A 59,860-nucleotide genomic window follows, 5' to 3' on the forward strand; every position below is an offset into this window, starting at 1 on the left:
ACTGATCATTGACCCCAAAGTAAACACCACAATACCATTTTCTCCAGAGCTCTGAACAAACTCTTCCATTTCCTGTGAAAAAGAATTTACTTCATCACAAATGAGCAACAACAGCATAGCAAACAGTATTGAAAGGTTTGCCAAAAAAGAAAAAAAAAAAAACAACTAAAGAGACAAAATCAGATATAGTCTAGAAATCATTAGTTACTTTTTTTAATATCATGGTAAAATGAATACAACATAAAATTTTACCATCTTAATCATTCCTATGTGTATGGTTCGGTAATGTTAATTATATTCACATTGTGCACCAATCTCCAGAACTTTTTCATCTGGCAAAGATGGAAATTTGTACCCATTAAGAAACTCCATTTTCATCTTTCCTCAGTCCCTGGAAACCACTACTCTACTCTATATTTGCACAGATTAGTCTAGATACTTTTTTTCAAGTTGAATTGTACAGTCTGTCTTTTCACCTCTGGTTTAATTAACTTAGCATAAGATTCATTCATGTTGTGACATGTGTTCAAATTTTCCTTTAAAGACTAAGTAATACTCCATCTTTTTGTATCTACAAAATTTTATTTATTCTGTTTATGGACATTCAGTTGCTTCAACCTCTTGGCTTTTATGAATATGGTGTGAAAATATCTCATTGGGATCTTCATTTCAATTATTTTCGATATATAACCAGAAGAGGAGTTGTCAAATCATATGTATCGGTGCTAGGCTTCAACAGCACATGAAATGAGAACTCCCAGGTGTACAGGCTGGATTAGAAAAGGCAGAGAAACCAGAGATCAAATTGCCAACATCTGTTGGATTGTAGGAAAAACAAGGGAATTCCAGTGAAACATCTCCTTCTGCTTTATTGACCATGCTAAAGCCTTTGACTGTGTGGATGACAACATACTGTGGAAAATTCCTAAAGAGATGGGTATACTGCCTTACCTACATTCTGAGAAACCTGTATGCAGGACAAGAAGCAACAGTTAGAACTGGACATGGAACAACGAACTGGTTCAAAATTGGGAAAAGACTAACTCAAGACTGTATCTAGTCACTCTGCTTATTTAAGTAATAGACAGAGTATACCATGCAAAATGATAGGCTGGATGAAACATAAGCTGGATGTGTCATAAGCTATTGATATTGGGAGAAATATCAACAACCTCAGATATGCAGATGACACCACCCTAGTTACAGAAAGTGAAGAGGAGCTAAAGAGCCTCTTGAGAGTGAAAGAGGAGAGGGAAAACACTGGCTTAAAATGCAGCATTCAGAAAACTAAGATCAGGGTATTTGGTCCCATCACTTCATGGCAAATAGATGAGGAAACAATGGAAACAGTGAGAGACTTTATTTTGGGAGGCTCCAAAATCACTGTGAACAGTTACTGTAGCTATGAAATTAAAAGATGCTTGGAAGGAAAGCTGTGACAAACTTAGCATATTCAAAAGCCAAGACATCACTTTGCTAACAAAGGTCCATACACTCAAAATATGGTTTCTCCAGTAGTCATGTATTGATGAGAGAGTTGCATTATCAAGAAGGCTGAGCACCAAAGAACTGATTCGTTAAACTGTGGTGCTGGAAAAGACTGTTGAGAGTTCCCTGGATGGCAAGGAGATCAAACCAGTCAATCCTAAAGGATATCAATCCTGAATATTCATTGGAAGGTCTGATGCTTGGGCCAATACTTTGGCCAGCTGATGTGAAGAGTTAATTCAATGGAAACGACCCTGATGCCGGGAAAGATTGAGGGTGGTGGGAAGGAATGACAGAGGATGAGCTGGTTGGATAACATCATTGACTCAATGAACATGAATTTGAGCAAGCTCCAGGAGATAGTGAAGGACAGGGAAGCCTGGCATGCTGTAGTCCGTGGGGTGGCAAAGAGTCAAACACAATATAGCAACTGAATAGAAAGAGTAACCTGTATTGACAGGTTTAAATTAAGAAGTGTGTATTATTCTTACCACATACTATATAGTTAGTATATAAAGTGATTTCCTTCCTGCCCTCTTGATTCTGGAACATGCTAACTTCACATCTTTGACTTTGGTCAGTTGTGGTACTCAATATTAAACACCAAAAATTCATTTTAGAAAATTTTGAGGAAACTCCATACTGTTTCTGAAGGTGAAAGTGTTAGTTGCTCAGGCCTGTTTGACTCTTTGTGACCCCATGGACTGTAGCCTACCAGGCTCCTCTGTCCATGGAGTTCTCCAGGCAAGAACACCAGAGTGGTTTGTCATGTACTTCTCCAGGGGATGTTTCCTACCCAAGGATCAAACCTGGGTCTCCCCCATTGCAGGCAGGTCCTTTGCCATCTGAGCTACCATGGAAGCCCCTACTGTTTTTAGTAACACCTGTCTTTTTTAGCAGATGACATCCCTGAAGTCCTTGGGAAGGAAATGGATGAGATGAGATCAATTTCTTCTATTATGTGTATTTGTACAAACGTGTTTGTGTATAAGCGGGAAATGAGATAGAGCCAATACACAGTGGTGACAAGGAGATACTGTGAAACAATATTATAGAGAGACTCTTCATCAGTTATGTTATTAATTACTAATCGATTCTTGGAAATTTACAGTGCAGGGTTCATTTCACCTCTAATTCTTTATTACTATAGATTTACTAAATCATTTATTTATTTCAGACAGATTTTCTGAAGAATTATTTTAAATTTTAGTTTATTCATTATGATTTCATTTTCTTTACTGTGAGCACTAAGAAAAATCCATGATTCAAATTTGTTTATGTCTGTCATTCTCTCATTTTCTTACATGAAACTTTGTCATAATTTCCCCAACTCTGTCTCGCTAAATTATTAATTACTGATATTGAAGAGTCTGGCTTGTAGTTTGAAAGTTCTATGAAACCGTCCTATGACTCTTATATATAACCCAGAGATATGCTTGAATAGCAAAGTCAGACATGATTTAGCAATTGAACAACAATAGCAATGCTGGAGCAGTTACATTTTTGAGTTACCATATTACTGGGTTTGTTTATATATGACATCCTTTGTCATGAACTAATATTGTATAATTGATGTCACAGTAGAATGTGCTATGTGTAACCACTGTGAGGGAACCTAACATCATTACCTCAGTCCCCCCAGGAGCACAGTGGGAGAAATACCCTTTGGCCTTCTGCAGTAGAGGTCTGGTCACATTTTAAGTTCACTTCAAACTAAATAAAGCTCCTCAGAAGTTCAGTTCAGTCACTCAGTCATGTCCGACTCTGTGACCCCATGGACTGCAGCATGCCAGCTCCTAGTGAATCCGTATTTTCCTGCAACTGTTTCTGAATTATTTTGTCTTGTGATTCTTGACTCCACTTCATTTTTTAAAATTGTTGCATTTTATTCTACTATTAACAGAGAAATTCCACATTTCTCAATATACTCTACTACAAAAAATATAAATGAGCAAAATTTTCCTGGATATCTGATGTAATCCATGCACTCACCTTTTCTTATTTCTTTCTTCTGTTCTAAATTCACTATTCTTTTCTCTCTTGAGATAATGACTGAACACCTCTATCATAGAATATATACTTTCTGATCTTAATTTTTGGCATAAATTTTTTTTCAAAACTATTTTTAACAGAAAAAAGAAACAAAAAAAATGTTCAGACTTTAATACTGCAGACTACATATTGTTAGCACATTTTTCAGAATTTAATTTGACCCTAATGATATCAGTCACAGTGGTAAGGTCACTAAATTTTCCTATGTCTCACATAGTGCATCCAGGTAATGTATGCATTCTAGTGACCTATAGCAGGATTTAAAGTTACTTGTCTTCAGTGTTTCCTCTCAATGACTTGCTACCCAATGGTGCTTCATCTATACTCTGAAAAATGCATCTGTTTGTTATTATTATAATATATTCTCTTTTCACAAATTAATTACTGATATGTACTGGCTAGTCTCGTTCCCTGATAATTTTTATGAAAATAATACAGTCTTATTGCAAAAAAAAAAAAAAAATGCAAAAGCATAGAAAATTAAAACAAGAATAGATTTACTAAACTCTCTATCCAGGAATTCCTTAGTTTCAAATTCACATGTTTTTATAAGAAATTGAAATATATCTTATACAGAAAATATTATATAATTTCAGAACTATAACTTAATTTGATACTTTATATTTTCTAATGTGATTGCCATTTTATTATTTATTGAAACTCTATTATGTCTAGTAATTATCATTACTTTTTGTGGTGAGTATTATTAAGATATAGTCCCTTGGAAAATATGATTATAATATTATACTGTTGTGTATATTCACTGTTCTGTAGTTTATATCTCTAGGACTTATTTATTACAAGATGCAAACTTGTACTCTTAAATATCTCTCCTATTCTCTTGTCCTTTAGTCCTTGGTAATCTTTATATTACTTCTGTTTTTACAAGTTTGGCATTTTTAGATTCTGGGTCCAAGTGATATCATACATTGTTTTTTCTGTTTTTTCAAAAAGATAAATAAAACTGACAACATCTGACTGTATTTACCAAGGAAAAAGGATTCAAAACATGAAAATGAAATAGGAGACATTACAACTGATATGACAAAAATTTGTAGACTCATAACAAACAACTATGATGAATTACATGATAACAAACTACACATTGGAAAAGAATAGACAGCTTCCTAGAAACACACAATCTAAATAACCAAGACTGAATCAGGAAGAAATAGAAAATCTGAACTGTCATAATGAGTAAAGATATTGAATCAGAAATCAAAAATCTCCTAGCACACAAAACTCAGAACCAGATGCGTTCACTGATAAATCATATGACTATTTAAAGAAAATTAATGTTAGTCCTTCAGAAAAATCTTCCACAAAATTAAGGGGTTGGAGGGAACGTTTTCAAACTCATTCTACAAGGTGAGCATTACCCTGATACTAAATAGATAAGCACATTACAAGAAAAAAACTACAGGCGAATATCCAGACTGAATGTATATGCAAAGATTATCACTAAAATATCAGCAAACTGAATTTAAGAATATATTTAAAAGATTATATACCATCAGCAATGGAATATTTCTCTGGGATGTAATATGGTCCAATATACCCCCAAAATATTTGTAATACATTGCAATAATAGAATGAAATATAAAATAACTTGGTCATTTTAACAGATGTACAAAAAAAAAAAAAAAAAAGCATTTGAAAAGATTCAGCATTCTTTCACGATAGAAACCCTCATTTTTTAGGTATAGAGGGAACATACCTCAATGCCCAAAGCTAACATCAGAGAAGGCGATGGCAACCCACTCCAGTTCTTTTGCCTGGAAAATGACATGGACAGAGCGGCCTGGTGGGCTGCAGTCCATGGGGTCGCTAGGAGTCAGACACGACTGAGCGACTTCACTTTATTTTTTCACTTTCATGCATTGGAGAAGGAAATGGCAACCCACTCCAGTGTTCTTGCCTGGAGAATCCCAGGGACGGGGGAGCCTGGTGGGCTACCATCTATGGAGTCGCAGAGAGTTGGACACGACTGAAGCAACTTAGCAGCAGCAGCAAAGCTAACACTATCCTCAACAGTGAAAACTTGAAAGCTTTTTGTGCAAGACCAGGAACAAGAAAAGGATGCCACTCTTACATTGATTCAACACTGTACTAGAAATCCTAGTTAGAATAACTAGGCAACACAAAAAATAAAAGGCTTCTTAATCAGAAAGGAGGGCTTCTCAGTGGTAAAGAATCTTCCTGCCAATGCAGTAGATGTAGGAAACGCAGGTTCATCCCTGGGTCAGGAAGATTCCCTGGAAGTGGAAATGGCAATGCATACCAGTACAGTAGCCTGGAAAATTCCATGAACAGAAGAGGCTGGTTGAAGGGGGTAGCCTATAGTTCAGAGGGTTGCAAAGTCAGACACAACTGTGTACTTGAGCACACATGCATGCACAACAGAAAAAAGAAGTAAAATTGTCAGTTTTTTTGCAGATGGCATAGATTTTAGCACAGAAAAAATAGATTTAACCACAAAACTGAGCTAACCAGCTATTCAGTAAAGTTGCATGATATAAAATCAATATAGAGAAATCAGTTACATTTGTATGTACTATGAATGGAAAAGCTACCCCATTTACAATAGGACTAAAAATAAGAAAATAACTAGAAATGTAACCAGTAAAGTGAAAGATCTTTACAGTGGTAACTCTAAGACTTTGTTGAAAGAAATAGAAGAAAACATAAATAAATGGAAAGATATCCTATGTTCATGGATCAGGATATTTATATTGTTAAAATATCCATGCTACCCAAAGCCAAAGGCATCACACCTCCAAATTTCAAATTATAGTACAAAATTGAAGTTGCTCAGTCGTGTCTGACTGTTGTGACCACATGGACTATAGCCTGCCAGGTTCTTGCATCCATGGGATTTTCCAGGAAAGAATACTGGAGTGGCTTGCCATTTCCTTCTCCAGAGGATCTTCCCAACCCAGGGATCGAACCCAGGTCTCTAGCATTGAAGGCAGATTCTTCACCAGCTGAGCCACACGGGAAGCCCATCTACTTTGCTATGGTACAAAGGGATAGCATTTAAAGCAATATGGTACTGGCCTATAAATGCACACATACCAATGAAGCATAATACAGGGTCTAGAAAAAATCCCTGCATATATAGCCAACCAAAATTCAACAAAGGAGCCAAGATACCCAATAGGGAAAAAATAATCACTTCTTTTACTTTTGAAAAACCTGAGTAAACGTAGGCAAAAAAATGAAATGAGACCCCTATCTCACACCCTCAAAATATTACTTCAGATTTATCAAAGACTTAAGCATAACACCAGATACCATAATACTTTTAAAGAAAATGTAGAGATGATCTTCCTTAAAAGTAGTCTTGAAAGTGATTGTTTTTGAATATGACATTAAAAAAAAATCAACAAGTGGAACTACATCAAACTTAAAAGTTTCTGCACAACAAAAGAAACAATCAACAAAATGAAAACACAAACTACAGAATGGGAGAAAAATTTCACAATTACACACTGAGTGAGGAACTAAGGTCCAAAATATATATAGCACTCACAAAACTCAGTAGCAACAAAAAAATCAATTAAAGAATAGGCAGATAAACAAAACAGACATTTTTCAAAAAGACATCCAAATAGGTAGTTATCAATATCACTAATTATCAGAGAAATGCAAATCAAAGTTAGAAAGTCTACACCAAGAAGAGAAAAATGTTAATGAGAATGTGAAGAAAAGTGAATGCTTTTACACTGGCAATGGGAATGTAAATTGGTTCCACCTTTACCAAAAACAAAATGAAATTTCCTCAAAAAATTAAAAATAGATCTACTGTATGATCCAGCAGTTCTACTTCTGTGTATATAACCAACGGAAATAAAAACAAGGTAGATGAAATACATGCACTCCCATGTTTAGTGCAACAATATTCACAATAATCAAGGGAACAACTTAAGTGCCCATCAATGGATGAATCAATAAAAATGATGTGATAAATATATACACAAACATGAACACACACACTCAGAATATAATATTAACACCAGTGAGAAAGAAGGAAATCCTGCCATTTTTAACAACCTGAATAAACATAGAGGACATTATGCTAAAATTTGTGTTTTCATTCTAATCTTTATTCTACTCCTATCATTAAATGTGCATTTGATACATATATTTTGAAAATTGTAATTCCAGCTTATATTATGTTTTATCCTAGAAGAAAACTGTGATCTTATTATATTTATTTTTTCCAACTAAACCTCATAGCTGACAGTGTAATTAAGCATTCTTTGATGAAATCATTGTAATGTTATGATGTAAGCATTTATAAATTATTTAACCATTGCTTTATTTCTAGTGTTGACATTTTTGAATTATTGCCCAAAATATTGTTAGGATATCTTGATTATTTTCTCTGTATAGTTTCATATAAGTATATTATGAACCCAAAATCTATAAGCATTTTTACGACTTGATGCATTTTGTCAAATATTCTAATTCTTTAAAAAGTGCAGAAATTTTCTAGAATCCAATAATTACTGGAAAAGTTAGTAGTGTGAATAAACAGTTTCCTTATGCGATTAAGTCCTTACAGTCATTAGTTGGAATTAAATATTGTTTCTTCAGCTTGATAATAATAGCAAATATTGCTAATTTATCATGATTATACTACTATTCATGTTTCCCTTCATTCTTCTTTCTCCTCTCCTAACCTCCCCTCTTACTAACATTATCACTTTCCTGAAATGAAAAAGTGGAAATTTAAAAAATAGGGTTAGATAGTACAGAACTTTCACTATCTTATCTCAGCCTTTGGACTCTGGGAAGGTTACTATAGGTAATCCAAACAGTTTGCAATTAAAACAGATATTACATGCTGCTATATCTAAAATGGATAACCAGCAAGGATCTAAATGATAACATAGGAAACTCTGCTCAATATTAAGTGGCAGCCTAGATGGGAAGGGAGTTTTTGGGAAAATGGAGACATGTATGTGCATGGCTGAGTTCCTTTCCAATAAAGTTGGAATCAGTTTAAAAAACAGAGAGAAAAAAAACAACAGATATTGAATTTTACCCTTGTAAAAGATATCAATTTCATTTTGCCACCAATAAAGACTAGACAAAAATGGTCTATTAAGGGTTCACAGGACCTCCCTGGTGGCCCAGTGTCTAAGAATCCTCCTGGCAGTGCAGGGAATGTGTGTTTGATCCCTGGTTTGGGACGATCTCACATGCCTCAGGGCATCCCCAGGGGCAACTAAGCACGAGCACCACAACTACTGACCCTGCAAGTCTAGAGCCTGCAAGCCACCTCGCTGCAACTAGAGAAAGTCGGTGCAGCAACGAAGACCCGGTATGAATAACATTTGATTAATTTTTAAAAAGAGACCACAAAACAGTTGGCTAAAGATTACTTGCTTTCTATTTATGTCTTAAGTCAATTTAAAACAGACTAGATTCTTGCTTTCTTTCATAAGGATTATTACCCTATAAATAGAATTCCTTATATTTTGAAACTACAGATGGTTTTAGATTCAATTGGTAGAAATTGTGGGCCCCCCTTTTTTTTAAAAAAAAAAAGAAATCTGTGCATTATTTATGGTTCTTATATATGCAGGGTAAATTTTCTCTGGGTACATTCTGTTAAGCATCTATGATGTTGAGACCTGCATTCCTTAAGGGAACTTTTACTGAGGTTTTCTAAAGGGTTCTGGATAAAACTCATGAGAGTCCCTTGGACTGCAAGGAGTCAATTCCAGTTAATCCTGAAGTCAATCAACCCTGAATATTCTTTGGAAGGACTGATGCTGAAGCTGAAACTCCAGCACTTTGGCTACTTGATGTGAAGAGCCAACTCATTAGAAAAGACCCTGATTCTGGGAAAGATTGAGGGCATGAAGAGAAGAGGACGACAGAGGATGAGATGATTGGATGGCATCACCTACTCAACGACATGAGTTTGAGGAAACCGCCAGGAGATGGTAAAGGACAGGGAAGCTTGGTGTGCTGCAGTCCGTGGGGTAGCAAAGAGTCAGACATGAATGAGCAATTGAACAATAAGAGGATTAGTGTAGGCAGAAAACATCTGTTCTATTATGATAGATGGAGTTATCTCTTTTATGCTGTAAGATGTAAACCACTGGGATTTCAAACAAAGAATGGTTTAAATGCTGATGTGAAAGCAAGTAAGGGTTGGATTTAGCTGCAAATTACTAAGGCAACATTTATATTGGTGAAGAAGATTTTTCATTTTATCTAGAGCACTGGTAAGGAGCCTCAATACTTACCAAAAAATTTTTACATCTTGCTCATCTGATTGCCAAAACCTTTAAATTCTTAATATTAAAAAAAGTTTAAATGTCAATTAAACTTTATTTAAAGTAAATTTTGTTGAATTTATTGAATTATATTTATTACCTTTTAATTAAGTTAACTTTTAAAATTTGCTTTTAAAAGATTCCATGGGATATCTATTCTCTGACAGTTTGCTGAATAATATAATCTTGATGATTAGGACTATCATTGCAATTTCAATTAGAAATTAGATCTATGTGGCTGGCACACATTGGATTATTGACAGTATGTTATAGTAACAAAATAAAAATAATAAAAATAATATTTCTTCTGGATCACTGAGTATGGGCCAATGACATTTTAGATATTTCACATGTATTAACACATTTTTTCCCTCAAGGACAACATGAGGTTGGTGTTATTATTATAAATTAGTGTGGTTATATCTCTATGAACATTTTTGTCTAGTTTTCCATCACTGCCTATATCCTGCAACAATCTACTAAATGGTGTCCCTTTCCACTCTTGCCCCTTTACAATCCAACCCTGTGACTATATCCTGTGATTGTTTTTTTTAATGTGATCATCTCTCCCTTTTCTTCACCCTTTTAATTTTCTCCCTTATGTCCTACTAGATGTGCCAAACTTCTTATAATTATGTGTCTGGAACCTAACTCTCCAGCATTTTCTGCCTCTTTACTCAGCCTCTTCCTGTTTAGACTGAACTTGGACTTCTTGGGAACTGACACTCCTATGCTTTTCTTTTGTATCTTCCTCTACCTTCAGTTCAGTTCAGTTAAGTAGAGTTCAGTCACTCAGTCATGCCCAACTCTTTGTGACCCAATGGATTTCCTACTTTAGCATTCCAGTCCCCTATAATGAAAAGGATATCTTTTTTGAATGTTAGTTCTAGAAGATCTTGTAGGTCTTCATAGAACTGTTCAACTTCAGCTTCTTCAGCCTTACTGGTTGGGGCATAGACTTGGATTACTGTGATATTGAATGGTTGGAATATCAGAGATTGAACAGAGATCAATCAGAGGTTGATGGAAATAAACAGAGATCATTCTTGGAAATGAACAGAGATCATTCTGTCGTTAATGAGATTGTATCCAAGTATTGCATTTCGGACTCTTTTGTTGACTATGATGACTACTCCATTTCTTCTAAGGGATTCTTGCCTAAATAAGTAGATATAATGGTCATCTGAGTTAAATTCACCCATTCCCATCCATTTTAGTTTGCTGATTCCTAAAATGTTGATATTCCTTACCTTCAATTATTCCTGAGCATCCTTTAGATTTAACCTTAATTATCAATGTCTCCAAGATATTTACAGGAGAAATATTAATAACCTCAGATATGCAGATGACACCACCCTTATGGCAGAAAGTGAAGAAGAACTGAAGAGCCTCTTGAAGGTGAAAGAGGAGAGTGAGAAAGTTGGCTTAAAGCTCAACATTCAGAAAACTTAGATAATGGCATCTGGTCCCATCACTTCATGGCAAACAGGGAAACAGTGGCTGACTTTATTTTTCTGGGTGCCAAAATCACTGAAGATGGTGATTGCAGCCATGAAATTAAAAGACTCTTACTCCTTGGGCAGAGGGTAATGACCAACCTCGACAGTATATTAAAAAGCAGAGATATTACTTCTCCAACAAAGGTCCATCTAGTCAAGGCTATGGTTTTTCCAGTAGTCATGTATGGATGTGAGAGTTGGACTATAAAGAAAGCTGAGCACCAAAGAATTGATGCTTTTGAACTGTGGTTTTGGAGAAGACTCTTGAGAGTCCCTTGGACTTCAAGGAGATCCAACCAGTCCATTCTAAAGGAGATCAGTCCTGGGTTTTCATTGGAAGGAATGATGTTGAAGCTGAAACTCCAATACTTTGGCCACCTGATGCAAAGAGCTGACTCATTGGAAAAGACCCTGATGCTGGGAAAGATTGAGAGCAGGAGGAGAAAGGGATGATAGAGGATAAGATGGTTGGATGGCATCATCAACTCAATGGACATGGATTTGGGTGGACTCCGGGAGTTGGTGATTGAAAGGGAGGCCTGGTGCACTGCGGTTCATGGGGTCGCAAAGAGTTGGACACGACTGAGCGACTGAATTGACTGACAAGATATTTTCTATGATTCCTGCTGGATGTTTCTTTGATATTTTCATCTTTCCTTGTAGTAACACATTTTATTATTTGCTCTCATTCTGTCTTTCTAGGTAGAGTGTCAGGTGGCAGAAACTGTGCCCACACCATTCCTCTGGATTTTAGCACTATACTTGTCCCTTTTTATTTAATTCTTTAATGACTATTTGATTCTCTATTATGTACTGAATTATCAAGGCCTTGATTTAACTGACATAGTCTCAAAGTCTCCCAGGTATCCCACTTTATTTTGCAATGATAATGAAATTCAAGTACTTGTGTTGGTATGGAAATATATCAGTTTCTAACTGAAAGGTCACTTTATCCAGCTTCCCATATATGATTCACTGTAATCAAAATTCTAGAATTTTGTAAGATTATTCTTATTGAAAATGCAAAGTTAACAAAGCACAACAAAGAAGAGTAGGTGACCTGAGGCAGGGGTTTGGCAGGTTTGCAGTGGAGGCCTCCAACAAATTCAAAATTTGGCAGCACTGGGCGAGGAAATTCAAAATCCCAGTAGGTTCGAATGAGCCACATATCAGCTTTTCCAACTGTCTCTAATAATGTAGTGGGTCTTCCTTAAACGAAAAGCAAAAACAAAATAACAGCAAATATTAGATCAAATGAAAATATTACCATGTTAGGTAATATGGGGATAGGAATTTGGAATAATATAGAGAAAGATATTTGAAAGTGTATGTTCTTTGATAAAGCAAATATATATGTGTGTGTGTGTGTGTGTGTACATATAATATGATATGATATAATGAAATATGATCTGGAAATGTATGCATACATTGAATAATATAATATATATTATGGAAAATGAGCTACACAAGTAAAAACAATTTCTAAATGCTATCTAGATACTTGCACTACAAATGTGTTTGTAATCCCTTAATTTACTTGTCTTCATTTATCAAGATATTTTATGAGGTTTCCAGTGACGTTTTTAAGTTGAAAGATGAAGTTTCATGAGTTACGTATATAATTGTTTGGAGATATCCTAAGTGCTTCAATTTGTGGTTTACAATTTCCTGGAGTGTCCTGTACTAGTAAGGGGCCACAAGGTTCTACGTTACCCTATGATTTAAGTGTTTCCATAATATTTATGGGATTGATGGGTCATTTTGTATTTTCATTCCCTCATTTCCTTGTAAAAGACAAATCCTGTGGGTTTATGTTTATGTGGTCACCTTCGAAGGCACTTGGAAAATTAGGACTTCATGCTACCAACCAAAAAGATGACTTACCCAGTACTTCACTGTAAAACTCGTTCCATGTCTTCTCATCAAACATTTGGAACCAGAAGTCAAAATAAAGTACATATATCATATTTTTGACCCTTTCCATGAATGTCATGTGATCACTTAATGCTGAAAATATAACAGGCACATAGGATGGTGGGAATGAAAGTTTTCCACTATATTTTTCAAACAAATAGCCAGGCGAAAAACGGAGACTGTACACTAAAGGTATTCTAAGTACCTCAGTCAGCAGCTCACCACAGGGTCCAGCGGCATCTGCAAGAAGGACATCAAACCTTGATTCCTGTAGTTTTGTCATAAGTTTCTTTTTTGAAACAACTTCTTTACAGATTTTCATAAGCATTCCAGAAAATTCAAAAATTAAGCTTTTCAATTCTCCCAATGATGAAACATTTGTCCAAAATGAATTTTTTGCCATATAAGTCCATTTTTCAATCAAATTCTTGATAGCATTCTCAAAATCATCTTTAGTTAAAGATACAGGGAAAATCTCAAACTTAAAAGCAGATGGTTTGTTGGCATCAGTAATAGTGGAAGCTGAAGATATTAGAACAGTCACCTCATGACCCCTCATGACTAGTTCATCCAGAACTGCCTTCATATTCATCCAATGACTAAATTCCACTGGCCACACCAGCACCTTTCCACAACTCCCAGAGCTAAAATAGCAAGTCAGCTGTAGTAGCAGCAGAAGTGAGAGCGATTTCATAGACATTTTGCTCACATGCAGTACTTAAAAAGTACTCTGTACTTTTGGTATTGTTCATGCTTATATCCAAGGAGAAATCAATCAGGAAGTTAAAAGTTAACTCCTAAAAAAAAAAAAAAAGTTAACTCCTACACTTCAAATAACTAAATTTTATGAGTAGTCAGCACCTATGGAAATTAATTGAAAGGGCAAAGTGTAGAACATTTCATGATAATAAAGTGTTTAATATTGTTTTGTCAGTATTATCACTGATATAAAAGTCAATGATCTTGCACATGCAAGTCAACTATGTTATTAACATGTAAGAGAGAAATGTATAGACTACTGTAATAACAATAGCATGTGAGTGGATCTTATGTCTGCAGTCTCCTTGACATTGAAGTAGATAAGATGACATCCATAAGTTGGAAGGTTAGGAGTTCCAAACACCTGTACCCCCCACAAAAACAATAAACGAACAAGTAGAAACCAATTTAAATCACACTGGGTAAGTTCTGGACTACAACAAAAATGGAGCAGAAACCTTTGCAGAATGCAAAAACTGAGGATGGCCATGTAGCAAAGCATGGGAAAGCTTTTTAACTAGATCACCATCTCTTCTAGTTCAGAGTAGCTTGCCACCAGCAAGGATTCTCTCAAAGGGATTTCATCCCATGGAGGAAAGGAGAACAGAACTCTGGCAAGTCTCACCATCATAGACATTTGCAGTCTTTGCTACTGAGAACTTACGGTCTTTACCAGCACTGATTCCAGCTGACAGAGCTGCCCAGAGTCCTTGCTACTGTGTCCTCCTTGTATTTTGACAAGTCACTGTGGGGATACCTGGTCTTGGGGCCCTGTCACCTCCATACATCCCCATACTTTCCTTGATTGTGACCACAGTGCCCTGACATGTATGGGATAAGGGCTGCTGCGTGCTCTGCCCCCAGCTTCTACCTTAGTGCTTGGTCTTATAACAAAAGCCATGCTGCTATTGCTTGAACCTGACTCTGTATTCCTAGTTGTAGCTTTGACTGGTTATTACTTAGGCTGAGCTGCTGCTGTTCTACAACTTATTCCTGGGTCCTAAATCTCAGCTTCACTTTAGCACTGTTTGGGCCACAGTGCTCCTACACTTTACCTCACTGTGCTAAGTCAGTGCTTTGACCCACCACAACTGGGAACACACCACTGCTGCTCTACAGTCCACCTCATGGGTCCTGACACGTGGCTTTAAACAGGCCATCACTGGGACCATAGTGCTACTACTCTGTGACTTCTTCTGAGGCCAGAGTTGGAATTTTGACTCATCATTCCAAGGCTGTACTGCTATATGACATTGCACTCCTGGTCCTAAGCTACTGTGGAATTCTGTCATATCAGGGCTTGCACCACTGCTGCATTCTCCCTACTCCCAGTGTTGCTGAAGCAAACAACAAACATAGACCCCAGTTCCATGGGAGAATTATATATGCTTGTACCTTCGAGACTGGTACTGCTGCCCCCCCAGTACAGTTGTACCTCAGCAACAAAGCAATATAATTGTTCCATGTGAGCCTGACCTAAGGTCTTTGGCTCCACTTCCTTTCTGAGTGCCAGTATGAATCTCCTCAGTTACAACTAACTTCCATTGGCCAAAGAGATCAGTAGGACCTCAGAAGCCTTTATTGCCAAGTACCTCAATGGCCCTAGCCAACACTGGAGAAGGCAATGGCACCCCACTCCAGTACTCTTGCCTGGAAAATCCCATGGACTGGGGGCCTGGAAGGCTGCAGTGCATGGGGTCGCTAAGAGTTGCACACAACTGAAAGACTTCACTTTCACTTTTTGCTTTCATGCATTGGAGAAGGAAATGGCAACCCACTCCAGTGTTCTTGCCTGGAGAATCCCAAGGACAGGGGAGCCTGGTGGGCTGCTGTCTATGGGGTCGCACAGAGTCGGACACGACTGAAGTGACTTAGCAGCAGCAGCAACACTACCACTACCTGTGAGAACACTCTAGCTTTGGTCACAGAAGACCCATGCAGTCTGCACAGATGTTGATCTATGCTGATGGAGATGCAGAGAAATTATGCAGTCATGCACTCCCGAGAACAAAGATATTACATCCCACCCACCTAGCACCCTCACAGCCAACTTGAGGTGAAAATCTTTCCCCAACAAAGTGAGTTGAAAAAGACTGGAGAAGGTGACAGTTACCTTTAATACAGAGACATCATCAGAAGCAATCAGAAAAGTGGAAAAACAAGGAAAATTAACATCACCAAAGTGACAAACTGCTACTAATAGACCCCAAAGAAATATAGATCTACAAGTTACCAGAAAATAAGTCAAAGCAATTGTTTTAAGGAAGATATGTGACATTTTATAGGACATAGACAATTCAATGAAATCAGGAGAAACAATGCATGAACAAATAAAAAGTTTAAAAATGAGAAAGGGCTTATGAAAACAAATAAACAGAAATTATAGAACTGAAGAATACAGTGAATTTAAGAATACAACTGCTATCTTTAACTTTAACTCTTAAATTATTGCAATAAATTAAAATCCAATGAAGATTTTCAACAGTAGAGTCACCAAGAATTAATAGAAGGAAGAATACTCAAATTTGGGGACAAATCTCTTGATATTATCCAGAGATGGGGAAAAAAAGTAAGTATAATGAAAAAGAATAAAGTAAACCTGTGTGAACAGTGGGATACTATCAAGGAAAGAGTATTCACATTATAGGAATCCCAGAAGGAGAAGAGGGAGAAGAGCAGACAGAAAATTAATTTAAATAGTTAATGGATGAAATTTCCCAAATCTGTGGAAAGCTGAGGACATCTAAGTACATGAAGTCCAAATATCCCCAAACAGATTCAATCCAAAGAGCTCTTCATTGAAAAGCATTATAACCAGGCACTCAGAATTCAGAAAATATAGAATTTGGGAAGCATCAAGAAAAGAAAAGACTCATCATATACAAGGGAATACTGATGAAATCATCAGTAGATTTCTCTGTAGAACCTTTTAGGCCAGAAGAAAGTGTATGTTGTACTTAAAGTACTCAAAGAGAATACCATCAACCAAGAATTCCTTGTTCACCAAGTCATCCTTCAAAAATGACAAAGACTTCCCCAGACAAACAAAAGCTGAAGGAATTCATTGCCAGTAGACCTGCCTTAGAAGAAATGCTAAATGAGGTTCTTCAAGCTGAAACAAAAAGACATTAATTAGTACCATGAAAACATATGACAACATAAAACTTACTGGTAAAAGTAAACATATAGTGCAACATAGAATGCTCTAATACTGCAATGATAAACTCTACCATATAGATTAAAAACAAAAATGTATTAAAAGTATCTGTATCTACAATATTTTATTAATGAATGCACAGTACAAAAATATTTTAAGTGAGACATTAATAACATAAAATGTAGAGGGTGCCAGTTAATATGTAGAATTTTTTCATGGAATAGATGTTAAGATTTTAGTTTAAATTAGAATGTTTTACTATAAGACATATTATGAAAGCTTCTTGGTAATAACAAAGCAGAAACATAGTAACTACACAAGCCATAAAAGAATAAAAGTACGCTACTCCCAAAACATCAATTTACAAAGTAAAACAGCAAGAGAGATAGAAAAGAAATTACAAAGAATCTGAAATCAATTCACAAAATGATGACATATGTTAATAATTATTTTAATATAAGTAGACTAAATTATTCAATCAAAAAATATTGAGTGGCTGAATAAATCAAAAGAAAAAGACAAATCAAGATCTGACTATAATGCTGCTTATAAGAGACTCACTTAGGTTTTAAGGATACTCATAGACTAAAAATGAAATTATGCATAAATATATTCCATGCAAAGGGAAAGGGAAAGCAAAAGAAAGTGGGGGTAACTTGTATCAGACTAAATAGGCTTTAAGTCAAGAGCTCTAACATGAGACAAAGAAGGCCATTATGTAATGGTAAAAGGGTCAATTTTATGAAATGTGTAACTACTGTTAATATATGCACCAAGTATAGAAGCACCTGAATATAGTAAAAAAAGTCACAGATCTGAAGGGAAAAACAACAATGCAATAATAATAAGAGACTTCAATATCCCACTTTCAACAACAGAGAAATCATCCAGGCAGAGAATAAATAAGAAAATAATGGAAATTATGAATGATGTGAAACTAGAAATCAAAAAAAAAGAAGAAAAACTGGAAAATTCAAGTGTAAATTAAACAATGCCCCCTTGAACAATGAATGAGTCAAAGAGGAAATAAAAAGGGAAAAAAATAATAACAAATATCTGTAAGAAAAATATCTCAAATAGCCTAACCTGAAATATGAGGAGTTAGAAAAAAGAGAATATGTTAGCATAAGGAAGGAAATATTAAATATCAGAGTAAAATAAATGAAATAGAAATCAGAAAAACAAATACAAAAGCAAGGAAACTATTGGTGACATTTCTAAGAAATCACAGCTGTAAATTTTTGTTATGTTTTGCATTCTCTTGTGTGTATGTATGTGTGTTAGTTACTCAGTCATGTCTAACTCTTTGCAACCCCATGGACTAGTTCTCCAGGCTCCTCTGACCATGGAATTCTCCAGGCAAGAATACGGGAGTGGGTAGCCATTCCCTTCTCCACGGGATCTTATAGACCCAGGGATCAAACCCAAGTCTCCTGCACTGCAGGCAGATTCTTTACCATCTGAGCCACTAGAGAAGCCCCAAATTTTATTAATTTATTTCCTTTTGGCTGCACTGGGTCTTTCTCTAGTTGCAGTGAGCAGAGGCTACTCTCTGGTTGTGGTGTGCAGGCTTCTTATTACGGTAACCTCTCTTGTTGCAGAGCATGACCTCTGGGGTGCTTGGCCTTCAGTAGTGCACCTTGCGGACTCTAGAGTGCAGGGTCAGTAGTTGGGGAGCATGGGCTTAGTTGCTCTGTGGCATGTAGGATCTTCCCTGACCAGGGTTTGAACCAGTGTCCTCTGCACTGGCAGTCAGATTGCTAGCCACTAGGCACGTGGGAAGTCTCTTCTCCTTCAATATCTTTTGCTTTGTGTATTTTGATCTCTGATGTTAGGTGCATATATCTTTATAATTGACATATACCAGCTTGGATTGGGAGTGCAGTGAGGCAGCAACTATCAGCACAAAGCTTCCCTACCCTGTTTGTTGGCAAGCCAGCACATGTGCACTCTTTGAGAACAGATTCTAAGCTTCTCTAGCCCTTCTATCTGTCTCAGCAGCCAAAAGGGCTTGTCTCCTCCACATAAGACCTCAGGACTGGGATGTACACTCTATGGCTCCACTTAATCCCCAGGGTGAGGGTCTATCTCTGTAAACCTTCTCATCCTTCAGATCTGTTCCAGGGGCAGAAGTCCCAAACCTGTTTTTATCCATCTTACTCAGTTATTTGTAATATATCATTAGTTGTTAAAGAGTTTTTCCAGTTTCCAATTAGTTTCCTGTGTGAACTGTTGCACATGAAGATATATTTTTGATATTTTTATGGGGAGGTGGTGATCTCACTGTCCTCCTAATCCACCATCTTAATCAAATCCTGTACCATAAATTTAATTCCTACATCTTTAATAAGAAATGTTATTTTCATTTACATTTGAAACATGTTATATTTAAAAATACATCAGGTAAATGTGAAGACTAAAATTATTGTGGCAATTTTCTGATGCATTTACATGATAACAGTTAATGCAAATTGCATTTCACTCTATACAGCAATTATTTTTACTGCTTAAAAATGTTAGCACATTCAGTCTTTCATCAACTTCATGAGGTAGTTAATACCAATTGTGTGCATAGCGCTGTTGTGTCCAACTCTCTGGGACCCCATTGATTGTAGTCCACAAGGCTCTTCTGTCCATGGAATTTTCCAGGCAAGGAAATAGAGTGGGTTGCCATTTCCTTCTCCAGGGGATCTTCCTGACTGAGGGATAGAACCCGCATCTCCTGCACAAGCAGGTGGATTCTTTACCACTGCGCCAACTGGGAGGCTCAGTTAACATCACTACCTAATCTGTATCTCACTGAACAGCTGAAATAATGTCATTGATTAACTTGCCAAACCCCACATATGAAACTCCAGTACTTTGGCCACCTCATGTAAAGAGTTGACTCATTGGAAAAGACTCTGATGCTGGGGGGATTGGGGGCAGGAGGAGAAGGGGATGACAGAGGATGAGATGGCTGGATGGCATTACCGGCTCGATGGATGTGAGTTTGAGTGAACTCCAGTAGTTTGTGATGGACAGGGAGGCCTGGCGTGCTGTAGTTCATGGGGTCGCAAAGAGTCGGACACGACTAAGTGACTGAACTGAACTTAACCCCACATAACTCTATAGTAGTTTTACAGGGACTTAAATTTTGGCTATCTCTGTTCCAAGTGCAACCTCTAAATCATTATGGTATGGTGGTTCCCCTTTCTGGGTTACAGTTATTTTCAAAATGTAACATTGACTGTTATATTTTAATTGTAATATTATGACAAAAATGTAATTATTGTTCCTGTTATGTGTTAGTGCATATAATTTGCCCTTAAATATACTGGCTTAGAACAACAATAATCATTTTACCTCTCATAGTTGTAGGTGTTGGCTGGGCTTGGCTAGGTGATTGTTTTACATGGTGTCTCAGATGGTTAGTCTTGTGATGACGGGTTGTAATCATCTGAGGGACATACCAGGTGATTGATTTGAGAAGAGTCAAACTGGTGGAAGCCTGGAACTACTAGGACTTCTTAGGCATATCTACGTCTCTCTCCACCAAATGGTCATTTTAATGGAAACTTTGGGTATGGTGAGTAGGGAGATAGAAAGCTGAGAAAGAGAGATAAAGATAAACAGACATAGACATAAAGACAGGGACAGAAAGAAAAATGGAGACAAAATGTGTTGTATTTTATAACTGAGCCATGGAAGTTAAGCTGAAACATTTGTGAGACAGCAACCAGACTTAACTAAAGTTCAAAAGAGAGGAAATTACTCAATGGGAGAGCTGTCATAGTACTTGTAGTTATGTCTCAAAAACGCTATAAATCTAAGTATAGATGTACGCCAGCAGAAGTCCCTAAGCTATTGAAAATTTCATTTAAATATTGATGTTTAAACCACAATAATGACATTTTTGTGAGTTAAGATTTTACAACTATTGACATTGTAAATACAGTGTGGTAATATATCTATTTATAATACTTAAAACATAAAATAGGTGTCCTAAAACAGCCCCTAATTTGATGCTAATATTATCCCAAATTTCTAGTCATTTCAAGTCTTGAATGAAACTAATACACTGATAGCATGATATTAAAATCTTAGAACTTAATATCATGAATTAATATGTTGATTTCACCAATTATTTTTAAAGTCAATTAATAAATGAAAATATAATTGTGAATGTCAAATAATGAAATTTAGAGAAAAAAATTTAAATTCCCATCATTGGAAATTCAGTATATTCTTTAAGATCATTTCCTCTGTGGTTATATAAGTTTGCATATATTTAATTTTATTCCCAAAGGAGAGTGTCATTCTTAGGCTGTGTAATTCCTAGAACTTGTTCTTTATCTAGTAATGTGACATGGAGAGCACTCAACAGTATTTCCTATAATCTACCTGTTTACTCCAGTGACCATATCACTCAAGCATACCTACGCTGTAGGTTTGTACACTGACTGCCATTTAAGTGCTAGTGGAAGTATTCAGAATATAATGATGACCATACCAAAGTCTTTCTGCCTGACAGATAACTAGATACAGAGTTGTAAAAACATCATATATTAATGCTTATTTATGGAGTCTAGAAAAATGGTCCTGATGAACCTACCTGCAGGGAAGGAATAGAGGTGCAGACATAAAGAACAGTCATACAGATGGGGAAGAAGAAAGGGGGCAAGTCCAGAGAGTAGCACTGACATGTTTACACTGCACATGTGTGCTCAGTCATTCAACATGCCCAACTCTTTGTGACTCCATGGACCTTAGCCCACCAGGCTCCTCTGTCCATGGGATTTTCCAGGCAAGAATACTGGAATGGGTTGCCATTTGCAACTCCAGGGGTCTTCCCAACCCAGAGATCGAATCTGCCTCTCCTGCATTGGCAGGCAGATTCTTTACAACTGCGTCAACTGGGAAGCCCATATACACACTACCACATGTAAACTAGATAGGAGTAGAAAACTGCTCTAAACACAGGGAGCTAAACTTGGTGATCTTAGAGAGATGGGATCTAGAGTGGTGGAGTCAGGGGATGGGAGGAAGGCTCACAAGGGAGGGGATATATGTATACATATAGTTGATTCATGATATTGTAGAGCAGAAACTAACAACATTGTAAAGCAAATATATTCCAATAAAAAACAGCAAAGGAAGAAAAACATATGTCCATTTCCAGAGAAGTAGTTCTACCAGAATATTTGTTCCACAAATCACTTGTAGGAAAATAACTAATTGACCTAATTTGCATTTCTAAAAGCATGAATGGCCTTTGTCATTTTTCATAGGTCATTGGCCATTTCACTTGTCAATTTCTTGTTCATATTCTTTCTTTATTTCAGTATTGGACTGTTTGACTTTCTGTTGGAGATCTGTAGTAGTTCTCACTGTACAATGACTACCAGTCATTTTTAGTTTGCCTGTGTTGCAGGATAGATTTGAGGAAGAATAGTTAAGCCTACTGGGCTTCCTAGGTGGCACAGTGGTAAAGAATCTGTTTGCAACGTAGGAAACACTGGTTCAATCCCTGGATTGGGAAGATCCCCTGGAGTAGGAAATGTCAACTCACCCCAGCATTCTTGCCTGGAAAATTCCATGGACAGAGGAATCTGATGGGCTATAGTCCATGGGGTCCCAAAAGATTTGGACAAGAGTTAGCAACTAAACAACAACAAAATAGGAGGCAGGTAACAGCTGCTATTTCTAATTCCACAAATATTCCACTGGGAAATGAGTTATACTGGATGAAGGCAAATGACTTGCCATGGTTTTAGATAAGAAGTGATGCTGAGGCTAGATGCACAGTAATAACCAAGAAGTTTTAGAGGTCTTACAAGTGAAACAAAATTGTGAATTTTTAAACACAATTCCAATTATTGAACAGTTTCTGTAGCAAAATAAGGCTACAATATTCTGCACCAAAGTAAAGATAAAATACTCTGCATATCTGCAAAGTAATATTTATATTATAAACAGACTTCTCCTTATTCTTGGGTCTATCGGTTCAGTTCATTCACTCAGTGTTGTCCATTTCTTTTGTGACCCCATGAACTGTAGCATGCCAGGCTTCCCTGTCCATCTCCAACTCCCGGAGTTCACCCAAATCCATGTCCATTGAGTTGATGATGCCATCCAACCATCTCATCCTCTGTCATCCCCTTCTACTCCTGCCCTCAATCTTTCCCAGCATCAGGGTCTTTTCCAATGAGTCAGCTGTTCTCATCAGGTGGTCAAAGTATTGGAGTTTCAGCTTCAATATCAGTCCTTCCAATGAACACCCAGGACTGATCTCCTTTAGGATGGACTGGTTGGATCTCTTCTGTCTATACACAACATGAAAAACAGTATTATGTTCAAACGTTTCTGTTCAATATAACTTTTGAATTAAAAAAATAAATTTCAACATAGACCCATATAGTTTCATGTTTATTTTATTTTTCATGAGCTTTTCTCTTGGCATGACATATTTCAACTCTTAAAAAGAAAATCCCTTGAAAATAAACTTTAATCTGAGGTACTGAATTGTGAAAAGTCGTTTTGTCACAAGAGGATAGGATCCTTATCATAACTCCTTCTTGCTGGACGAGTTTCATCTATGGAGTAAACTTGCTCCAGTTCTCAGATACAGATATTTCCTTTTCTCCGTCTTTCCTGTTTTAGCAAACTTCCAGAACCAAAACAGATAGCATATTGTGATGACAAATACAACAGTTGCCACACAAGCCAATAGGAACCCAATCACGTCCAGTGAGTGGTACTACTACCAGGTGAGGTTGTGGGTGGCTGGCCACACGTGCTTGGCTCCTTTGTAGCATATGGCAAACTCAGTCCAGTAGACTGCTCAGTCCAGGGGTCTTATAGGTTGATCATGGTGAATTCTTGATAGCTTCATAGCATTTCCTTTCTATCTAATGAAGAAGTACAAAGATAGCAACATTGAAAGAAAGCTACTTTACTTAAGCATACCAATGGCATAGATGGTTTTCAAAAAGAGTCATACAAATTCAAAGTAAATAACATACAATTACATAAAAGTGAAAGTGAAAATAACTCAGTTCTGTCCAGCTGTTTGCGACCCCATGGACTGTACAGTCCATGGAATTCTCCAGGCCAGAAAACTGAAGTGAGCAGCCTTTCCCTTCTCCAGGGGATCTTCCCAACCCAGAGATCGAACCCAGGTCTCCGGCATTGCAGGCAGATTCTTTACCAGCTGAGCCACAAGGGAAGCTACAATTACAGAAGTAATAGTCTATTTTTAGTTGGGTCCTCATTGAAAGTTTGATTTTTACATTGAAATTTTAGATTGACTGTTATTTAAAAAGTAAATATGTAAGGTCAGGTGGAAAAATTCAATCTTTTCTACCATAGGAATTGATAAGAGCCATTCCAAACACTGTACGTTGGATAGTGGAAAGGCGAGTTCATGATGATGTTCTTGTGGAAGTATAATAGAACAGAGTAATAGTGTAATAAAAAATGAAATGACTCCTAACCAGTCCAGGTGCTTTGACTCTTCTCCATTCCACCATCTATTTTCTACCAGTGGACAAAATTATTTTTTGGAGATACCTATTAGGTTATTACATTTCTCTACTCAAAATTTCCATCTGGCTTCTTATCACATTTAGAATAAAACCCAAATCTGTTCTTTGGTCCATAGTATCCTACATGCTCAGACCCCTGGTAATCCCTTCCTTGATCACTTTGTTCGGCCACTCTGTGGTAAGCACATTGGCCTTCTAGCCGTTTCTTGATGTTACAAATGTTTTCCTACCATAGGACCTCTGAATTTGCAGTCCCTTTTGTCCTTCTGGAATATCCTTCCCCACAACATCTTGGACCTTGTTTCAAGCTCTTGATTGAAGGCTTTGTCTCAGTATTACTTTCAGAGTGCAGAGTAGCTTTTCTTGATCATATTAAGATAGTTCAGTTCAGTTCAGTAGCTCAGTCGTGTCTGACTCTTTGCGACCCCATGAATAGCAGCACACCAGGGATCCCTGTCCATCACGAACTTTCAGAATTCACTCAAACTCATGTCCTTCGAGTCGGTGATGCCATCCAGCCACCTCATCCTCTGTCAACCGCTTCTCCTCCGGCCCCCAATCCTCCCAGCATCAGAGTCTTTTCCAAAGAGTCAACTCCTTGCATGAGGTGGCCAAAGTATTGGACCTTCAGCCTTAGCATCAGTCCTTCAAAAGAACACTCAGGACTGATCTCCTTTAGAATGGACTGGGTGGATCTCCTTGTAGTCCAAGGGGCTCTCAAGAGTCTGCTCCAACACCACAGTTCAAAAGCATCAATTCTTTGGCACTCAGCTTTCTTCACAGTCCAACTCTCACATCCATACATGACCACAGGAAAAACCATAGCTTTGACTAGATGGATCTTTGTTGGCAAAGTAATATCTCTGCTTTTGAATATGCTATCTAGGTCAGTCATAACTTTCCTTCCAAGGAGTAAGTGTCTTTTAATTTCATGGCTACAGTCACCATCTGCAGTGATTTTGGAGCCCAAAAATATAAAGTCTGACACTATTTCCACTGTTTCCCCATCTATTTGCCATGAAGTGATGGGACCAGATGCCATGATCTTCGTTTTCTGAATGTTGAACTTTAAGCCAACTTTTTCACTCTCCTCTTTCACTTTCATCAAGAGGCTTTTTAGTTCCTCTTCACTTTCTGCCATAAGGGTGGTGTCATCTGCATATCTGAGGTTATTGATATTTCTCCTGGCAATCTTGATTGAAGCTTGTGCTTCTTCCAGCCCAGCGTTTCTCATGATGTACTCTGCATATAAATTAAATAAGCAGGGTGACAATATACAGCCTTGACATACTGTTTTTCCTATTTGGAACCAGTCTGTTGTTCCATGTCCCATTCTAACTATTGCTTCCTGACCTGCATACAGGTTTCTCAAGAGGCAGGTCAGGTGGTCTGGTATTCCCATCTCTTTCAGACTTTTCCACAGTTTATTGTGATCCACACAGTCAAAGGCTTTGGCATAGTCAATAAAGCAGAAATAGATGTTTTGCTGGAACTCTCTTGCTTTTTCCATGATCCAGCAGATGTTGACAATTTGATCTCTGGTTCCTCTCCCTTTTCTAAAACCAGCTAGAACATCAAGAAGTTCACGGTTCACGTATTGCTGAAGCCTGGCTTGGAGACTTTCGAGCAGTACTTTACTAGCGTGTGAGATGAATGCAATTGTGTGGTAGTTTGAGCATTCTTTGTCATTGCCTTTCTTTGGGATTGGAATGAAAACTGACCTTTTCCAGTCCTGTGGCCACTACTGAGTTTTCCAAATTTGCTGGCATATTGAGTGCAGCACTTTCACAGCATCATCTTTCAGCATTTGAAATAGCTCAACTGCACTTCCATCACCTCCACTAGCTTTGTTTGTAGTGATGCTTTCTAAGGCCCACTTGACTTCACATTCCAGGATATCTGGCTCTAGGTGAATGGGAGTGAGCACACCATCATGATTATCTGGGTCGTGAAGATCTTTTTTGTACAGTTCTTCTGTGTATTCTTGCCACCTGTTCTTAATATCTTCTGCTTCTGTTAGGTCCATACAATTTCTGTCCTTTATCGAGCCCATCTTTGCATGAAATGTTCCCTTGGTATCTCTAGTTTTCTTGAAGAGATCTCTAGCCTTTCCCACTTTATTGTTTTCCTCTATTTCTTTGCATGGATCCCTGAGGAAGACTTTCTTATCTCTTCTTGCTATTCTTTGGAACTCTGCATTCAAATGGGTATATCTTTCCTTTTCCCCTTTGCTTTTCACTTCCCTTGTTTTCAAAGCTGTTTGTAAGGCCTCCCTAGACAGCCATTTTGCTTTTTTGCATTTCTTTTCCATGGGGATGGGGTTGATCCCTGTCTCCTATACAATGTCACGAACCTCCGTCCATAGTTCATCAGGCACTCTGTCCATCAGATCTAGTCCCTTAAGTCTATTTCTCACTTCCACTGTATTATCATAAGGGATTTGATTTAGGTCATTCCTGAATGGTGTAGTGGTTTTCCCTACTTTCTTCAATTTATATCTGAAATTGGCAATAAAGAGTTCATGATCTGAGCCACAGTCAATTCCTAGTCTTGTTTTTGCTGACTGTATAGAGCTTCTCCATCTTTGGCTGCAAAGAATATAATCAATCTGATCTTGGTGTTTACCATCTGGTGATGTCCATGTTTAGAGTCTTCTCTTGTGTTGTTGGAAGAGGGTGTTTGCTATGACCAGTGCATTCTCTTGGCAAAACTCTATTAGCCTTTGCCCTGCTTCATTCCGTATTCCAAGGCCAAATTTCCGTGTTACTCCAGGTGTTTCTTGACTTCCTACTTTTGCATTCCAGTCCCCTATAATGAAAAGGACATCTTTTTTGGGTGTTAGTTCTAAAAGGTCTTGTAGGTCTTCATAGAACCGTTCAACTTCAGCTTCTTCAGCGTTACTGTTTGGGGCATAGACTTGGATTACTGTGATATTGAATGGTTTGCCTTGGAAATGAACAGAGATCATTCTGTCGTTTTTGAGATTGCATCCAAGTACTGCATTTTGGACTCTTTTGTTGACCATGATGGCCACTCCATTTCTTCTGAGGGATTCCTGCCCATAGTAGTAGATATAATGGTCATCTGAGTTAAATTCACCCATTCCAGTCCATTTCAGTTCGCTGATTCTTAGAATGTCGACGTTCACTCTTGCCATCCCTTGTTTGACCACTTCCAATTTGCCTTGATTCATGGACCTGACATTCCAGGTTCCTATGCAATATTGCTCTTTACAGCATTGGACCTTGCTTCTATCACCAGTCACATCTACAGCTGGGTATTGTTTTTGCTTTGGTTCCATCCCTTCATTCTTTCTGGAGTTATTTCTCCACTGATCTCCAGTAGCATATTGGGCACCTACCGACCTGGGGAGTTCCTCTTTCAGTATATATCATTTTGCCTTTTCATACTGTTCATGGGATTCTCAAGGCAAGAATACTGAAGTGGTTTGCCATTCCCTTCTCCAGTGGACCATATTCTGTCAGACCTCTCCACCATTACCTGCCCATATTGGGTGGCTCAACATGGCATGGCTTAGTTTCATTGAGTTAGACAAGGCTGTGGTCCATGTGATTAGATTGACTAGTTTTCTGTGATTATGGTTTCAGTGTGTCTGCCCTCTGATGCCTTCTCGCAACACCTACCGTCTTACTTGGGTTTCTCTTACCTTGGGTGTGGAGTCTCTCTTCACGGCTGCTCCAGCAAAGCACAGCCGCTGCTCCTTACCTTGGATGAGGGGTATCTCCTCACCGCTGCTATGCTATGCTATTTACTCTGTAGACATTTTAAAATTTGTTGTATTTTCTAAGATAAACCCTTAAGTTGAAGCATGCATGAAAGCTGCACAATTTCAAGTAAACAGCTCAAAACTCAAATAAGCTAGAAAATCATCACCAAGTGAAACACAAATATAACTCCTACCCAGATCAGGCTTTAGGGTATTATAAACTCCTGATAGGCATTCTTTCCTGGTAGAAGCTTCCAGACACTTCTCTCTTCTCCAGATTAAGTACTAGCCTGACCTCTAACACGGTACAATGACTTAACTTGTGTACATATTGGAATCATATGGTATGTAGTTATTCCACTGTTGTATAGTATTCTCTTGTTTGATAATACCACAAATTATTTATCCATTGTTTGATCATCGGGCATTTGGATTGCTAACAGCTTTTTGGTCATTACTAGTTATGTGGGTGTAATTATTCTGATATATGTATTTTGGTTTATATATTTATACATGTTTATTAGTTATATATCTAAGAGTGGAATTGCTGAGAGAAGGCTGCATGCATGTTTAGGCTTCTTTAATATTATTAAACAGTTTTCTGAAGTGGTTTATTAATTTGTGTTATCAGCAGTATGGAAAGGTTCCTTTTTCTCCACATTCTTGTGATGGTTCTCAAATTTTAGTTTTTATGATGACATATAAATGAGATTTAATTTATATTTTCTTGATTACTAGTGAAGGGGATAAAGCTGTATATATTTTGCCAGGAAGTGTAATCTTTTGTATAGGTATTTTAATATATCTATTTTAAGATTGAGGAAATTTCTATTTTTAGTTTGTAAAGTATTTCTTTTGATATCATGAATGGATGTTGACTTTTATCAATTATTTAATCATTAGACTGGTCATAATATTTTTCTCTTTTATGTTGACAATTTATTGAATTATATCACTCATTTTTGTACATATAAACAAACAAACTTTCAATCCTGGAATAAGTCCATTTTGATCAAGGTGTTCTGTACTTTTTATATGGCATTCTAATTCTTTTGTATTTTATTTATGGAAGGAATTGTGTTAAAAATTTTTGTTTTCCTGTAATGTCCTTATGTTTTTGATATTAGGGATTATGGCCTCATAAAATGACCTGTAAAGTGGTAATATGTTTGAATTATCTAGAAGAGTTTGTGGAAGATCAATAGTACTTCTTTTCTTAATTATTTGGAAATATTTACTGATGAAGGCATCTGAGCTGGGAGTGTCCTCTGTGGGAAATTTTAACAGCTTTAACAGATTCAATAAAGTATGGAAATATTTAATTATTAAAAATATATTCAATTAATTTTTGTAAAATATTGTGTTTCAGAGGACACTGGCAAGAGAAAAATAACTAAATGATGGAAAGTATATTTGTGAACCATATATCTGAAAAGGGACTTATGTATATGACACATAAGAGTTCTAATAGCTCAATAATAAAAAAGACAACCAAATTAAAAAAGTAGATAAGGGATTGGAAGAGACATGTCTCTAAAGTGATACAAATGGCCAGTAAAAACATGAAAATATTCTCAGCATTAGTAGCCATAAGGAAAATGTAAATCAAGACCAAAGAGTGATCATACTCATTACCATGCCTATAATAAAAATTATAAAAGATAATAACATGTGTTGGCAATGATATGAAGGATTAGAACTCTCATACACTGTTGGTGAAAATGTAGAATGATGTGACTACTTTGGAAAAGAGTTTGGTAGTTTCTCATAAATATAATTATCCTATGACCCTGTGCAGTAAAAACTTGTGTTCACACAAACATGTATAACAGCATATAGATTCTTTTCATTATAGACAAAAGTGAAAAAAATAGAAATGCCCATCAATTGATGAATGTATTAATAGAATGTGGTATGGTATGGATATACTATAAAATATTATTCAATAACAAAAAGTACTGGTACATGCTGCAATATAGATCTAACTAAAAACTTTTTCCTAAGAAAAAGAAGTCAGTTGTAAATGACCACATATTGTATGATGCTATTTAAATAAAATGTTCAGAATAAAAAAACCTATTGAGACAGGAAGATTAGTAATTCTTAGTATTTTTAGAGTTTCAGAAATTTTAAGCATTGAATTAATATCTTTCTCATTTTACAGTCTTATATGGGTAGGCTTTGTATGCTCAGTCAACTCAGTTGTGTCTTAACTCTTTGTGACTGTAGCCTACCAGGCCCCACCACCTGTGGGATTTTTCAGACTAGAAAAATCCACTTCAGCCCACTGGAGTGGGTTGCCATTTCCTCCTCCAGTGGATCTTCCCAACCCAGGGATCAAACCCATGTTTCCTGTCCCTCCTGCACTGTGTGGCAGATTCTTAACCACTGAGCCATCAGGGAACCCTTGTATGGATTCTGTCATACTTTAAAAAATGCATACTGTTACAATAAGCTCTATAGAGATCAGATTTCTTTTCTTTTCTTTTTTGCATGGAAAATTATTGCACTGATTAGTTGCTCTTTTGGAGAAGGAAAAGATACCCCACTCCAGTATTCTTGCCTGGGGAATCCCATGGACAGAGGAGCCTGGTGGGCTATAGTCTATGAGGTCGCAATGAGTCGGATACAACTTAGCACCTGAACAGCAGCAGCTGCTCATTAAATCAATAGGATTAAAAAGCAACTTTGAAACAACTGGTTGAATGTAAAAGTGAAATTCAGATTGGTTATATAATTTTAAGTATTTTAAAATTAGCCTCTTAATAAGGGAAATAAACATATTACTGTTGAAAAGAGAACTTATCAATCTATAGATACTACCAAGTTAAAGAAATGCTATACTCACAAAGGGTCATAAATGACAGTCTTCAGTGCACTGAGCAAGTCTGCACTTGACATTGTGTTCAAGTCTAGTAGCTATTCCCTTGGCCTCCATGTGAGCTGTATTATTGGATTGGTTAACAAACATAGGGAGTCCCATAATGGGAATCATATGGTAAATGGCTTCAGGAATGCCATTGCCACCACCATGAGTGATAAAAGCTTTGGTTTTCGGTTGACCTAAAAAATATTTCAATAAGAACAATAAATTCTGAGTCCCATGGTTAGAAACAGAAATTGACAGTATAAGTCAACAGAGAAGGCAATGCTTTCTGCTGAGGATTGCTATGTTCATGAGATCATGCAAACATTTGTGAATTTCCAAAGAAAGCCCATCTGAATAAATGAGGGAAAGCTACACATTAGAGGGGATATTAGGGCAGAGTTGCTTTGTCCAGAGGACAAGTGTGGACTGATTCTTGATTTGAAGAATGCCATGTTCAAAACCATGGAGGTGAAGAAACATTGTTTCTTAGGAATAGAGGAAATGATTCATTCTGATAATGTATGGAGAATCTCAGGGTGCATTTGGCAATAGAGGAAAAATGATGGATGTGCTGTTCATAAAGTCATCTTCTATCGGCTACACTTTGATTTTTAGGCAATGTGAATTACTGAAAGTTCAAGAAAAAGTATGGATGTTTACTATAAAGAAAGCTGAGCACCGAAGGATTGATGCTTTTGAATTGTGGTGTTGGAGAAGACTCTTGGGAGTCCGTTGGACTGCAAGGAGATCCAACCTGTCCATCCAAAAGGAAATCAGTCATGAATATTCATTGGAAGGACTGATGCTGAAACTCCAATACTTTGGCCACCTGATGCGAAGAACTGACTCATTTGAAAAGACCCTGATGCTGGGAAAGATTGAAGGCAGGAGGAGAAGGGGATGATGACAGAGGATGAGATGGTTGAATGGCATCACCGACTCAATGCACATGAGTTTGAGTAAACTCTGGGAGTTGGTCAAGGAGGCCTGACATGCTGCAGACCATGGGGTCGCAAAGAGTCGGACATGACTGAGTGACTGAACTGAACTGAACTTCCCATATAATCTTAGATAAAAGCACTACAATAGTAGTAGAGCTGAGATAGAAGAGTGAGGGAGACAAGAAGACCAGTCAAAAAGCTATCGAAAATTTATAGATGACAGATAATTATCAAGTGTTGATGTTTTACCTTTCTGTTCCACTACTGTCCCTGAGACTTAATTAGAACTTAGTATTTTTTTTTTTTTTTTGCCATCTTCTTACCAACAAGATCATTCTGTTGGATCCACTTAAAAAGATGAGTGTTATTTCCCAACATATCTGGTTTCTTCCCACTGAATCACCACACAACCTATTAAGACTAAGAAAAGACTGAACTCCATGAATAAGATCACAGTCTCAGAGCATTTTAGAAGTTAAAATCTAGTAAGAAGTCATTTTGCCCCACTTATTTCAATGAACAGATGGGGGCATTTCTTCTCAGGAATGTTAAATAATGTTAAACAATAGTTCAAAAAATCAAAGCAGCAAAAATCTGGGACCCTGTTGATCAATTTATCATTTTGTTTACTACAACATGCTATGACTAGTTTTAAATACTTGAGGGAAATTAGCTTGTAAATAATGTAATTTAATAGCTAAAAGCATTCAAGAATCAACCAGGACTGTAGTGTATACAAAAAGCTGACTGAAATTTCTGCAACTTCATTTCATGTGACTGTCTTATATAACAAACCTGTGGTTTGACTCTAGAAAATACTTTGCTTGCTCAGCAGTTTCTGAAAGAAATTGGTGAAGATATGTTTATGTTTATTTTCTCCGTGAAGCATTTTGATGGAAATGTGTCTCTTTCTATTTGATTTTGTGAACAATATTATACTTTATTCTATGTGGTATAATGAGATAAAATTTCTTCAACTAGTTGAGAGAATATAAATTATTTTACACTGCATATTGGAAAATCACTTCCTATAATCTTTGAAGTATAAAATTGCTAAGACATTATTTCATTTTGTTTTCCTCTAAAGGTATTAATAATGGAAATATCCATGCACATATTTTGTACAAACCTAGGGATTGCAGAATAATAAAAGCAATAAATTTTTTAAAAAAGAGAGTGCCACATTAATTTTCATTGATTATTATAAACTGAAATAAGCAATTTAGAAGTTTGTGCTGTTAAGAGATTAACTGCATTTTTTACAATAGAAAATACTAATTTAGAATGTTTCAGCGATGCTATGTCTACCCCAAAGAAATCACTGATGCTGAAATTCTCATTTCTCAGTGGAATGAAATACCCTCAAATCCTAGATTAGTGGAGTAATGTTTTTTATGTTTAAGGCACATAACTGTATATTACTTGTCAAGGCTGTCAACCTGAATCAAGGTTCTCAAAGATGAAAATAGTCAGGGTTGTTTGGGATAGTTTAGGGCAAGTAGTTCACAGCTAGTGAACGAGTACTGATGGATTTATACTTCCATAAAAATAACGATAGGACTTTAGCAGGAAGCTCTTCTCTAAATTTTTTTCTGCTAACACTGACTCTTCCATGCTTCCCAGTTTTTGCCTCTTCTCTTCCTCCCCACCTCTGAGAAAGTAGTTGTTAATACAGTCAGTCAGAATAGTATGCTGATTAGGTCAAGCTGCTAATGGTCAGGACTAAGAAACCTTAAGACTTCCCTGGTTGCTCAGACGTCTGCGTACAATTTGGGAGACTGGGATTCAATCCCTGGGTTGGGAAGATCTCCTGGAGAAGGGAATGGCAACCCATTACAGTGTTCTTGCCCCCCCACCCCAAGAAAAAGGGGGCTCAAAGAAATATTTTACTTCCTTGGTGGCTTGGATGGTAAAGCGTCTGCCTACAGTGCAGGAGACCCGGGTTCAATCCCTGGATGGGGAAGATCTCTTGGAGAAGGGAATGGCAATCCACTGCAGTATTCTTGTGGCACCCCACCCCCCCGCCCCTTAAAAAAAGGGAGATCAAAGAAATATTTCTAGAGAAAGAAATGACAATCCACTCCAGTACTATTGCCTGGAAAATCCCATGGACAGAGGAGCCTGGTAGGCTACAGTCCATTGGGTTGCAAAGAGTCAGACATGACTGAGCGACTTCACTTCACTTTCACAAAAGACCTTAAAGTTGGAGCCCATGCCCCTTCCTGTCATCTTTTTCTGCTTTAACAGGGAAAAAACCTGGATCCCAGGCTTCTCTCTTGATCTGTTCCTCAACGAATGATTTTAAGACACATGCTATTTTCATCTTGGGAAAAGAGGGAGCAGGAGTAGGAGGAAGGATTTGAATCTTTATGCTCCAACTCAGTCTTTTTCAAAATTCTGTTTTAAATATTGAATACTGAGTGCAGCTACCAAGTGAACTGCAACAGGATACCTCTCAGATGCTCAGAACTCCCAGAGTCCCCTCAGGAAGTCCCCTAGGAAACATTGTGATTTGTGGGGCAAGATTTGGATGTTTTTGTGTTCTTACTGTTAACTTAATAGCACTAGAATCTCAAACATAAGCTCTAAGACAGAAATGTCTCTCAGAACAAAGTAAAACTTGAATTGGAACATTTAAGCACATATGTCCCCCTTGTTCCATTTTAAAATTCAAATTCGAAAGAAAAATGAGATATACCAATTCATTTTGATCTAACCATGTTATGATATTCTCTGTTTCTCTCCCCTTTGCAAAAAACATTCTAATGGACCCACTCCAGACTTTAAAGAGATTCATTCAAATAGCTGTTCAGTACAAAGGTAATTGGAATCTGGGCAAGGGTTGATCAATCATATTAGACCTTTCTTCTGGAAGGTTTTCAACCACTGACCCCAAAATCAGTATTACAAAGCCATCTTCTCCAGAGCTTTGGACAAACTCTTGAATTTCCTGAAAAGAAATAATTCATTGTATTCTGAAGGGGAATCAGCAGACAGAGGGTTTTTGTTTCATTCATTCTTTCTTTAGTTTGTTTGAAGAACATGAATACATACATTTCTAAAGAGAGAGAATTGTTAGAATAGCATCATCTTCTAATATGCTAAACTATTAAAACACTTGAAAGAGATGTGTGATATGCAGTTCATTTTCTTTAACCAATGTATTATCATTGACTACTAACAAGTACAGTGATTTATTTATCACTTACCAACAAAGGATGTCACTAAAGTGAAAGTCTCCAGGGAAGAACATTTCACATTGTGACAACACAGGTTTGATTTTCTTAAGTGACTTTTGAAGATAATGTAATTTTTATTCCATGTCTCAAACAATAGCAGGACCAGGAATTTTTTTCTCATTCTCTGTTAAATATTGCTAAGATCCAGAAACAATGGCTTAGTAATTTGTCCCAGGATGACAGGATTATACAAGCACACAAGTAAAATAATATGCTTATTAAAACATATGGCTTGCTCACCAGGACAAGATTCAGGACCTTACTGTGTCCAGAAATCCAAAGTTATGCTTTCAACTTTGCTAAATTCCAACCTGTTCCTTACATTACAAAGTCCTCCTTAATATCACCAACCAGAACTCAACATTTTAGGTAACCTTTCTCTGACTTCCTTTTACTGAAAATTGATGAAACTCTGTCAAAGTGCTGTTCCTTTTTCTTATAATAAGTTAAATAATCCTAGCCTAGCAAGATCAAGGTTTTTGGGTTTTTTTTTTCCTTTTTCTTTCTTGGTTTGTTTTGGAGAAGTTGACAAAAGACAGACATTTAAAAGGACCTGAACTCCTAACAGAATTCTTCAAATAAAATGAAAAACAGTCTGTAGCTCAGCTTCATGAATTTGTATGTCATTCTTTATCCAATGTATTTGTTACTGAATTGATCTACTTTTCTTCTTAGCAGTTTTCAGGACAGGTCTTCTGATATATAGGCTTTCCTGATTATAAGGCTACCTATGATAATATAAGGGTAATGGTGCTTCCCTAGTGGCTCAGATGTTAAAGAATCCACCTTCAAGACAGGAGACCCGGGTTCAATTCCTGGGTAGGGAAGATCCCCTGGAAAAGGAATGGAAACCCACTCCCATATTCTTACCTGAAGAATTCTATTGACAGAGGGGCCTGGTGGGCTATAGTCTATGGGATGGCAAAGAGTTGTACATAACTGAGTGACTAATACTTTCACTTTTCCCTTTTTCATGATAATATGAACAGATTAAAGGTTACATATAATTGCTTTGGTAAAAGAAAAGCATTCTTGTTAAATCATCTCTATATAATTAAATAAGAACTCTCAATTTATTAACCATGATTTATTATTTACTTATTGGTGTTTCAAATTCCCAATTCCCACAGTTCCCTAAATTTAAGCCTCAGCTAAGACTCTGATCTATTAAACTTCTTATATTATAGTAATTGTCTGAAAGAGACAAAGACTGCTGAAAGTATTTTTTCTTGTCTTGAAAGTTTATTTCTTTTTTCTTCCTATCTCATGCTCTGATAATACTGGGTATGCTACATTAATTTCATATCTGTTAAGGAAATAGCTTTTCAAAACTTCCCATAGCTTATTTTTCCCTACTTTTTTTTAAAACAATGAAATTGCAATATCATATATTATCACTATTTTTATATGGGATGTTTAAATGTTGAGTGTAAATTTGATTTTATTTCTGATCTTGGCCAAGATATTTTAAGGATACTGATGCTATGATATACAGGGAATGTGACAAACTTTGCCTGTAAGCTGTTTGTTTTTGGTGGATTTTATGCCACGAGAGTGTGACTTATTGGGTAAAACACCTGATCAAGCTATCTAAGACTAATTATCATTTATGACATTAAGTTACAGAAAACTTTCATCTACATTTGTAAATGTGGGTCCTATTGTGCAGGTTTTGAACTTGGTCTTGGAGAAGACTCTTGAGAGTCCCTTGGATAGCAAGGAGATTAAACCAGTCAATCCTACAGGAAATCAGCCCTGAATGTTCATTCGAAGGACTGATGCTGAAGCTGTAGGTCCACTACTTTGGCCACCTAATGCAAAGAACTGACTCGTTAGAAAAGACCTGATGCTGGGAAAGACTGAAGGCAGGAGGAGAAGGGGATGACAGAGGATAAGATGCTTGGATGGCATCACCATCTCAATGGACATAACTTTGAGCAAGCTCTGGGAAATGATAAAGGACAGAGAAAGATGGAACGTGGCAGTCCATGGGGTGGCAAAGAGTCAGATATGACTGAGCTACTGAAAAACTCCAGCAGATCTCCTGACTCAGGAATTGAGCTCACATCTCCTGTAACTCTGGCATTGGCTTGTGGTTACTTTATCACTGGACCATAAAGAAGCCTGGACATCAAAGATTTGATGCTTTCTTGAAACTCAGCATTCATAAAACTATGCTCATGCATCTGGTCCCATCACTTCATGGCAAATAGATAGGGAAACAATGGAAACAGTGAGAGACTTTATTTCCTTGGGCTACACAATCACTGCAGATGGAGACTGCAGTTGCAATATTAAAATATGCTTGCTCCTTAGAAGAAAAGCTATGACCAACCTAGACAGCATATTAAAAAGCAGAAACATTGCTGACAAAGGTCCGTCTAGTTGAAGCTATGGTTTTTCCATAGCTTCCCATGGTAGTCATGTATGAATGTGAGAATTGGACTATAAAGAATGCAGAGTGCAGATGAATTGATACTTTTGAACTGTGGTGTTATAGAAGACTCTTGAGGGTCCTTGGACTGCAAGGAGATCCAACGAGTCCATCCTAAAGGAAATCAGTCCTGAATATTCATTGGAAGAACTGATGCTGAAGCTGAAACTCCAATACTTTGGCTACGTGGTGTGAAGAGCTGACTCCTAGGAAAAGCCCCTGATGCTGGGAAAGATTGAAGGCAGTGGGGAAGCAGATGACAGAGGACGAGATGTTTGGATGGCATTACTGCTTCAATGGACATGAGTTTGAGCAAGCTCCGGGAGAAGCCAAGCATGTTGCAGTTCATGGGGTCAAAAAGAGTCAGATGTGACTGAACAACTAAGCAACAACAACATTGTGCAGGTTAATACTTTTTTTTTTAATTTTATTTTTAAACTGTACAAATTGTATTAGTTTTGCCAAATATCAAAATGAATCCGCCACAGGTATACATGTGTTCCCCATCCTGAACCCTCCTCCCTCCTCCCTCCCCATACCATCCCTCTGGGTCGTCCCAGTGCACCAGCCCCAAGCATCCAGTATCGTGCATCGAACCTGGACTGGCAACTCGTTTCATACATGGTATTATACATGTTTCAATGCCATTCTCCCAAATCTTCCCACCCTCTCCCTCTGCAACAGAGTCCATAAGACTGTTCTATACATCAGTGTCTCTTTTGCTGTTTCGTACACAGGGTTATTGTTAGCATCTTTCTAAATTCCATATATATGCGTTAGTATACTGTATTGGTGTTTTTCTTTCTGGCTTACTTCACTCTGTATAATAGGCTTAACCAGTCACTTTCTCCTTGGTATTTACCTTACTATATTTGTTTCCAAGCCTGGTTAGTGAGATCAGGCAGGTTGAAAAGTGAAAGTTGAAAAGTAGTCTCTCAGTCACATCTGACTCTTTTCAACCTTATGAACTGTAGCCTGCCTGGCTCCTCTGCCCACGGAGCTCTCCAGGCGAGAATATTGGAGTGGCTTGTCATTTCTTTCTCCAGTGGGTCATCCCTACCCAGGAATGAAATCTGGGTCTCCTGCATTGCAGGCAGATTCTTTACCAACTGTGGTATTAAAGAAATCAGGCAGTTTACATGATTGAAATAAAACTATACCTAATGAAATTAGGCATTGTGTCATGAGTGCTAAGTAACTTCACTAGATTCCAACTCTTTGCACACCCATGGACTATAGCCTGCCAGGTTTCTCTGTTCACGGGATTCTCCAGGCAAGAATACTGGAATTGTTTCCTATGCCCTCCTCCAGGGGATCTTCCTGATTCAGGGATCCAATCTGCGACTCTTACATCTCCTGCAACGGCAGGCCAGTACTTTACCATTAGCACCAATTCCTGAGAGAGGCTTATTTTCATGAATTGTATTATCAGGATGCAATGATTTCTGGTCTGTTTTGTGTTGTGAAGTTCTTTCACCTCAGATAAGATCAGGAAGAATACTGAAGTGCATTCACAAAGTTTTTGGAAAAAAATATGAGTTTGCCAGTACACACACACACACACACACACACACATACACACACACACACACACACACACACATACCCCAGAAGGAATCCCTCCAGTCTAGATACTGGTGACACTGCTTAAAATTCAAATACTATTTTAATATTTTCTTCGTTTTTCAATTTCAAAGACAAATTCCTTTGGCCAAAAGTTCACTAAAAAAAGAAAGTCGTGGCAGCCAATAGTTATGAAGCACTATGTTTTGGCAGTGTGTAAGGACTTCATGTACATGCAATCTAAGTCGTTTTAGTTGTGTCCACTCTTTGCGACCCTATGGACTGTAATTTGCCAGCTTCCTCTGTTCTTGGGATTCTCTAGGCAAAAATACTAGAGTGGGTTCCCATGCCCTTCTCCAGGGGATCTTCATGACCCAGGGATTAAACCTGAGGTTCTTTACCTTTAGCACCACCTGGGAAGCCCAAGGCCTTTATGTATCTGGCAGATTATTGTTATTCTCAGTAGTTCTGGCCTATAAAGTAGACCACACTTTTCTTCCTTTATTCTCATGCATCCATATTTTATAGAAAAGGTACTTTGGCAGAATTTGCTTTTGGTATATCTTTTACTTATCATAGTACCATGTATTAAAGCACCAGATTCCATCAGTTCAGTTCAGTTCAGTCTCTCAGTTTCATAGTCTTTGAATACTCTCATATATTTCCAATTTTAATATGGCATTATCAGAATTTGATTCTTTGAGATATTTCATTGCAATTTACTTTAATAAAATATAAGAGATCACTCCCACATCACCTCAATCTAAAGTATCTTTTGATTTGTACTTTATTATAAGTAATTGTTTAACATTCATATTTTTTCTGGCTGACCAGTCTATAAGATCCCCAAGGACTACCATTGTGTCTCTCCCTTTCACCCCTCCTTCTTCAGTACAGAGTAAAGAATCTGACATCTAGCAGACAAAGAAAACATATTTGTTGAAAAAATAATGTTTCTCATGTGTTGCAAGACTTTATCATAGTGGCTATATCCACATAATCTTGCATTTCTCTCATATTTTTATGACTGTTATATAATCCAGAATATTCAGTAATAGTGAAACATGAAACACACAGTGAGTGAAGGAATGGTGTGAAGAAATTTTATATATTGCCCATATAACTTCCAGAAGACAGTATTTGGACTGGGAATGGAAATTTTCCTTCAAGATAAAAATTTTACCTTGTGCAGGGGTTTGGCAGGTTTTCAGTGAAGTCCTCCAACAAAATCAAAATTTGGTAAGAATGGTTGGGGAAATTCAAAATCCCAAGAGCTTTTTATCAACCAAAAATCAGTTTTCTCATTAATTCACAGATTGTAGTGGGTCTTCCTGTAGTGGAAGTTAAGAAAAGGAATATATGGAAATTTGTGAATATATACCCATTTTTCTTAGATGATACAGCAATAAAGCTTCTGTTCTGTGTAAGCCAAGATGAACAAATAATGCCAGTGTTTTACAGTTTAAACAAACATATATAGAGAAAAAAGAGAGGGAAAAACACAGGTAAGTGAGAAACTTATACAGCTCATAATAACCTCTTCCCTTGGCACCTTTGAACCTTTCTAGGTTCATATACCATTAAAGATTAACTCTTGTATCATACGTTACAGGTTCACTAATAGATTTTAATTCTAAGTCAATTTTACTCTGTAATTATTTACGTATGTGACAAATATTGCATTCTAAATGATCATCTTCTTGTTTTCCACTGTATAGCATTATATTTCTATCACTTTCATAATATTTGTGCATTTTTAATAACATTCTGACATTTTAAACATTTTTTTAAACTAACTGAGGATCCCATCTTCCAGGGAGAACCCAGCATTGTGTGATTGCCATGCACCCATTGGCAGGGGAAGCTTCTGGTGCTAATAGGTTAGAGGGAGGATTCTAAAATGGTGCTTGCCAGGGTTGGTGTCAGAATGGTGGAACGAGATTCCAAAAATGGCTACCACCAGAGCCATATCCCCAGGTGTAGTCCCAGCTGTACAATGCCTCTCCAGGAGATGCTCCAAGATCAGCAAGTGGTTCTTGCCCCAGGTGTCTTTCAAACTACTGAGTCTGCTGGAACTCAGACTAAGTGAGATTTTGTGTATACCCTTTGAAAGCAGATTCTCTGTTTACAGAGTCTCCTGTTTTCTCGAATGGAAGCCACACTTGCTTTCAAAGCCAGACATTCTGGGGTATGTCTTACCAAAATAGAGACCTTGATGTGGGGGCCGAAACCCCTGTCTCCTGGAGGAGGACTTCTATGCTTGTGATATTCCTCCTGTTTGTAGGTGGCCAACCTCAGGTTATGGGTCCCAGTTAGACTGTATCTCTGCTCCTCCTACTTGTCTTGTTGTGGCTCCTTCTTTATATCTGTAGTTGTGGAAAGTCTTTTCTGATAGTCTTCAGGTCGTTCTCAAAGATAATTGCTTTGTGAGTAGTTGTATTTTGGTGTGTCCATGGGAGGAGATAAGTCTAGGGTCTTTCTGCTTCACCAGCTTGATCTCACTCACATAGGTATTGTTTTCTAAAGATTATTAATGACTTTCCACATTAAATATGGACCAACAGCATGAAGAATTTGCACTTCTCACACTTGTTTCAGTCTGGTCTTCAGGTCACCTAGTCAGCCACCAGAGGATCCTGGTTACTCATGAGAACTTTTCAGAGGATAGATAAAGGTAAGAAGAGACCCTCCAGTGGTTTAAGAAGCCTCCCTAATGATGCAGATCTCACCGGGAATCAATAGCCTTCCCTTCCATAGCTAAAGTCTCAACTTTTTTCCTGTACGTTTTGAAGAATAAAGCTTATTGTGGGACTAAATTTTTGAAACATCTGTGATCAACAAAGTGTATGATGATCGAGATGCACTAAATGAAATGATGGCTTTCACCTCCATCTTTATGTTATTTATTTTTTCTCTCCTAGGAAATTTGAAACATTCTGACTATATCGATTACTACAATCTAATGGCAATGGAAGGCTGCTTGATAACTGCCTAAAAAGGAAAAAAGGATGGGCAGCTAAGGAACTATCTTATGATTCAGTCTGTCAAGTGTGTTCCTCTGTCTAAATTTGTGTCTTTGGTCTCCAGAAAATTATAAATATTGGAAAAACTAAAAGTAAATATTAAAAAGCACATCAGAATGAGTGATAAGGGAGATTCACCTACTAAAGACTGACAAAAATCTTCCTTTTTAGTATTTATAACTTGGTTGAAGGATCTCCTTTGTTAATTTCTATTCTTAGAATAAATCAGCAATGCTGTGAAGCTCCTTGTTCAAGGAATTACATAAAAATTCTGGAAAGCCAGGCTAGAAAACCTGCCTTGGTTGCAAAAGTCTATTTGCACCAGTCACTTGCACTTCTGTCCCCGTACTTACCTAAAATTTCTCTAAGCTTTTTTATGGCTTTGGATTATTTGCTTAGTATATATTCACACATACACTCCATTCACAGCCCAGCATCCTATTGTGACTTTTTGCTATTTTTTGCCATGTCTTCCTTCACTTTGCTGTGCATGTGCTTATTATGTTACCTCACTTACAAGCTGCTTTTCTATGACCTATGATTCCTGATTAACTTTTATCTTAGAAACTTTAATCTCTGAATTATTTATTTTAGAAACGTTGGTCTTTGGATTATTTGCTTAGTCTTTTATTTTAGATAGGCCTAATCATCCTCCAGTTCATTCACCAACCAGCTTTCTACACTGACTGTTTGGCATGTGATGCCCTTTATCACTTCACATCAACTCGCATGACCCTGCTATGGAACCTCGCCTAAGAATTTATTTTCTATGACCTGTGATTCTTGGTTAATTTTTAGCAGATTTGTTCCTAGACTTTGGTCTTGGTTCTATTTTTCAGGGCTCTACCTCCTATAACCTCATACAATATATACGTAATTTTAATCTTGAATATTGTGTATGCAATATATATATAATCTTAAATTAACCTTGCAAATCTTCTTAGCCATTGACAGCAATAAGGAATTTATGTCAAGGATGGTTTCCAAAATTTTTACAATAATTTCCAACCACAAAGATATATATATATATATATATATATATATATATATATATATATATGAGTAAAAGGTAGTGAGGGAACATCTCTCTTGGCAAAGATAAGTTTGGTTAGTTGAGTGATATGGAGAACGTCTGTTATAAGACCACCACAATGAAGAGAAACTAACCTTCTCTATACTGTAGTGTACTTGATGCTTACCATAATATTTCTCCAAATCATAGATAAAGTTTTGAAATTAGAGTCTCATGTTTTGTTTTGTTTTGTTTTCATGTAACACATTATGCAAAGTGGTTACTCTGAGGCCAGACATCTATGTTTTAATCCCATCTCTGTCACTTGCTGCTGCAAAGTCACCAGCCCACCAGGCTTCCCTGTCCCTGGGATTCTCCAGGCAAGAACACTGGAGTGGGTTGCCATTTCCTTCTCCAATGCATGAAAGTGAAAAGTGAAAGTGAAGTCGCTCAGTCGTGTCTGACTCTAGCGACCCCATGGACTGCAGCCTACCAGGCTCCTCCGTCCATGGGATTTTCCAGGCAAGAGTACTGGAGTGGGGTGCCATTGCCTTCTCCGCATCTCTGTCACTTATTCCCCATGAAAACTTGAGTAGGTTACCTTACTTAAGTTCAGGTATGTATAAAATGAGAATAATACTGCCTATGAATAAGATTTCTATGTCTCTATCCTATGAATTAATAAATATGATGGACTTAGATGTCCTGGAAGAGAGTAAATTCTCAACAAATATTTACTAATTTCCTTCTGCTCCCCACATTAGTAAACAACAGAAAAGAATAGGAAGTTCAAAAAGTATTTGTTGTTGAATGGATGTACTCACAGAATCAAGATTAGAAATTATCTAGATATGCGTGATATGTTTTGCTCTGGAATGGCCGATTCACATCAATATATGACAAAAACCACTGTAATATTGTAAAGTAATTAGACTCCAATAAATTTTTTTTTTTAAGAAATCATCCAGATATGAAGAATCTATTGGACTCTCACCTTTAGCTTACTTTTTCAAACTGAAGGTATTAGAATCAGAAAGCAGACATTGATAATTCAAATATTATCCCCTGATGTTTTTTTACATTCTAATATTAATCTCTGATATTTTAAGTTTACTTGCTGTTCAAGGAACTCTCAAGAGTCTTCTCCAACACCATAGTTCAAAACCATCAATTCTTCTGTGCTCAACCATCATTATGCTCCAATTCTCTTATTCATACATGTCTACTGGAAAAAACATAGCTGTGACTACACTGACCATTGTCAATAAAGTAATGTCTTTGTTTTTTAACATGTCTAGGCTTATTTTAATATGCTGTCTAGGTTTGTAATAGCTTGTCTTCCAAGGAGCATGTGTCTTTTAATTTCATGGAGCAGTCACCGTCTGTAATGATTTTGGAGCCCAAGAAAATAAAGCCTGGAGAAGGAAACGACAAACCACTTCAGTATCCTTGCCTTGAGAATCCCAGTAACAGTATGAAAAGACAAAATGTTAAGACACTGAGAGATGAACTCCCTAGGTTGGTAGGTGCCCAATATGCTGATGGAGAAGAGTGGAATGGAGAAATAACTCCAGAAAGAATGAAGAGGCTGAGCCAAAGTGAAAACAATGTCCAGTTGTGGATGTGACTGCTGATGGAAGTCAAGTCTGATGCTGTAAAGAACAGTATTGCCTAGGAAACTGAAATGTTAGGTCCATGAATCAAGGTAATTTGCAATTGACCAAACAGGAGATTTTGAAAAATTGCTTAGTTGAGTAAATTCTCAAAGTCATGACAATACAAAAAGTTATGACCAATCTAGACAGCTTATTAAAAAGCAGAGACATTACTTTGCTGACAAAGGTCCATCTAGTCAAAGCTATGGTTTTTCCAGTAGTCATGTATGGATTTGAGAGTTGGACTCTAAAGAAAGCTGAGCACCGAATAATTGATACTTTTGACTTGTGGTGTTGGAGAAGAATCTTGAGAGTCCCTTGGACTGCAAGGAGATCCAACCAGTCCATCCTAAAGGAGATCAGTCTTGGGTGTTCATTGGAGGTACTAATGTTGAAGCTAAAACTCAAATACTTTGGCCACCTGATGTGAAGAACTGACTCATTTGAAAAAAAAACCCTAATGCTGGGAAAGATTGAAGGCAGGAGGAGAAGGGAACAACAGAAGATGAGATGGTTGGATGGCATCTCCAACTCAATGGACATGAGTTTGAGTAAATTCTGGGAGTTGGAGATGGACAGGGAGACCTGGTGTGCTGCAGTCCATGGGGTTACAAAGAGTCAGGCATGACTGAGCGATTGAACTGAACTGAACTGAAACAGGAGATAGTAAGAGTGAACATTGACATTTTAGGAATCAGTGTACTAAAATGGAGCAGAATGAGTAAATACAATTCAGATGACCATTATATCTACTGTGGACAAGAATCCCTTTTAAGAAATGGAAAAGCCTTTATAGTCAAGAAAAGAGTCTGAAATGCAATACTTGGATGCAATTTCAAAAATGACAGAAGGATCTCTGTTCGATTCCAAAGCAAACTATTCAATACCATAGTAATCCAAGTATATGCCCCAATCACTAATGCCAAAGAAGCTGAATTTGAATGGTTCTCTGAAGACCTACAAGACCTTCTAGAACTAACATCAAAAAATATTTCTTTTTCATCATAGGGGGCTGAAATGCAAAAGTAGGAAGTCAAGAGATACCTGGAGTAACAGGCAAATATGGCTTTGGAGTACAAAAATGAAGTGGGGCAAAGACTAACAGAGTTTTGCCAAGAGAACACTCTAGTTATAACCAGAGAAGATTCTACATTGGACATCACCAGATGATGGTCAATACCCAAATCTGATTGATTATATTTTTTGCAGCCAAAGTGGAAGAAGCTCTATACCGTCAGCAAAGAAAAGATGGGAGCTGACTGTGGCTCAGATCATGAACTCCGTATTACCAAATTCAGACTTGAATTGAAGAAAGTAGGGAAAACCACTAGACCATTCAGGTATCACCTAAATCAAATCCCTTATGATTATACAGTGGCAATGGCACCCCACTCCAGTACTCTTGCTTGGAAAATCCATGAACAGAGGAGCCTGGTAGGCTGCAGTCCATGGGGTCGCTAAGAGTCGGACACGACTGAAGTGACTTAGCATAGTATTAGCAGTGTCAAATAGATTCAAGGGATTAGATCTGATAGACAAAGTGCATGAAGAACCTTGAACAGAGGTTCACAACATTGTACAGGAGGCAGTGATCAAAACCATTCTCTCAAAAAGAAATGCCAAACAGCAAAATGGTTGTCTGAGGAAGCCTTACAAATAGCTGAGAAAAGAATAGAAGCTAAAGGCAAAGGAGAAAAGGCAAGATATATCCATTTGAATGGAGAGTTCCAAAGAAGAGCAAGGAGAGATAAGAAAACCTTCCTAAGTGATCAATCCCAAGAAATAGAGAAAGCATTAAAATGGAAAAGACTAGAGGTTTACTTAGTAAATGACATTTAATCCATTGAGAGGGAAAGAGTAATACTAGATAGTTTCCAGAGAAACTCATTCACAACTAAGCAATTTTTCTTCTCAATAGAGATACTAGATAATGGAGATGTTAGAGAGATTAAAATAATAGAAGAACTGAATCTAGATGGAGAAGTCAGGAACTTTGATTCTGAAAGCTAAACAGAGCCTCAGCTATGAGTTCATAGAAATGTTTAATTTTAAAGACAAGTAAACACAAAGTTTATACAAAATATCAGATTGCTTTGGACATAGATTTTTTTTTTTTACTGATCCAGGTTTAGAAGGATATTTCCTCATGACTAAACTTCATTTGATTTTTAAATATAGTTAATGAAATTTCTTACTATAGCATGTCAAAAATGGCTAATACTCTTTGTAATTCCTCCTATTAAGAGGTGGAGGCTATTTCTTCACCCTTTGAATTTGGGCTTTCCTCCTGACCTGGTTTACCAATAGAAGGTGACAGAAGTGATTTTGTGTGACTTCCAAATCTAGTCTAAAACTTTCATGCAACCTATTCTAGAATTCTGCTATCATCTAAAAAGGTCCAAGGTTTTCTGTTGGAGAGGTCACCTGGAGGAGACATCAAAGTATCCTGCTAATCTGCCAAACCCCAGCCATGTGAGTGACACTTTCTTGGACTGTTCCACTTCTGTCAAACCTGGTAACTAACAGTAGCATAAAGATTAAGCCCAGGCAAAACCCACTGAAGAGACATTTTCTTATGCCCAGCCCATTTTTCTGATTCATAGGGTCGTGTGCAAACAGTATGGTTTCTCTTTTAAACCATGAGTTTTAGGATAGCTTATTTTACAGCAATAAATAAAAGACATTATAATTTATGAAAAGTGCAGTGCATATGTAGCTTTCAAAATAAATAAGCCTCAATAATATTAACATATTGGGTTATTATTGTCACAGGAACATCTCCAATGTCACAGAGTTCTAGACTACTTTGCACATTCTCCTGAATAGTTGATACCTTTTGACTAAGAAGTTGTTATATTTCCATTTTGACACTAAACATAAGAAAATACAAATTATACCACTCTAACCCACACAAAGAAGATAAGATTTCTTTTCATCTACTGGAGGGAAAATGTAATAAACCAGACTTACCTAATACTTCACTGTAAAATTTATCCCACTTCTTGTTAAAAGTCTCATGCAAAGTCAAAATATAGGTCATACACCATATTTGTCACTTTCTCCATAAATATCATTTTGTCACTTAGTTCAAATATTATAATAGGTATGTAGGAAGGAGGTCATATAAGCCCTCCACAGAGTTTTTCATATGTATTGCCTGTGGTAAATTTAAGACTGTAGACCAAAGGTAGGGTAAGCAGTTTAACCAGCAGCTCAACACAAGGAGAAATTGCATCTCTAAGAACAACATCACATCTGGACTCTCTCAGTTTTTTCATAAGTTTTTTTGTTTAAAACTGCATCCGCATAGAGCTTTTGAACAGTATCAGAATATTTGTGATATGTTTTTTTGCATCTTTGAATCATATGCCCATAATGTACTCTTTGGTAATTCATATGCCCATATCTTGATCTATTTCATAAAATGCAAATCAGGCTCATTCTTAGTGAAGGATATAGGATAAGCCTCAAATTTAAGGGTAGATGGTTTACTGGGATCCACCAGGATGGAAGCTGAAGATGCTAGCACAGTCACTTCATGATCCCTCTGAGCAAGTTCATCCAAAACTGTCTTGAAATTGATCTAGTGATTCTATTCCATTGGACACACCAGCACCTTTTCACAGAAGTCACAGCTGAAATAAAAAGAAAGCACAAGAAGAAAAGCCCATCTCTTAGACATCTTGATAAAATCCAAACCTTCATAAGCTTCCTTAATTTCAGAGGTAGCTCTCTGTTATATCCGGGACAGAATCAATTAAGTAGTTAAAATATAACTGCCACTTGGTAAGGTCACAATGACTATGAGCTAAAGACTGTTTCCAAGAGTCTGCCTAGGCAATTTCTCTGCAAGCTAATCTCCAGTTTAGAGGCTTTGGAAAGCAAATAGATAAAAGCACAGAGGATTTTGTGATTTTGTGTACAATAAATCCCTGGCTCTAGGGTAAGAGGAAATTGCCTAGGATGTAGAGAATTTTCAGATAAGGAAGCAGCATGTGTCAACAGAGATACATTCTGATTTGTTTGAGCATTCCAAGCATTTCTTTCTGCATATTTTAACACCTATTTTATTAGCTCTATTTCATTTAGCTCACGTTTGTTCTTTTGACTGAAGTTATTCCTTCAGTTCTTTGACTGAAGTTTTTCCTCTTTATATGAACATGAGCATCTTTTGAATATAACTTTAATCAGTTTAGTATAGCTTTAGTCACTTTCCTTTGAGAATATTGCTTCTGAATTATGATCATTTCCTTTTCTGAACATTTGTAACCTTTCTTCTATTCCTCTCACTTCTTCAATACTTTCTCTAAACTTACTCTTTGAAAGAATTTATCCTCTAAGTACCTTCTTCTGAACTTCATTTTGTATCCCATTTTTGTAATTGAGGTATGCTATATTAAAAATCTTACCAGGAATTCACATCAAATTAGAAACAGGAAGGGGAAGATGCATGTAATGGGATAGATTTGTTTTCATGATATTAATAATCAACTGACTTGAAATGAGAGGAGAATCTCTCTTAAGAAGGATTTGAATATAGATTCTAAGCAAAACATTCATTCTGCCAGTGAAATAAGCTTTGATTTCCTGGACACTGAGGAAAGAATTAAAGGGAAAATATAGATGTGTAGATATATAAAAGGAAAGGGAAATGGATAGTGCATGCCTATGATGGAGGCATTACTTTTAGTTATGACTATTTTGGTTATGAAGCCCCTTGTAAGTCCCTTTAGAACACAGACCAAGTCTCCCTGGGAGAGTAAAGAAGTGATGTTCACAAAGTGATGTTTGTGCAGAGAGTGAGTACTGACTAGTGTTTTGTCAAGTATAAAATTTATGCGGGGGGAATTTAGATTTAGAGAGCAATGTAAAAAAGCATGGAAGCCTGAAAGAACACAGTTTCCTCCGAGTATAAGGAGAAATTTACTGTGGTAAATATTTGCTCTGTAAGCTGTGAGGAGCCTTGGAAAGCTTCAAGCCCTTTAGAGATATTTCCTTATTTCATTTTTGAAAATTTTCTTATGGCAGGTTATGAGAATGTAGATATGACATGAAAGAACCCCACAAAAAGGGGACTAATCTGGATGATTAATCTGGGGCTAATCTGGGGGCTAATTCCAGAGGAGAGGTAATTAGCACTTCAAAGAGCATGAAAGTGAAAGTGCTAGTTACTCAGCCATGTCCAACTCTCTGTGACCCCATGGACTGTGGCCCTCCAGGCTCCTCTGTGCATGGAATTCTCCAGGCAAGAGTACTGGAGTGGCTTGCCATTCCCTCCTCCAGGGAATCTTCCTGACCCAGGGATTGAACCCTGCTTGGAGTCAATGTTTGAGTTGCAAATCAAATGGTTTCTTGTTGAATTATTATTTCTCAGATTGATTTTATTTTAGCTTTCAGTATTTGTGTCTATGAGCTATAACAAGAAGATCATTCCAGTGATCCATTTACAAAATGAGTATTGGGTCTTAAGATGTTATGTTTCTTATCACCATGTCTCTGTAGAAGCTGTTAATACAAAGAAATATTTTCCTTCTATGATGGGAAGGACAGAATCATTGAATTTAATTTTGTATTAGTTTATTAGTTCTTTTTTAAAATTGCTGGCGTAACAACTTACTACACACTCAGAACTTTAAACTTTATGAATTTACTTCTTAGATCAGAAGTCTGATGGACTAAACTCCAGGTGCTGGCACAGCTAAGCATGTCTTTCTGGAGGCTTAGGGGAAGAATCTGTTTCTTTTTCTTTCTCAGCTTCAGGAGGCTGCCTGCATTCCCTGGTGCATTTCTCCCCTAGTTTCTGCTTTCCAACTCCTTCCTCCATTCCAAACTCAGCATCAGCAGATTGATTTCTTCTCATCTTGCTATGTTTCTGGTTCTCTGAACCTAGGTAAAGTTCTCTACTTTTAAGAAAATTTGGATGTGATTAGATGGGCTAGACCGGGATAATGCAAGATATTCTCTTCACCTCAAAGTTTTTAATTACAACATCTGCAAAGTTCACTAAAATTCACCACCTGTGTTGGCATTTCACAGTGTCTGAGTAATAGGGCTTAGATGTCTTTGTCAGTGATTATTCTTCTAACAGCAGTCTATCCTCTGGGCCTGAGTTTCATGTTCATCACACACGCAAAATATATACACCTCATCTTTAGGTTTCTAAAAGTCTCAACACATTACAACATGATCTCAAGATCCTAAATCTCATTCTTTATATCATCTCAATCAGGTACTGGAGAAGCTCTGGATATGATCCATTATGGAGCATAAGCCCTCTCCTTTGAGTCTAAGGAACAAGTTATCTGCTCCCCAAATATAATGATGACAGATCTAGCATAACGCTATAGACACCATGTTTCAAAGGAGGAGGAAACTAGGATAAAGTGTAACTTCCACCACTCCCTCTGGTTTGAATGATGCACACCTTCAGTGTCTCCAAAGAGTCTTTTGTGTGACTGAATACCTTTATCTTTTGATCTTTCTGCTGCTGTTGCTGTTAAGTCGCTTCAGTCGTGTCCGACTCTGTGTGACCCCATAGACGGCAGCCCACCAGGCTCTGCCATCCCTGGGATTCTCCAGGCAAGAACACTGGAGTGGGTTGCCATTTGCTTCTCCAATGCATGAAAGTGAAAAGTGAAAGTGAAGTCGCTCAGTCACGTCCGACTCTTAGTGACCTCATGGACTGCAGCCTATCAGGTTCCTCCATCCATGGGATTTTCCAGGCAAGAGTACTGGAGTGGGGTGCCATTGCCTTCTCCGGATCTTTCTAAAGTATTAGCAAAAGATTTGATAACCACACACTTGGCTGTTTCTCCAGAGCATTTTTGTTTTGTTTTACAGTGAATCTCTTAATACTAGTTTCCTTTGCAATCCGGACAGATTGAATTTCACAAGCCATCAAGTCCAGGTTACTTTTTTAATAGTTCTTTCATCACTTTACCATCTCTCCTGTCATATTTTGCTATAAGCAGCAGAAGAAACCAGTCAGTATCTTGAAGCTTTTCTTGCAAATCTCAGCTAGATGTACAAGCATGTCACTTACAAATCCTTCATTTCATGTAGGCATAGGACACAATTTCTTTAAGCTTTCTGATAAATACTTTAAGCTTTCTGATAAAAGATTTACCTTTCCTTCAGTTTCCAATCAAATGCTTTTCATTTCCTTTTGAGCACTCACTGGCAGCAAATTTAATGTCAATATTTATATAAACAGTCTACTTTTTTTGATTTAGGTATTCTCTAAGCCATTTTATTTATTCATTTATTTTTACTATGATCGTTATTTGTTTTTGGAGTATATATGTAGTGACTTGCTTATGTTTCCTACCCATAGGATATTTCTCAGGAAATTTATATATTTCTATATTATGTACTGAATAATACTTTCACCATTGATGTGGGTGTATGAATAAAATTTATTCTTCTTAGAGAGGCAATATAACTAATTTTTTATTATATAGTAGTGGGAAAACCCGTTTCCTAGAATATCATAGACAGAAATCATGGACCTGCATCTAATGTGTTTTGTCACTGAGGGCCTACTCAGTAGTTTTAATATAGAAGTATCAGGGGAGTTTGTAATTCCCTTGGTTCTGTCTCGTCACAACAAAAATTTGAAGCAATGGGTGGATCAGCATTACAGCCCTCAGACGAACCAGCTGTAGCTCCGTGTACAGCTCAGTTTTATTTAGAAAGTAAAGGAAAATACATCCTCCAGGCATGACGGCATGCCGATCCAAAAGACACGAAGGGAAGAGAGGCCCCCAGCCCAATTTTGCCTCCTCTTTTTATACGTTTTTTTTTTTCTCCTCCCGCTGGGCCTGGCCTATGTAAATTGGGCTAGCCAGGAGTGCTGCTTGTTTTACCTGAGGTCCTCACTCCAGTCCTCGGACCTTTCTTTTTTCTATTTTCATGGGCTTTTCCCTTCCTTATCTTTTAGCCACCACCATTCTGGACTCCTTTTTCCTATTCTAACTACCTAACAGATATTAAAAAGCCCATAGGAATGACAGAAATAATAATGTTGTTATTCACATAGCCACAAGAATGATCACCCATATTATAGTCAGTTTATCATTATTAGAGAAAATGTGAAAATTATCAGGATCTTCTCTCAGGTGATATATTTACATCTATAAAACATCATAAACATCTATAAACATCTAAAACCATCTGTAAAATATCATAAATCTAACTAAAGCCTGATTATGTAACCAAATCAATCAAGTAAAATCCCAGAGAATCTGAAATCACTAGAATACATATATATATTAAGGACAAATTTCTATGAAGTACATGCAAGACCAGTTTTAAAATAACACTCTGTAGGTGGTTTGGAAAGAATTCAGAACAAGAAAGAACCTAGCCTCTAGTTCAAAAATAAATAAATAAATAAAATTGAGAAAACTCAAACTGATCTTACAATTTTAAAGAAGATTTTAAAGAAAGGGGCTTATTTAATTTTTTTCTAGGATAGACCTGACTCTGCCACTTTTCCCCCAAGTTTATACATGTTCAATCCTAGCTGAGAAAGTTAGAATTGTTTATCTGATTACTCAGAAGAAATTAAATTGATTAAGTCACATTCTGTCTGAGCAGGTGAGGTGGTCCAGTGGCTAAGACTCCATACTCCCAAAGCAGAGGGCTTGGGCTTGATCTGTGGTAAGGGAGTTAGATCTCACATGCTGCAGCAACTGAAGAGTTCATATGCTACAACTAAAGACCCTGCGTGTCACAACCTAAAAAAAAAAAAAAAAATCCTGCATGTTGCTACTGAGACTGCATGGTCAAATAAATAAATTAGTAAATGAATGGGCAAGTGAAAAGACAGTAAATAAATTCTGGAACCTATGGCTTAACATTTCTCTTGACTCTTCCCACTTAAAACCAGAGAGGAACTGTCCATGTTTAGACTGACTTTTGGTCTCTAATCTCTATTTCACAATTTAAAAGGATTTGTAGTGGCCTATGCCATCTGTCTTAGGTGACACACCAAGTATGCTATTCCCCACTTTACATGGTACTCAATTGGAAAAAGGGAATATGAGCAGGGGCAGAGTTGAAAATCATTTTGAACCTGGAATCAGAGCTTGTTGACTCAGCCTTTTACCAAACTCTGCACTGAGTAACAAGTGCAGGATTTGTTGGAATGAGAGCAGGACTCCCTCTGGTGCTGCTTTCAGGCTTCACATTTTATTAGAAATCATTGAAATAAATGGGTTTCCTAGGTGCCACTAGTGATAAAGAACCCACCTGACAATGCAGGTGACATAAGAGACATGGGTTTGATCTCTGGGTCAGGAAGATCTCCTGGAGGAGGGCATGGCAACCCACCCCAGTATTCTTGAGTGGAGAATCCCATGGACAGAGGAGCCCATCAGGCTACAGTCCACTGAGTAGCAAAAAGTCAAACACTTTTTAAGTGACATAGCATACAGCACATTGGGATGAAGTCTGGTTGATGGATGAGTCTAAGCATTCTTTTGTTCCTGGTCATAAGACTAAAATCTCCTTCTTAATTTATATTCATATAATTTTCTGAACACAAAGCAAAATTTGCAAAACTAAGACGATTTTATAAAAATATGGAACTGACTGCAAAGACTGAAAGTGAAAGTCACTCAGTAGTGTCTGAGTCTTTGCAACTACATCGACTATACAGCCCATGGAATTCTCCAGGCCAGAATACTGGAGTGGGTAGCCCTTCCCTTCTCCAGGGGATCTTCCCAACCCAGGGATCGAACCCAGGTCTCCGGAAATTAAGGCAGTTTCTTTACCAGCTGAGCTACCAGGGAAGCCCAAAAGATACTTGATTACACATGCATTTTGAAATTTTACCTCCTTTTACAATGTTGACTGGAAAAAAAAATATGCACAACCTGAAAGCTGAGAGTTAGGTTTTATTTGGTGGGAATATTAGGACTTGAGTTGAGAGGCAGCATCTTTGGCAACCATGGAGAAAGCTGACTCTATAACAAGTTTTGCAAAGAGGGACAGGTAATCTGAATATTAAAAGACTAGTGTTAAAAGCTAAATTTCTAACATGAAAAGATTTAGCGATCATCTATGTAATGGAAGTTGTAAGCCTCTGGGCTTCCTGAAATCATTCCATTCATATGCATCAAGCTATCAGAGGCCTCACAGAGACTGAACCAGACCTTCCTTTGAGTGTTTGAGTGTCTCCTGTGGAGTCATGGGTCAGCAGTGGCCTGCCTTGGGGACAGGCACTCTGGCTGCAGCAGATCTGGGACACGCAATGTGTGGCATAAGCCCTCTTGGAGGAGGTCGCCATTAGCCCCACCAACACAGCCACCAAGCAGACGACCCACAGACTGCAGGATAATTATACCAAAGAAATTCTCACACTGCTAAGAAAGTTCTAGGACGCACAACAGATTTCCCAACCTGGGAACTTGGCAAAGGGACTGAGAACCCCCAGGGAATTTGACTTTGGAGGCCAGTGGGGCATGACTACGGCACTTCCACAGGACTGGGGAAACAGACTCTTGGAGGGCACAAAAAAACCTTGTGCACACCAGGAACCAGGAGAAAGGAGCAGTGACCCCACAAGAGACTGACCTAGACTTGCCTCTGAGTGTCCAGGAGTCTCTGGCGGAGGCATGGGTGGACAGTGTCCTGCTGTGAGGTCAGGGCCATTGAAAACAGCAGTGAGGGCATAAGTCCTTTTGAAGGAGGTTGCCTGGAAAGGAGACAAGAACTAAACTGAAGCGTATTAATTGTGGTAAAGGCTCTCTAGGATAGTGGGGTGGCTTCCCTTGATACAAAAATCATAATTTTATTGTTTGACAGATCCTTTAAGGCTGAAAGGTGCTTTCATTTCATGTTGCCATATGGGTTACTGATATCATATGCAATTTTATCTGAGACTATTAAAGGCTGTCTCTGTGGGGAAAGAACTGAGAATGAGATATTAGGATCTCAGTCTCCTTGGTTAAGTTTGGAGTCAGAAACCAGAACCTTGGTGGAATTAGAGTGGATTCAGAAGTAAAGAACTTGGGGAGAAAGTAAAATTGAGAAGCAGAAGGTTGGTAGTAATTCAATGTGCACTGCCGACCTAATCGTTCTCTATTTTACAAGCAGCAGACCTTTCTAAGTACCAATTATATTACCATTTAAAATGCAGTAGATAATCTCATAAATGTAAGGAGTGTGATAAATCTGAAACAGAAAATCATTATTTTTGGTAAAATAGATAAAACATGACAGAAAAAAATGCTTTCCTCATTTTAAAAAGCAAGGAAGTTTGAAATTAAAAACAGAAAATATGAGTCATTCTTAATAATGTATAGAATGTGACTTTGTGTTCACATATGTGTGTATATACACTTTATTGTTCAGTCACTCAGTCATATCCAACTCTATGTGACCTCATGGACTGCAGCACACCAGGCTTCCCTGACCTTCACCAACTCCTGGAGCTTGTGCAAACTCATTTCTCTTAAGTCAGTGATGCCATCTAAACATCTCAGTCTCTGTTGACCCCTTCTCCTCCTGCCTTCAGTATTTCTCAGCATCAGGGTCTTTTCTAATGATTCCACTCTTTTCATTAGGTGGCCAAAGTATTGGAGCTTCACTTCAGCATGAGTCCTTCCTATGAATATTCAGGATTGATTTCCTTTAGGATTGGCTAGTTTAAACTTCTTACAGTCCAAATGGTTCTTAAGAGTCTTCTCCAGCACCACAGCTCAAATGCATCAATCCTTTTGTGTTCAGGCTTCTTTATTATGCAACTCTCACATGCATACATGACTACTGGAAACACCATAGCTTTCACTATATGGATCTTTGTTAGCAAAGTAATGTTTCTGCGTTTAAACACACTGTTGGGTTTGTTATAGCTTTACTTTCAAGGAGCAAGTGTCTTTTTATTTCATGGCTGCAGTCACCATCTACAGTGATTTTGGAGTCCAAGAAAATAAAGTCTGTCACTGTTTCCATTGTTTCCCCATCTATTTACCATAGACAACCTTTTTCAGCAAGATAATGTCTCTGCTTTTTAATATGCTGTCTAGGTCGGTCATAGCTTTTCTTCCAAAGAGTAAGCGTCTTTTAATTTCATGGCTGCAGTCATCATCTGCAGTGATTTTGGGACCCCCCAAAATAAAGTCTGTGGTGGTATCCCTTGTTTCCCCATCTATTTACCAAGAAGTGGTGGAATGCTGCCATGATCTTCATTTTTTGAATGTTGAGTTTTAAGCCAGCTTTTTCACTCTCCTCTTTCACTTTCACCAAGAGGCTCTTTAGTTCCTCTTCACTTTCTGCCATAAGGGTGGTATCATCTGCTTATCTGAGGTTATTGATATTTATCCTGGAAATCTTGTTTCCAGCTTATGCTCCATCCAACCAAGCATTCCACATGAGGTACTCTGCATATAAGCTAAATAAGCAAGGTAACAATATACGGCCTGTACATACTCATTTCCTAATTTGGAACCAGTGTATGTTCCATGTCCAGTTGTAACTCTTGCTTCTTAATCTACATACAGATTTTCTCAGGAGGCAGGTAAGGTGCCTCAATTCATCTATTGAAGAATTTTCACTTTGTAGTGACCCACAGAGTCAAAGGCTTTAGCATAGTCATGAAGCAGAAATAGATGTTTTTCTGGAACTCTCTTTCTTTTTTGACAATCCAAAAGTGGTTGGAAATTTGATCTCTGGTTCCTCTGCCTTTTTAAAATCCAGTTTGAATACCTAAAAGTTCTTGGTTCTCATAGTATTGAAGCCCTGCTTGGAGAATTATGAGTACTGCTTTGATAGCAAACTATCACACAATTGCACTCATCTTACATGCTACACCAAAGCCTTTGACTGTGTGGATCACAATAAACTGTGGAAAATTCTGAAAGATATGGAATACCAGACCACCTGATCTGCTTCTTGAGAAATCTGTATGCAGATCAAAAAGCAACAGTTAGAACTGGACAGGTTGGAACAACAGACTGGTTCCAAATAGGAAAAGGAGTACATCAAGGCTGTATATTGTCACCCTGCTTATTTAACTTATATGCAGAGTACATCATGAGAAATGCTGGGCTGGAGGAAGCACAAGCTGGAATCAAGATTGCTGGGGGAAATATCAATAACCTCAGATATGCAGATGACACCACCCTCATGGCAGAAAGTGAAGAAGAACTAAAGAGCCTCTTCATGAAAGTGAAAATGGAGAGTGAAAAAGTTGACTTAAAACTCAACATTCAAAAAATGAAGATTTTTTGTCATGACTGAGAAACTTGAGCAGGATTTCATAAAATAGTCACATATTAAGTATAAATATTTAAAAAATAAAGTATATTAAAGCATGCTATTTTAATTGACAAGAAAAGTCAGAGATCATCAAACTCCTGAAAAATATTTTATCAAACTTAAACTGGAAATATATGACATGTTACAAAGGTTTAGCTTGTGCATACCTAAAATTACTACCATGTTGTTAATATATTTAATATAATAATGTATAAATATTTAAAGAGGTGAAACTTGTGGTTAAGAAAAACGTTGGTCTCTACAAGATAGAGTTTATTCATTTATTTGCTATGGTAGTTGTTTTGTATAAGCTCAGAAATTGTTCAGGGCATCCATTTTGTGAGTTTAATTAAACTCCTTTATGCTACCTCATTTGGTAATAACAAAAAAGTGAAGGTGTATCTTGACGTTGGTAGAAAGTAACAAAAGATTAAATTATGATTTTAAAGAATATTTGAGGAAAGAACATTATCTTATTGCCAGAATATAGCACTGTGGTAAATTATAGGTTTGGTTACATTAATTTTATCATAAGCAAGACAGCATTATGTTTACACTTTTTAAACTATATGCCTTAAATCATTATAATTAATTATTCAAAACCTCATAAAATTGAGAAAATCTCTTTATAGTTAATTCCACATCTAAAAATAAATTTATCTTTACCTTGTTCTTATTTGTGCCACTGTTGCTGTAAAAAGCAGATAACTGCCCAAGTGATTTATAATTATTCTAAGATACAGACACAAGCTTGGGTTATAAATATCAAAAGCTGTGGTAAATCATTTAATGAACTTGATTACTACTGTGTAATGCTATCACAGTAAGACCAAACAATTTTTTGATCTCAAGGTCAAAACATACTGGAGGATAGACCTCAAGGGCAACATCCTGGAAGATAAATTCTTTAGAAAAGAAAAGGAAAGACATCTTTATTTTTATTAAAAATCAACTTGTATCCTCATGTTACTTCAGATTTCTGGCTGGCACTAGTTAATAAGACGTCTAGGTACTTATGCTTAGTTTAGTGATCACAGTACAGTTCATGAGAGGACCAGGAAAAGTGATGAGACAAAGGAAGAAGAAGAAATGGGCAGACTCCTGGGTTTCCGTTTATTGGAGAAACTATCCACATAGCAAACAGCATTTTTGAGAAACACATATTCCTCCAAAAGTATTTGCAATATAGCTTTTTAGTGGTTTGCTTCTTCTTTTTCACATATGTACTTTGTAAGTAAAATTAATGTAGGAAAGAATTAAATAGATTTTTAATTTACAAGGATAGGTATTAAATTCTAATCATTTACTTTTGCTCCATTGTACCATCAACCTTGCTAACATCTGATAATCAGCTATTTCTCTGAAGCCAGGAAGGGTTATTAATACAATACAAATGAAGTATTATCACTATTAACACCCAAATGAAGGGGAATCTTGAAATGAAAG

The 59,860-nt window shown here is 37.3% G+C and overlaps 1 protein-coding gene and 1 pseudogene across 2 annotated transcripts in view; both read right to left on the minus strand.

The window, feature by feature from the left end:
- The window catches only part of LOC133249626 (UDP-glucuronosyltransferase 2B17-like), a 19,991-nt gene extending 6,002 nt beyond the window's left edge, over positions 1 to 13,989 (minus strand). Inside the window, exons 1-4 of one of the 2 annotated variants that reach the window (XM_061420350.1) lie at positions 13,791 to 13,977; positions 13,217 to 13,486; positions 12,393 to 12,541; positions 1 to 72 (exon numbers count right to left, since the gene is read on the minus strand). The exon at positions 1 to 72 is cut by the window's left edge and continues 60 nt beyond it. In XM_061420350.1, the coding sequence (XP_061276334.1) occupies positions 1 to 72; positions 12,393 to 12,541; positions 13,217 to 13,325 (330 nt within the window). In that variant the 5' untranslated portion in view covers positions 13,326 to 13,486; positions 13,791 to 13,977. Of the gene's footprint in view, positions 73 to 12,392; positions 12,542 to 13,216 lie in introns of both variants that reach the window. The other variant, XM_061420349.1, reaches the window with a different exon arrangement.
- Positions 13,990 to 23,733: 9,744 nt separating this feature from the next.
- On the minus strand, positions 23,734 to 48,833 carry LOC133249168 (UDP-glucuronosyltransferase 2B18-like; annotated as a pseudogene).
- Positions 48,834 to 59,860: the final 11,027 nt, after the last annotated feature.

This window comes from Bos javanicus, chromosome 6 (genome assembly GCF_032452875.1).
Source record: "Bos javanicus breed banteng chromosome 6, ARS-OSU_banteng_1.0, whole genome shotgun sequence".
Classification (NCBI taxonomy): Eukaryota; Metazoa; Chordata; class Mammalia; order Artiodactyla; family Bovidae; genus Bos; species Bos javanicus.